Consider the following 71841-nt stretch of genomic DNA (forward strand, 5'->3'; position numbering starts at 1 on the left):
CTGGCAGCCAGGTCTGCAGAGGGCAGAGAGCGGAGGCCTTGTTCCGCCCCCTTGGAAAGAGGCCCAAGCGGCTCAGGCCCCCTCCTGCCGTGTTTCCCTCCGGCGAGAGCTCCGGCACCATTCCTCGCCAGAGCCGCTGCGAAAGCCGAGCCGGAGCCCTAGCTCCACAGCGCTCATCATGTTGTGGGTCGTCTTGTGTTGCGTGTGACATGTTGTGGGTTATTTTGTGTTGAGTGAGTGTGTGTTTGTGAGATGTTGTGGGTCGTGTGTGTGATGTTTTGTGTGTGTTGCTTTCCGTGTCGCGGTGTGTGTGTGTCTTTGTCGTGTGTTATTTTTGTGTGTCGTGTTCTGTGCCCTTCTGTGTCATCGTATCGAAAAGCATTTTGGTGAATAATTCGAGGAGCGCTTTAGCACTAGTACTTGTCGATAATTTAAGTCTCCTTAGGAGTAATTTTCTTGACCCAATCGCTACGAACTCTTCAGGAGGGACGCTGGATTGCTGGAGTCTTTACCACTAGATACTTGTAAAGAATGATTTTCTACCTTGAGTCCTTTGCACGAACCGATCTGTTCCAACGCACCAAGGGAGAATGCCTTTGCTTTTCTGGTGGAGGATTCCGTGGGAAATTTATCAGAGGACGGCTGAGGAATGAATTGTCTCATTCCTAGTCATTTTCACGGACCGATTTTAGTCCAAATCTCCAGGAGCTAATTATGAACATAGTACGGAGGATGATTCCATGTGTAATTAATTGCTAACATTGATCAGAAAGAACTGCCTCCTTTTTAGTCATTTCTACCAAATCGTCAACTGATATCTACCTAATCACAAGGAGCCAATCTGAAAGGCTTTTGGAGGAGGATTCCATTTGTCATTGATTATAAGCATTGATCAGTTATAACTTTCTCTTTTTTAGCAATTTTCTCGATAAATCCTTGCTAAATGCCAAAGAGAGAATAGACTTGCTTTTTGGTGCATGGTTCCATGAGGAGGACATCAGGATACCTGATTTCGAATGACGTTCTCATTTTCAGTAATTTTCGCAACCTGCTCTGTACCGTCTGACGAGAAGTGAATCCTCGGGGCTTTCAGGAAGATTCCTTCTCAAATTTATCTGTCGCACAGATCAAAGATGAATTTCTCTATTTTAGTATATTTCGAGAAACGATTTCTTCCAAATCACCAGCAGGGAATCGAAAAGCGTTTTGGTGAATCATTCGAGGAGAAATGGATCACTAGTACTTGTCAATAATGTATGTCTCATGATGAGTAATTTTCTGGAACAGATCTCTACCAAATGATCAGGCGAGATTACGTATGGCTTTTCGAGGAAGAGTGCATGAGACATCAACGGCTACATCTGATTAGTAATGAAAGTCTCATTTTTAGCACTTTACACTACCCATCTGTATGTGTGACGTGTTCTGTGTGTGTGTGCGTCGGTATCGTGCTGTGTGTGTTGTCTTGGGTGGCCACAACACAGGGAAATGCACAAAGCATTCCCCTCCTGGAGGAAGAGTGACACGACGTGGCCACTCAGGAGTAATACACAAACAATCCCAAGCCTCCCCCCCACCCCCCACCCCGGAGCAACAGTGATGTCTGTGGCCAATTCAGGTCATTCAGAAAGCATTTCCCTCATGGAGCAACAGTGACACTGGGTGGCCACTTGGAGTAATGCAGAAAGCATTTCCCTCACGGAGCAATGGTGAAACTGCGTGGCCAATTCAGGTAGTGCTCATATCATTTCCCTCCCGGAGCAACAGTGACACCGGGCAGCCCCTTGGAGTAAGACACAAATCATTTCCTCACGGAGCACCAGTTGCACAAAATGAGTTGAATAATAATAATAATCATTAATAATAAAACTAAACAAAAAATAGGTAGGTAGATTTTCAATAATTGGAAGGTAGAGCAAACAGAAGAAGGCAGATTTCTAAGCAACTACAAATTCGCACGCATACTGAGCCTAAGATCTTCAAGAGACTGGATTCAACAAGTATTTTCCCATCCTACATGTCTTTCGGCAACTTGAAGAGTTTCTGTAGATTAGATTTGCCGTTGTTTCTCTTTACAGATTACACTCCTGTGTTAGGCTGGACTTCCCCCTTCTCGTTTCCTTTGTCTCTTCAGGTACTTTCAGCAGCCTTTCTACTGCCCTGCATGATCTTCGTCCTCTCCGACTTTTCCATGGCTCCCGAGACCTCACTTGTGGGAATGCACACCTACCCGCGTCCTGTGAAGGGACACGGCACGAGGAGAGAAGAGGAGAGACGAGAAAGAGAGAGTTGGCGAACACAGGAGAGAAAACAGAGAAACAGGAGAGAAAGGCGAGCAACTCACCACCTGGAGTCATCCTCTTGGATCCAAGCTTCAGTTGTGGAGAAGACACCGTTCCTGACCAGAGAAACGAGCAGCCTCTGAAAATGGGACCTTTTCTCCCTCCTAGCCACAGCTGGTCAGGATCCTTTGCTTACAAACCGAACCCTAATGGACGGGGCTTCCCGACCCGGACTCAGGTGGGGCGTGTGAGAAGTGGGACTGTTCTTAATGTTTCCTCTGAATAGTGTGGGGGTGCCTCAGTTTCCCCTAGGCAGTTCTTAAGTATCTAGGGGGTGGAGTAAGGGTGTATGATCATTGCAGAGCCCTAGAGGGCATATGTGTGCAGGAGTCTGGACACAGAGAATGGCCAACACCCTGTTTCCTGGCAACTGATGGCCTGGGCCCTTCCCCCCCTGCAAGGTGAGAGCTGAAGGGTTGGAGAACAAAGGAATCAGGTGACCTCCTGGCCCGGGAAAGGGACAAAGCCCAGAGGAGGAGGGGCTGGAGGGGGGTTTCAGTTTGGGGCTGGCTGGGACATGGAGTGAAGTGCAGACGTGGTTGTCTGGCTCACTGCCCCCCAAAATGGACCCAGCTGAGGGGTCCCGTTCTCTGCACCTGCAAGCTCTGTTTTAGACCATGTTTCTGTCGTCTAATAAATCTTCTGTTTACTGGCTGGCTGAGAGTCACATCTGACTGCGGAGTTGGGGTGCAGGACCCTCTCGCTTCCCCAGGAGCCCCGCCTGAGCGGACTCGCTGGGGGGAAGCGCACGGAGGGGCAGAGGAGGCTGAATGCTCCGAGGTCAGACCCAGGAAGGTGGAAGCTGTGTGAGCTGTGAGTCCTGAAGACAGGCTGCTCACAGAAAAGCGACTGCCCCAGAGTTCTGACTGGCTTCATAGGGAGCAGTTTCAGAGCATGCCGGGGACTCCGTGACAGGGCGTGAGCAGAGTCCTCACCAAACCAGACACTTCTCTCTCCGAGACTGGCGAGAGCTCGGCTCCCAGATGGAGGGCTCTTGCCTGGCATCACCAACGGTCACAGGCTCGCTGCTCTCACTCACATTCCGTCGCACAAGGGCAGTAGACTCTGAGGCTTGACTTCTTTTTCCTTGCTGCTAAAGCCAGCCCAAGGGGAAAAAAACAAGTAAGTTACCATCTCAGGCGGCAACGTCTCAGAGGCTCCTCTGTTTGCCTCTTCCACACGGCGGGGATCCGCCCTCCACTCTCCTCCCATTACACCTTGAGCATCCCAACCAAAATCTCCTTTTCTTACGGCACCCCACAGAGTCACTCTGCTCAAGAGACTCTGGCCCCTCTCCACCTACATCCCCCCGAGCCCTGTCCCCAGCGAGGACGCCCACGGCCGCTGAGGAGGACGACAGCGACTGCGGACGAGGAACTGGAAGCACTGACCTGGCAGCCAGGTCTGCAGAGGGCAGAGAGCGGAGGCCTTGTTCCGCCCCCTTGGAAAGAGGCCCAAGCGGCTCAGGCCCCCTCCTGCCGTGTTTCCCTCCGGCGAGAGCTCCGGCACCATTCCTCGCCAGAGCCGCTGCGAAAGCCGAGCCGGAGCCCTAGCTCCACAGCGCTCATCATGTTGTGGGTCGTCTTGTGTTGCGTGTGACATGTTGTGGGTTATTTTGTGTTGAGTGAGTGTGTGTTTGTGAGATGTTGTGGGTCGTGTGTGTGATGTTTTGTGTGTGTTGCTTTCCGTGTCGCGGTGTGTGTGTGTCTTTGTCGTGTGTTATTTTTGTGTGTCGTGTTCTGTGCCCTTCTGTGTCATCGTATCGAAAAGCATTTTGGTGAATAATTCGAGGAGAGCTTTAGCACTAGTACTTGTCGATAATTTAAGTCTCCTTAGGAGTAATTTTCTTGACCCAATCGCTACGAACTCTTCAGGAGGGACGCTGGATTGCTGGAGTCTTTACCACTAGATACTTGTAAAGAATGATTTTCTACCTTGAGTCCTTTGCACGAACCGATCTGTTCCAACGCACCAAGGGAGAATGCCTTTGCTTTTCTGGTGGAGGATTCCGTGGGAAATTTATCAGAGGACGGCTGAGGAATGAATTGTCTCATTCCTAGTCATTTTCACGGACCGATTTTAGTCCAAATCTCCAGGAGCTAATTATGAACATAGTACGGAGGATGATTCCATGTGTAATTAATTGCTAACATTGATCAGAAAGAACTGCCTCCTTTTTAGTCATTTCTACCAAATCGTCAACTGATATCTACCTAATCACAAGGAGCCAATCTGAAAGGCTTTTGGAGGAGGATTCCATTTGTCATTGATTATAAGCATTGATCAGTTATAACTTTCTCTTTTTTAGCAATTTTCTCGATAAATCCTTGCTAAATGCCAAAGAGAGAATAGACTTGCTTTTTGGTGCATGGTTCCATGAGGAGGACATCAGGATACCTGATTTCGAATGACGTTCTCATTTTCAGTAATTTTCGCAACCTGCTCTGTACCGTCTGACGAGAAGTGAATCCTCGGGGCTTTCAGGAAGATTCCTTCTCAAATTTATCTGTCGCACAGATCAAAGATGAATTTCTCTATTTTAGTATATTTCGAGAAACGATTTCTTCCAAATCACCAGCAGGGAATCGAAAAGCGTTTTGGTGAATCATTCGAGGAGAAATGGATCACTAGTACTTGTCAATAATGTATGTCTCATGATGAGTAATTTTCTGGAACAGATCTCTACCAAATGATCAGGCGAGATTACGTATGGCTTTTCGAGGAAGAGTGCATGAGACATCAACGGCTACATCTGATTAGTAATGAAAGTCTCATTTTTAGCACTTTACACTACCCATCTGTATGTGTGACGTGTTCTGTGTGTGTGTGCGTCGGTATCGTGCTGTGTGTGTTGTCTTGGGTGGCCACAACACAGGGAAATGCACAAAGCATTCCCCTCCTGGAGGAAGAGTGACACGACGTGGCCACTCAGGAGTAATACACAAACAATCCCAAGCCTCCCCCCCACCCCCCACCCCGGAGCAACAGTGATGTCTGTGGCCAATTCAGGTCATTCAGAAAGCATTTCCCTCATGGAGCAACAGTGACACTGGGTGGCCACTTGGAGTAATGCAGAAAGCATTTCCCTCACGGAGCAATGGTGAAACTGCGTGGCCAATTCAGGTAGTGCTCATATCATTTCCCTCCCGGAGCAACAGTGACACCGGGCAGCCCCTTGGAGTAAGACACAAATCATTTCCTCACGGAGCACCAGTTGCACAAAATGAGTTGAATAATAATAATAATCATTAATAATAAAACTAAACAAAAAATAGGTAGGTAGATTTTCAATAATTGGAAGGTAGAGCAAACAGAAGAAGGCAGATTTCTAAGCAACTACAAATTCGCACGCATACTGAGCCTAAGATCTTCAAGAGACTGGATTCAACAAGTATTTTCCCATCCTACATGTCTTTCGGCAACTTGAAGAGTTTCTGTAGATTAGATTTGCCGTTGTTTCTCTTTACAGATTACACTCCTGTGTTAGGCTGGACTTCCCCCTTCTCGTTTCCTTTGTCTCTTCAGGTACTTTCAGCAGCCTTTCTACTGCCCTGCATGATCTTCGTCCTCTCCGACTTTTCCATGGCTCCCGAGACCTCACTTGTGGGAATGCACACCTACCCGCGTCCTGTGAAGGGACACGGCACGAGGAGAGAAGAGGAGAGACGAGAAAGAGAGAGTTGGCGAACACAGGAGAGAAAACAGAGAAACAGGAGAGCAAGGCGAGCAACTCACCACCTGGAGTCATCCTCTTGGATCCAAGCTTCAGTTGTGGAGAAGACACCGTTCCTGACCAGAGAAACGAGCAGCCTCTGAAAATGGGACCTTTTCTCCCTCCTAGCCACAGCTGGTCAGGATCCTTTGCTTACAAACCGAACCCTAATGGACGGGGCTTCCCGACCCGGACTCAGGTGGGGCGTGTGAGAAGTGGGACTGTTCTTAATGTTTCCTCTGAATAGTGTGGGGGTGCCTCAGTTTCCCCTAGGCAGTTCTTAAGTATCTAGGGGGTGGAGTAAGGGTGTATGATCATTGCAGAGCCCTAGAGGGCATATGTGTGCAGGAGTCTGGACACAGAGAATGGCCAACACCCTGTTTCCTGGCAACTGATGGCCTGGGCCCTTCCCCCCCTGCAAGGTGAGAGCTGAAGGGTTGGAGAACAAAGGAATCAGGTGACCTCCTGGCCCGGGAAAGGGACAAAGCCCAGAGGAGGAGGGGCTGGAGGGGGGTTTCAGTTTGGGGCTGGCTGGGACATGGAGTGAAGTGCAGACGTGGTTGTCTGGCTCACTGCCCCCCAAAATGGACCCAGCTGAGGGGTCCCGTTCTCTGCACCTGCAAGCTCTGTTTTAGACCATGTTTCTGTCGTCTAATAAATCTTCTGTTTACTGGCTGGCTGAGAGTCACATCTGACTGCGGAGTTGGGGTGCAGGACCCTCTCGCTTCCCCAGGAGCCCCGCCTGAGCGGACTCGCTGGGGGGAAGCGCACGGAGGGGCAGAGGAGGCTGAATGCTCCGAGGTCAGACCCAGGAAGGTGGAAGCTGTGTGAGCTGTGAGTCCTGAAGACAGGCTGCTCACAGAAAAGCGACTGCCCCAGAGTTCTGACTGGCTTCATAGGGAGCAGTTTCAGAGCATGCCGGGGACTCCGTGACAGGGCGTGAGCAGAGTCCTCACCAAACCAGACACTTCTCTCTCCGAGACTGGCGAGAGCTCGGCTCCCAGATGGAGGGCTCTTGCCTGGCATCACCAACGGTCACAGGCTCGCTGCTCTCACTCACATTCCATCGCACAAGGGCAGTAGACTCTGAGGCTTGACTTCTTTTTCCTTGCTGCTAAAGCCAGCCCAAGGGGAAAAAAACAAGTAAGTTACCATCTCAGGCGGCAACGTCTCAGAGGCTCCTCTGTTTGCCTCTTCCACACGGCGGGGATCCGCCCTCCACTCTCCTCCCATTACACCTTGAGCATCCCAACCAAAATCTCCTTTTCTTACGGCACCCCACAGAGTCACTCTGCTCAAGAGACTCTGGCCCCTCTCCACCTACATCCCCCCGAGCCCTGTCCCCAGCGAGGACGCCCACGGCCGCTGAGGAGGACGACAGCGACTGCGGACGAGGAACTGGAAGCACTGACCTGGCAGCCAGGTCTGCAGAGGGCAGAGAGCGGAGGCCTTGTTCCGCCCCCTTGGAAAGAGGCCCAAGCGGCTCAGGCCCCCTCCTGCCGTGTTTCCCTCCGGCGAGAGCTCCGGCACCATTCCTCGCCAGAGCCGCTGCGAAAGCCGAGCCGGAGCCCTAGCTCCACAGCGCTCATCATGTTGTGGGTCGTCTTGTGTTGCGTGTGACATGTTGTGGGTTATTTTGTGTTGAGTGAGTGTGTGTTTGTGAGATGTTGTGGGTCGTGTGTGTGATGTTTTGTGTGTGTTGCTTTCCGTGTCGCGGTGTGTGTGTGTCTTTGTCGTGTGTTATTTTTGTGTGTCGTGTTCTGTGCCCTTCTGTGTCATCGTATCGAAAAGCATTTTGGTGAATAATTCGAGGAGCGCTTTAGCACTAGTACTTGTCGATAATTTAAGTCTCCTTAGGAGTAATTTTCTTGACCCAATCGCTACGAACTCTTCAGGAGGGACGCTGGATTGCTGGAGTCTTTACCACTAGATACTTGTAAAGAATGATTTTCTACCTTGAGTCCTTTGCACGAACCGATCTGTTCCAACGCACCAAGGGAGAATGCCTTTGCTTTTCTGGTGGAGGATTCCGTGGGAAATTTATCAGAGGACGGCTGAGGAATGAATTGTCTCATTCCTAGTCATTTTCACGGACCGATTTTAGTCCAAATCTCCAGGAGCTAATTATGAACATAGTACGGAGGATGATTCCATGTGTAATTAATTGCTAACATTGATCAGAAAGAACTGCCTCCTTTTTAGTCATTTCTACCAAATCGTCAACTGATATCTACCTAATCACAAGGAGCCAATCTGAAAGGCTTTTGGAGGAGGATTCCATTTGTCATTGATTATAAGCATTGATCAGTTATAACTTTCTCTTTTTTAGCAATTTTCTCGATAAATCCTTGCTAAATGCCAAAGAGAGAATAGACTTGCTTTTTGGTGCATGGTTCCATGAGGAGGACATCAGGATACCTGATTTCGAATGACGTTCTCATTTTCAGTAATTTTCGCAACCTGCTCTGTACCGTCTGACGAGAAGTGAATCCTCGGGGCTTTCAGGAAGATTCCTTCTCAAATTTATCTGTCGCACAGATCAAAGATGAATTTCTCTATTTTAGTATATTTCGAGAAACGATTTCTTCCAAATCACCAGCAGGGAATCGAAAAGCGTTTTGGTGAATCATTCGAGGAGAAATGGATCACTAGTACTTGTCAATAATGTATGTCTCATGATGAGTAATTTTCTGGAACAGATCTCTACCAAATGATCAGGCGAGATTACGTATGGCTTTTCGAGGAAGAGTGCATGAGACATCAACGGCTACATCTGATTAGTAATGAAAGTCTCATTTTTAGCACTTTACACTACCCATCTGTATGTGTGACGTGTTCTGTGTGTGTGTGCGTCGGTATCGTGCTGTGTGTGTTGTCTTGGGTGGCCACAACACAGGGAAATGCACAAAGCATTCCCCTCCTGGAGGAAGAGTGACACGACGTGGCCACTCAGGAGTAATACACAAACAATCCCAAGCCTCCCCCCCACCCCCCACCCCGGAGCAACAGTGATGTCTGTGGCCAATTCAGGTCATTCAGAAAGCATTTCCCTCATGGAGCAACAGTGACACTGGGTGGCCACTTGGAGTAATGCAGAAAGCATTTCCCTCACGGAGCAATGGTGAAACTGCGTGGCCAATTCAGGTAGTGCTCATATCATTTCCCTCCCGGAGCAACAGTGACACCGGGCAGCCCCTTGGAGTAAGACACAAATCATTTCCTCACGGAGCACCAGTTGCACAAAATGAGTTGAATAATAATAATAATCATTAATAATAAAACTAAACAAAAAATAGGTAGGTAGATTTTCAACAATTGGAAGGTAGAGCAAACAGAAGAAGGCAGATTTCTAAGCAACTACAAATTCGCACGCATACTGAGCCTAAGATCTTCAAGAGACTGGATTCAACAAGTATTTTCCCATCCTACATGTCTTTCGGCAACTTGAAGAGTTTCTGTAGATTAGATTTGCCGTTGTTTCTCTTTACAGATTACACTCCTGTGTTAGGCTGGACTTCCCCCTTCTCGTTTCCTTTGTCTCTTCAGGTACTTTCAGCAGCCTTTCTACTGCCCTGCATGATCTTCGTCCTCTCCGACTTTTCCATGGCTCCCGAGACCTCACTTGTGGGAATGCACACCTACCCGCGTCCTGTGAAGGGACACGGCACGAGGAGAGAAGAGGAGAGACGAGAAAGAGAGAGTTGGCGAACACAGGAGAGAAAACAGAGAAACAGGAGAGAAAGGCGAGCAACTCACCACCTGGAGTCATCCTCTTGGATCCAAGCTTCAGTTGTGGAGAAGACACCGTTCCTGACCAGAGAAACGAGCAGCCTCTGAAAATGGGACCTTTTCTCCCTCCTAGCCACAGCTGGTCAGGATCCTTTGCTTACAAACCGAACCCTAATGGACGGGGCTTCCCGACCCGGACTCAGGTGGGGCGTGTGAGAAGTGGGACTGTTCTTAATGTTTCCTCTGAATAGTGTGGGGGTGCCTCAGTTTCCCCTAGGCAGTTCTTAAGTATCTAGGGGGTGGAGTAAGGGTGTATGATCATTGCAGAGCCCTAGAGGGCATATGTGTGCAGGAGTCTGGACACAGAGAATGGCCAACACCCTGTTTCCTGGCAACTGATGGCCTGGGCCCTTCCCCCCCTGCAAGGTGAGAGCTGAAGGGTTGGAGAACAAAGGAATCAGGTGACCTCCTGGCCCGGGAAAGGGACAAAGCCCAGAGGAGGAGGGGCTGGAGGGGGGTTTCAGTTTGGGGCTGGCTGGGACATGGAGTGAAGTGCAGACGTGGTTGTCTGGCTCACTGCCCCCCAAAATGGACCCAGCTGAGGGGTCCCGTTCTCTGCACCTGCAAGCTCTGTTTTAGACCATGTTTCTGTCGTCTAATAAATCTTCTGTTTACTGGCTGGCTGAGAGTCACATCTGACTGCGGAGTTGGGGTGCAGGACCCTCTCGCTTCCCCAGGAGCCCCGCCTGAGCGGACTCGCTGGGGGGAAGCGCACGGAGGGGCAGAGGAGGCTGAATGCTCCGAGGTCAGACCCAGGAAGGTGGAAGCTGTGTGAGCTGTGAGTCCTGAAGACAGGCTGCTCACAGAAAAGCGACTGCCCCAGAGTTCTGACTGGCTTCATAGGGAGCAGTTTCAGAGCATGCCGGGGACTCCGTGACAGGGCGTGAGCAGAGTCCTCACCAAACCAGACACTTCTCTCTCCGAGACTGGCGAGAGCTCGGCTCCCAGATGGAGGGCTCTTGCCTGGCATCACCAACGGTCACAGGCTCGCTGCTCTCACTCACATTCCGTCGCACGAGGGCAGTAGACTCTGAGGCTTGACTTCTTTTTCCTTGCTACTAAAGCCAGCCCAAGGGGAAAAAAACAAGTAAGTTACCATCTCAGGCGGCAACGTCTCAGAGGCTCCTCTGTTTGCCTCTTCCACACGGCGGGGATCCGCCCTCCACTCTCCTCCCATTACACCTTGAGCATCCCAACCAAAATCTCCTTTTCTTACGGCACCCCACAGAGTCACTCTGCTCAAGAGACTCTGGCCCCTCTCCACCTACATCCCCCCGAGCCCTGTCCCCAGCGAGGACGCCCACGGCCGCTGAGGAGGACGACAGCGACTGCGGACGAGGAACTGGAAGCACTGACCTGGCAGCCAGGTCTGCAGAGGGCAGAGAGCGGAGGCCTTGTTCCGCCCCCTTGGAAAGAGGCCCAAGCGGCTCAGGCCCCCTCCTGCCGTGTTTCCCTCCGGCGAGAGCTCCGGCACCATTCCTCGCCAGAGCCGCTGCGAAAGCCGAGCCGGAGCCCTAGCTCCACAGCGCTCATCATGTTGTGGGTCGTCTTGTGTTGCGTGTGACATGTTGTGGGTTATTTTGTGTTGAGTGAGTGTGTGTTTGTGAGATGTTGTGGGTCGTGTGTGTGATGTTTTGTGTGTGTTGCTTTCCGTGTCGCGGTGTGTGTGTGTCTTTGTCGTGTGTTATTTTTGTGTGTCGTGTTCTGTGCCCTTCTGTGTCATCGTATCGAAAAGCATTTTGGTGAATAATTCGAGGAGCGCTTTAGCACTAGTACTTGTCGATAATTTAAGTCTCCTTAGGAGTAATTTTCTTGACCCAATCGCTACGAACTCTTCAGGAGGGACGCTGGATTGCTGGAGTCTTTACCACTAGATACTTGTAAAGAATGATTTTCTACCTTGAGTCCTTTGCACGAACCGATCTGTTCCAACGCACCAAGGGAGAATGCCTTTGCTTTTCTGCTGGAGGATTCCGTGGGAAATTTATCAGAGGACGGCTGAGGAATGAATTGTCTCATTCCTAGTCATTTTCACGGACCTATTTTAGTCCAAATCTCCAGGAGCTAATTATGAACATAGTACGGAGGATGATTCCATGTGTAATTAATTGCTAACATTGATCAGAAAGAACTGCCTCCTTTTTAGTCATTTCTACCAAATCGTCAACTGATATCTACCTAATCACAAGGAGCCAATCTGAAAGGCTTTTGGAGGAGGATTCCATTTGTCATTGATTATAAGCATTGATCAGTTATAACTTTCTCTTTTTTAGCAATTTTCTCGATAAATCCTTGCTAAATGCCAAAGAGAGAATAGACTTGCTTTTTGGTGCATGGTTCCATGAGGAGGACATCAGGATACCTGATTTCGAATGACGTTCTCATTTTCAGTAATTTTCGCAACCTGCTCTGTACCGTCTGACGAGAAGTGAATCCTCGGGGCTTTCAGGAAGATTCCTTCTCAAATTTATCTGTCGCACAGATCAAAGATGAATTTCTCTATTTTAGTATATTTCGAGAAACGATTTCTTCCAAATCACCAGCAGGGAATCGAAAAGCGTTTTGGTGAATCATTCGAGGAGAAATGGATCACTAGTACTTGTCAATAATGTATGTCTCATGATGAGTAATTTTCTGGAACAGATCTCTACCAAATGATCAGGCGAGATTACGTATGGCTTTTCGAGGAAGAGTGCATGAGACATCAACGGCTACATCTGATTAGTAATGAAAGTCTCATTTTTAGCACTTTACACTACCCATCTGTATGTGTGACGTGTTCTGTGTGTGTGTGCGTCGGTATCGTGCTGTGTGTGTTGTCTTGGGTGGCCACAGCACAGGGAAATGCACAAAGCATTCCCCTCCTGGAGGAAGAGTGACACGACGTGGCCACTCAGGAGTAATACACAAACAATCCCAAGCCTCCCCCCCACCCCCCACCCCGGAGCAACAGTGATGTCTGTGGCCAATTCAGGTCATTCAGAAAGCATTTCCCTCATGGAGCAACAGTGACACTGGGTGGCCACTTGGAGTAATGCAGAAAGCATTTCCCTCACGGAGCAATGGTGAAACTGCGTGGCCAATTCAGGTAGTGCTCATATCATTTCCCTCCCGGAGCAACAGTGACACCGGGCAGCCCCTTGGAGTAAGACACAAATCATTTCCTCACGGAGCACCAGTTGCACAAAATGAGTTGAATAATAATAATAATCATTAATAATAAAACTAAACAAAAAATAGGTAGGTAGATTTTCAATAATTGGAAGGTAGAGCAAACAGAAGAAGGCAGATTTCTAAGCAACTACAAATTCGCACGCATACTGAGCCTAAGATCTTCAAGAGACTGGATTCAACAAGTATTTTCCCATCCTACATGTCTTTCGGCAACTTGAAGAGTTTCTGTAGATTAGATTTGCCGTTGTTTCTCTTTACAGATTACACTCCTGTGTTAGGCTGGACTTCCCCCTTCTCGTTTCCTTTGTCTCTTCAGGTACTTTCAGCAGCCTTTCTACTGCCCTGCATGATCTTCGTCCTCTCCGACTTTTCCATGGCTCCCGAGACCTCACTTGTGGGAATGCACACCTACCCGCGTCCTGTGAAGGGACACGGCACGAGGAGAGAAGAGGAGAGACGAGAAAGAGAGAGTTGGCGAACACAGGAGAGAAAACAGAGAAACAGGAGAGCAAGGCGAGCAACTCACCACCTGGAGTCATCCTCTTGGATCCAAGCTTCAGTTGTGGAGAAGACACCGTTCCTGACCAGAGAAACGAGCAGCCTCTGAAAATGGGACCTTTTCTCCCTCCTAGCCACAGCTGGTCAGGATCCTTTGCTTACAAACCGAACCCTAATGGACGGGGCTTCCCGACCCGCACTCAGGTGGGGCGTGTGAGAAGTGGGACTGTTCTTAATGTTTCCTCTGAATAGTGTGGGGGTGCCTCAGTTTCCCCTAGGCAGTTCTTAAGTATCTAGGGGGTGGAGTAAGGGTGTATGATCATTGCAGAGCCCTAGAGGGCATATGTGTGCAGGAGTCTGGACACAGAGAATGGCCAACACCCTGTTTCCTGGCAACTGATGGCCTGGGCCCTTCCCCCCCTGCAAGGTGAGAGCTGAAGGGTTGGAGAACAAAGGAATCAGGTGACCTCCTGGCCCGGGAAAGGGACAAAGCCCAGAGGAGGAGGGGCTGGAGGGGGGTTTCAGTTTGGGGCTGGCTGGGACATGGAGTGAAGTGCAGACGTGGTTGTCTGGCTCACTGCCCCCCAAAATGGACCCAGCTGAGGGGTCCCGTTCTCTGCACCTGCAAGCTCTGTTTTAGACCATGTTTCTGTCGTCTAATAAATCTTCTGTTTACTGGCTGGCTGAGAGTCACATCTGACTGCGGAGTTGGGGTGCAGGACCCTCTCGCTTCCCCAGGAGCCCCGCCTGAGCGGACTCGCTGGGGGGAAGCGCACGGAGGGGCAGAGGAGGCTGAATGCTCCGAGGTCAGACCCAGGAAGGTGGAAGCTGTGTGAGCTGTGAGTCCTGAAGACAGGCTGCTCACAGAAAAGCGACTGCCCCAGAGTTCTGACTGGCTTCATAGGGAGCAGTTTCAGAGCATGCCGGGGACTCCGTGACAGGGCGTGAGCAGAGTCCTCACCAAACCAGACACTTCTCTCTCCGAGACTGGCGAGAGCTCGGCTCCCAGATGGAGGGCTCTTGCCTGGCATCACCAACGGTCACAGGCTCGCTGCTCTCACTCACATTCCGTCGCACGAGGGCAGTAGACTCTGAGGCTTGACTTCTTTTTCCTTGCTACTAAAGCCAGCCCAAGGGGAAAAAAACAAGTAAGTTACCATCTCAGGCGGCAACGTCTCAGAGGCTCCTCTGTTTGCCTCTTCCACACGGCGGGGATCCGCCCTCCACTCTCCTCCCATTACACCTTGAGCATCCCAACCAAAATCTCCTTTTCTTACGGCACCCCACAGAGTCACTCTGCTCAAGAGACTCTGGCCCCTCTCCACCTACATCCCCCCGAGCCCTGTCCCCAGCGAGGACGCCCACGGCCGCTGAGGAGGACGACAGCGACTGCGGACGAGGAACTGGAAGCACTGACCTGGCAGCCAGGTCTGCAGAGGGCAGAGAGCGGAGGCCTTGTTCCGCCCCCTTGGAAAGAGGCCCAAGCGGCTCAGGCCCCCTCCTGCCGTGTTTCCCTCCGGCGAGAGCTCCGGCACCATTCCTCGCCAGAGCCGCTGCGAAAGCCGAGCCGGAGCCCTAGCTCCACAGCGCTCATCATGTTGTGGGTCGTCTTGTGTTGCGTGTGACATGTTGTGGGTTATTTTGTGTTGAGTGAGTGTGTGTTTGTGAGATGTTGTGGGTCGTGTGTGTGATGTTTTGTGTGTGTTGCTTTCCGTGTCGCGGTGTGTGTGTGTCTTTGTCGTGTGTTATTTTTGTGTGTCGTGTTCTGTGCCCTTCTGTGTCATCGTATCGAAAAGCATTTTGGTGAATAATTCGAGGAGAGCTTTAGCACTAGTACTTGTCGATAATTTAAGTCTCCTTAGGAGTAATTTTCTTGACCCAATCGCTACGAACTCTTCAGGAGGGACGCTGGATTGCTGGAGTCTTTACCACTAGATACTTGTAAAGAATGATTTTCTACCTTGAGTCCTTTGCACGAACCGATCTGTTCCAACGCACCAAGGGAGAATGCCTTTGCTTTTCTGGTGGAGGATTCCGTGGGAAATTTATCAGAGGACGGCTGAGGAATGAATTGTCTCATTCCTAGTCATTTTCACGGACCGATTTTAGTCCAAATCTCCAGGAGCTAATTATGAACATAGTACGGAGGATGATTCCATGTGTAATTAATTGCTAACATTGATCAGAAAGAACTGCCTCCTTTTTAGTCATTTCTACCAAATCGTCAACTGATATCTACCTAATCACAAGGAGCCAATCTGAAAGGCTTTTGGAGGAGGATTCCATTTGTCATTGATTATAAGCATTGATCAGTTATAACTTTCTCTTTTTTAGCAATTTTCTCGATAAATCCTTGCTAAATGCCAAAGAGAGAATAGACTTGCTTTTTGGTGCATGGTTCCATGAGGAGGACATCAGAATACCTGATTTCGAATGACGTTCTCATTTTCAGTAATTTTCGCAACCTGCTCTGTACCGTCTGACGAGAAGTGAATCCTCGGGGCTTTCAGGAAGATTCCTTCTCAAATTTATCTGTCGCACAGATCAAAGATGAATTTCTCTATTTTAGTATATTTCGAGAAACGATTTCTTCCAAATCACCAGCAGGGAATCGAAAAGCGTTTTGGTGAATCATTCGAGGAGAAATGGATCACTAGTACTTGTCAATAATGTATGTCTCATGATGAGTAATTTTCTGGAACAGATCTCTACCAAATGATCAGGCGAGATTACGTATGGCTTTTCGAGGAAGAGTGCATGAGACATCAACGGCTACATCTGATTAGTAATGAAAGTCTCATTTTTAGCACTTTACACTACCCATCTGTATGTGTGACGTGTTCTGTGTGTGTGTGCGTCGGTATCGTGCTGTGTGTGTTGTCTTGGGTGGCCACAACACAGGGAAATGCACAAAGCATTCCCCTCCTGGAGGAAGAGTGACACGACGTGGCCACTCAGGAGTAATACACAAACAATCCCAAGCCTCCCCCCCACCCCCCACCCCGGAGCAACAGTGATGTCTGTGGCCAATTCAGGTCATTCAGAAAGCATTTCCCTCATGGAGCAACAGTGACACTGGGTGGCCACTTGGAGTAATGCAGAAAGCATTTCCCTCACGGAGCAATGGTGAAACTGCGTGGCCAATTCAGGTAGTGCTCATATCATTTCCCTCCCGGAGCAACAGTGACACCGGGCAGCCCCTTGGAGTAAGACACAAATCATTTCCTCACGGAGCACCAGTTGCACAAAATGAGTTGAATAATAATAATAATCATTAATAATAAAACTAAACAAAAAATAGGTAGGTAGATTTTCAATAATTGGAAGGTAGAGCAAACAGAAGAAGGCAGATTTCTAAGCAACTACAAATTCGCACGCATACTGAGCCTAAGATCTTCAAGAGACTGGATTCAACAAGTATTTTCCCATCCTACATGTCTTTCGGCAACTTGAAGAGTTTCTGTAGATTAGATTTGCCGTTGTTTCTCTTTACAGATTACACTCCTGTGTTAGGCTGGACTTCCCCCTTCTCGTTTCCTTTGTCTCTTCAGGTACTTTCAGCAGCCTTTCTACTGCCCTGCATGATCTTCGTCCTCTCCGACTTTTCCATGGCTCCCGAGACCTCACTTGTGGGAATGCACACCTACCCGCGTCCTGTGAAGGGACACGGCACGAGGAGAGAAGAGGAGAGACGAGAAAGAGAGAGTTGGCGAACACAGGAGAGAAAACAGAGAAACAGGAGAGCAAGGCGAGCAACTCACCACCTGGAGTCATCCTCTTGGATCCAAGCTTCAGTTGTGGAGAAGACACCGTTCCTGACCAGAGAAACGAGCAGCCTCTGAAAATGGGACCTTTTCTCCCTCCTAGCCACAGCTGGTCAGGATCCTTTGCTTACAAACCGAACCCTAATGGACGGGGCTTCCCGACCCGCACTCAGGTGGGGCGTGTGAGAAGTGGGACTGTTCTTAATGTTTCCTCTGAATAGTGTGGGGGTGCCTCAGTTTCCCCTAGGCAGTTCTTAAGTATCTAGGGGGTGGAGTAAGGGTGTATGATCATTGCAGAGCCCTAGAGGGCATATGTGTGCAGGAGTCTGGACACAGAGAATGGCCAACACCCTGTTTCCTGGCAACTGATGGCCTGGGCCCTTCCCCCCCTGCAAGGTGAGAGCTGAAGGGTTGGAGAACAAAGGAATCAGGTGACCTCCTGGCCCGGGAAAGGGACAAAGCCCAGAGGAGGAGGGGCTGGAGGGGGGTTTCAGTTTGGGGCTGGCTGGGACATGGAGTGAAGTGCAGACGTGGTTGTCTGGCTCACTGCCCCCCAAAATGGACCCAGCTGAGGGGTCCCGTTCTCTGCACCTGCAAGCTCTGTTTTAGACCATGTTTCTGTCGTCTAATAAATCTTCTGTTTACTGGCTGGCTGAGAGTCACATCTGACTGCGGAGTTGGGGTGCAGGACCCTCTCGCTTCCCCAGGAGCCCCGCCTGAGCGGACTCGCTGGGGGGAAGCGCACGGAGGGGCAGAGGAGGCTGAATGCTCCGAGGTCAGACCCAGGAAGGTGGAAGCTGTGTGAGCTGTGAGTCCTGAAGACAGGCTGCTCACAGAAAAGCGACTGCCCCAGAGTTCTGACTGGCTTCATAGGGAGCAGTTTCAGAGCATGCCGGGGACTCCGTGACAGGGCGTGAGCAGAGTCCTCACCAAACCAGACACTTCTCTCTCCGAGACTGGCGAGAGCTCGGCTCCCAGATGGAGGGCTCTTGCCTGGCATCACCAACGGTCACAGGCTCGCTGCTCTCACTCACATTCCGTCGCACGAGGGCAGTAGACTCTGAGGCTTGACTTCTTTTTCCTTGCTACTAAAGCCAGCCCAAGGGGAAAAAAACAAGTAAGTTACCATCTCAGGCGGCAACGTCTCAGAGGCTCCTCTGTTTGCCTCTTCCACACGGCGGGGATCCGCCCTCCACTCTCCTCCCATTACACCTTGAGCATCCCAACCAAAATCTCCTTTTCTTACGGCACCCCACAGAGTCACTCTGCTCAAGAGACTCTGGCCCCTCTCCACCTACATCCCCCCGAGCCCTGTCCCCAGCGAGGACGCCCACGGCCGCTGAGGAGGACGACAGCGACTGCGGACGAGGAACTGGAAGCACTGACCTGGCAGCCAGGTCTGCAGAGGGCAGAGAGCGGAGGCCTTGTTCCGCCCCCTTGGAAAGAGGCCCAAGCGGCTCAGGCCCCCTCCTGCCGTGTTTCCCTCCGGCGAGAGCTCCGGCACCATTCCTCGCCAGAGCCGCTGCGAAAGCCGAGCCGGAGCCCTAGCTCCACAGCGCTCATCATGTTGTGGGTCGTCTTGTGTTGCGTGTGACATGTTGTGGGTTATTTTGTGTTGAGTGAGTGTGTGTTTGTGAGATGTTGTGGGTCGTGTGTGTGATGTTTTGTGTGTGTTGCTTTCCGTGTCGCGGTGTGTGTGTGTCTTTGTCGTGTGTTATTTTTGTGTGTCGTGTTCTGTGCCCTTCTGTGTCATCGTATCGAAAAGCATTTTGGTGAATAATTCGAGGAGAGCTTTAGCACTAGTACTTGTCGATAATTTAAGTCTCCTTAGGAGTAATTTTCTTGACCCAATCGCTACGAACTCTTCAGGAGGGACGCTGGATTGCTGGAGTCTTTACCACTAGATACTTGTAAAGAATGATTTTCTACCTTGAGTCCTTTGCACGAACCGATCTGTTCCAACGCACCAAGGGAGAATGCCTTTGCTTTTCTGGTGGAGGATTCCGTGGGAAATTTATCAGAGGACGGCTGAGGAATGAATTGTCTCATTCCTAGTCATTTTCACGGACCGATTTTAGTCCAAATCTCCAGGAGCTAATTATGAACATAGTACGGAGGATGATTCCATGTGTAATTAATTGCTAACATTGATCAGAAAGAACTGCCTCCTTTTTAGTCATTTCTACCAAATCGTCAACTGATATCTACCTAATCACAAGGAGCCAATCTGAAAGGCTTTTGGAGGAGGATTCCATTTGTCATTGATTATAAGCATTGATCAGTTATAACTTTCTCTTTTTTAGCAATTTTCTCGATAAATCCTTGCTAAATGCCAAAGAGAGAATAGACTTGCTTTTTGGTGCATGGTTCCATGAGGAGGACATCAGAATACCTGATTTCGAATGACGTTCTCATTTTCAGTAATTTTCGCAACCTGCTCTGTACCGTCTGACGAGAAGTGAATCCTCGGGGCTTTCAGGAAGATTCCTTCTCAAATTTATCTGTCGCACAGATCAAAGATGAATTTCTCTATTTTAGTATATTTCGAGAAACGATTTCTTCCAAATCACCAGCAGGGAATCGAAAAGCGTTTTGGTGAATCATTCGAGGAGAAATGGATCACTAGTACTTGTCAATAATGTATGTCTCATGATGAGTAATTTTCTGGAACAGATCTCTACCAAATGATCAGGCGAGATTACGTATGGCTTTTCGAGGAAGAGTGCATGAGACATCAACGGCTACATCTGATTAGTAATGAAAGTCTCATTTTTAGCACTTTACACTACCCATCTGTATGTGTGACGTGTTCTGTGTGTGTGTGCGTCGGTATCGTGCTGTGTGTGTTGTCTTGGGTGGCCACAACACAGGGAAATGCACAAAGCATTCCCCTCCTGGAGGAAGAGTGACACGACGTGGCCACTCAGGAGTAATACACAAACAATCCCAAGCCTCCCCCCCACCCCCCACCCCGGAGCAACAGTGATGTCTGTGGCCAATTCAGGTCATTCAGAAAGCATTTCCCTCATGGAGCAACAGTGACACTGGGTGGCCACTTGGAGTAATGCAGAAAGCATTTCCCTCACGGAGCAATGGTGAAACTGCGTGGCCAATTCAGGTAGTGCTCATATCATTTCCCTCCCGGAGCAACAGTGACACCGGGCAGCCCCTTGGAGTAAGACACAAATCATTTCCTCACGGAGCACCAGTTGCACAAAATGAGTTGAATAATAATAATAATCATTAATAATAAAACTAAACAAAAAATAGGTAGGTAGATTTTCAATAATTGGAAGGTAGAGCAAACAGAAGAAGGCAGATTTCTAAGCAACTACAAATTCGCACGCATACTGAGCCTAAGATCTTCAAGAGACTGGATTCAACAAGTATTTTCCCATCCTACATGTCTTTCGGCAACTTGAAGAGTTTCTGTAGATTAGATTTGCCGTTGTTTCTCTTTACAGATTACACTCCTGTGTTAGGCTGGACTTCCCCCTTCTCGTTTCCTTTGTCTCTTCAGGTACTTTCAGCAGCCTTTCTACTGCCCTGCATGATCTTCGTCCTCTCCGACTTTTCCATGGCTCCCGAGACCTCACTTGTGGGAATGCACACCTACCCGCGTCCTGTGAAGGGACACGGCACGAGGAGAGAAGAGGAGAGACGAGAAAGAGAGAGTTGGCGAACACAGGAGAGAAAACAGAGAAACAGGAGAGCAAGGCGAGCAACTCACCACCTGGAGTCATCCTCTTGGATCCAAGCTTCAGTTGTGGAGAAGACACCGTTCCTGACCAGAGAAACGAGCAGCCTCTGAAAATGGGACCTTTTCTCCCTCCTAGCCACAGCTGGTCAGGATCCTTTGCTTACAAACCGAACCCTAATGGACGGGGCTTCCCGACCCGCACTCAGGTGGGGCGTGTGAGAAGTGGGACTGTTCTTAATGTTTCCTCTGAATAGTGTGGGGGTGCCTCAGTTTCCCCTAGGCAGTTCTTAAGTATCTAGGGGGTGGAGTAAGGGTGTATGATCATTGCAGAGCCCTAGAGGGCATATGTGTGCAGGAGTCTGGACACAGAGAATGGCCAACACCCTGTTTCCTGGCAACTGATGGCCTGGGCCCTTCCCCCCCTGCAAGGTGAGAGCTGAAGGGTTGGAGAACAAAGGAATCAGGTGACCTCCTGGCCCGGAAAAGGGACAAAGCCCAGAGGAGGAGGGGCTGGAGGGGGGTTTCAGTTTGGGGCTGGCTGGGACATGGAGTGAAGTGCAGACGTGGTTGTCTGGCTCACTGCCCCCCAAAATGGACCCAGCTGAGGGGTCCCGTTCTCTGCACCTGCAAGCTCTGTTTTAGACCATGTTTCTGTCGTCTAATAAATCTTCTGTTTACTGGCTGGCTGAGAGTCACATCTGACTGCGGAGTTGGGGTGCAGGACCCTCTCGCTTCCCCAGGAGCCCCGCCTGAGCGGACTCGCTGGGGGGAAGCGCACGGAGGGGCAGAGGAGGCTGAATGCTCCGAGGTCAGACCCAGGAAGGTGGAAGCTGTGTGAGCTGTGAGTCCTGAAGACAGGCTGCTCACAGAAAAGCGACTGCCCCAGAGTTCTGACTGGCTTCATAGGGAGCAGTTTCAGAGCATGCCGGGGACTCCGTGACAGGGCGTGAGCAGAGTCCTCACCAAACCAGACACTTCTCTCTCCGAGACTGGCGAGAGCTCGGCTCCCAGATGGAGGGCTCTTGCCTGGCATCACCAACGGTCACAGGCTCGCTGCTCTCACTCACATTCCGTCGCACGAGGGCAGTAGACTCTGAGGCTTGACTTCTTTTTCCTTGCTACTAAAGCCAGCCCAAGGGGAAAAAAACAAGTAAGTTACCATCTCAGGCGGCAACGTCTCAGAGGCTCCTCTGTTTGCCTCTTCCACACGGCGGGGATCCGCCCTCCACTCTCCTCCCATTACACCTTGAGCATCCCAACCAAAATCTCCTTTTCTTACGGCACCCCACAGAGTCACTCTGCTCAAGAGACTCTGGCCCCTCTCCACCTACATCCCCCCGAGCCCTGTCCCCAGCGAGGACGCCCACGGCCGCTGAGGAGGACGACAGCGACTGCGGACGAGAAACTGGAAGCACTGACCTGGCAGCCAGGTCTGCAGAGGGCAGAGAGCGGAGGCCTTGTTCCGCCCCCTTGGAAAGAGGCCCAAGCGGCTCAGGCCCCCTCCTGCCGTGTTTCCCTCCGGCGAGAGCTCCGGCACCATTCCTCGCCAGAGCCGCTGCGAAAGCCGAGCCGGAGCCCTAGCTCCACAGCGCTCATCATGTTGTGGGTCGTCTTGTGTTGCGTGTGACATGTTGTGGGTTATTTTGTGTTGAGTGAGTGTGTGTTTGTGAGATGTTGTGGGGTCGTGTGTGTGATGTTTTGTGTGTGTTGCTTTCCGTGTCGCGGTGTGTGTGTGTCTTTGTCGTGTGTTATTTTTGTGTGTCGTGTTCTGTGCCCTTCTGTGTCATCGTATCGAAAAGCATTTTGGTGAATAATTCGAGGAGAGCTTTAGCACTAGTACTTGTCGATAATTTAAGTCTCCTTAGGAGTAATTTTCTTGACCCAATCGCTACGAACTCTTCAGGAGGGACGCTGGATTGCTGGAGTCTTTACCACTAGATACTTGTAAAGAATGATTTTCTACCTTGAGTCCTTTGCACGAACCGATCTGTTCCAACGCACCAAGGGAGAATGCCTTTGCTTTTCTGGTGGAGGATTCCGTGGGAAATTTATCAGAGGACGGCTGAGGAATGAATTGTCTCATTCCTAGTCATTTTCACGGACCGATTTTAGTCCAAATCTCCAGGAGCTAATTATGAACATAGTACGGAGGATGATTCCATGTGTAATTAATTGCTAACATTGATCAGAAAGAACTGCCTCCTTTTTAGTCATTTCTACCAAATCGTCAACTGATATCTACCTAATCACAAGGAGCCAATCTGAAAGGCTTTTGGAGGAGGATTCCATTTGTCATTGATTATAAGCATTGATCAGTTATAACTTTCTCTTTTTTAGCAATTTTCTCGATAAATCCTTGCTAAATGCCAAAGAGAGAATAGACTTGCTTTTTGGTGCATGGTTCCATGAGGAGGACATCAGGATACCTGATTTCGAATGACGTTCTCATTTTCAGTAATTTTCGCAACCTGCTCTGTACCGTCTGACGAGAAGTGAATCCTCGGGGCTTTCAGGAAGATTCCTTCTCAAATTTATCTGTCGCACAGATCAAAGATGAATTTCTCTATTTTAGTATATTTCGAGAAACGATTTCTTCCAAATCACCAGCAGGGAATCGAAAAGCGTTTTGGTGAATCATTCGAGGAGAAATGGATCACTAGTACTTGTCAATAATGTATGTCTCATGATGAGTAATTTTCTGGAACAGATCTCTACCAAATGATCAGGCGAGATTACGTATGGCTTTTCGAGGAAGAGTGCATGAGACATCAACGGCTACATCTGATTAGTAATGAAAGTCTCATTTTTAGCACTTTACACTACCCATCTGTATGTGTGACGTGTTCTGTGTGTGTGTGCGTCGGTATCGTGCTGTGTGTGTTGTCTTGGGTGGCCACAACACAGGGAAATGCACAAAGCATTCCCCTCCTGGAGGAAGAGTGACACGACGTGGCCACTCAGGAGTAATACACAAACAATCCCAAGCCTCCCCCCCACCCCCCACCCCGGAGCAACAGTGATGTCTGTGGCCAATTCAGGTCATTCAGAAAGCATTTCCCTCATGGAGCAACAGTGACACTGGGTGGCCACTTGGAGTAATGCAGAAAGCATTTCCCTCACGGAGCAATGGTGAAACTGCGTGGCCAATTCAGGTAGTGCTCATATCATTTCCCTCCCGGAGCAACAGTGACACCGGGCAGCCCCTTGGAGTAAGACACAAATCATTTCCTCACGGAGCACCAGTTGCACAAAATGAGTTGAATAATAATAATAATCATTAATAATAAAACTAAACAAAAAATAGGTAGGTAGATTTTCAATAATTGGAAGGTAGAGCAAACAGAAGAAGGCAGATTTCTAAGCAACTACAAATTCGCACGCATACTGAGCCTAAGATCTTCAAGAGACTGGATTCAACAAGTATTTTCCCATCCTACATGTCTTTCGGCAACTTGAAGAGTTTCTGTAGATTAGATTTGCCGTTGTTTCTCTTTACAGATTACACTCCTGTGTTAGGCTGGACTTCCCCCTTCTCGTTTCCTTTGTCTCTTCAGGTACTTTCAGCAGCCTTTCTACTGCCCTGCATGATCTTCGTCCTCTCCGACTTTTCCATGGCTCCCGAGACCTCACTTGTGGGAATGCACACCTACCCGCGTCCTGTGAAGGGACACGGCACGAGGAGAGAAGAGGAGAGACGAGAAAGAGAGAGTTGGCGAACACAGGAGAGAAAACAGAGAAACAGGAGAGCAAGGCGAGCAACTCACCACCTGGAGTCATCCTCTTGGATCCAAGCTTCAGTTGTGGAGAAGACACCGTTCCTGACCAGAGAAACGAGCAGCCTCTGAAAATGGGACCTTTTCTCCCTCCTAGCCACAGCTGGTCAGGATCCTTTGCTTACAAACCGAACCCTAATGGACGGGGCTTCCCGACCCGGACTCAGGTGGGGCGTGTGAGAAGTGGGACTGTTCTTAATGTTTCCTCTGAATAGTGTGGGGGTGCCTCAGTTTCCCCTAGGCAGTTCTTAAGTATCTAGGGGGTGGAGTAAGGGTGTATGATCATTGCAGAGCCCTAGAGGGCATATGTGTGCAGGAGTCTGGACACAGAGAATGGCCAACACCCTGTTTCCTGGCAACTGATGGCCTGGGCCCTTCCCCCCCTGCAAGGTGAGAGCTGAAGGGTTGGAGAACAAAGGAATCAGGTGACCTCCTGGCCCGGGAAAGGGACAAAGCCCAGAGGAGGAGGGGCTGGAGGGGGGTTTCAGTTTGGGGCTGGCTGGGACATGGAGTGAAGTGCAGACGTGGTTGTCTGGCTCACTGCCCCCCAAAATGGACCCAGCTGAGGGGTCCCGTTCTCTGCACCTGCAAGCTCTGTTTTAGACCATGTTTCTGTCGTCTAATAAATCTTCTGTTTACTGGCTGGCTGAGAGTCACATCTGACTGCGGAGTTGGGGTGCAGGACCCTCTCGCTTCCCCAGGAGCCCCGCCTGAGCGGACTCGCTGGGGGGAAGCGCACGGAGGGGCAGAGGAGGCTGAATGCTCCGAGGTCAGACCCAGGAAGGTGGAAGCTGTGTGAGCTGTGAGTCCTGAAGACAGGCTGCTCACAGAAAAGCGACTGCCCCAGAGTTCTGACTGGCTTCATAGGGAGCAGTTTCAGAGCATGCCGGGGACTCCGTGACAGGGCGTGAGCAGAGTCCTCACCAAACCAGACACTTCTCTCTCCGAGACTGGCGAGAGCTCGGCTCCCAGATGGAGGGCTCTTGCCTGGCATCACCAACGGTCACAGGCTCGCTGCTCTCACTCACATTCCGTCGCACGAGGGCAGTAGACTCTGAGGCTTGACTTCTTTTTCCTTGCTACTAAAGCCAGCCCAAGGGGAAAAAAACAAGTAAGTTACCATCTCAGGCGGCAACGTCTCAGAGGCTCCTCTGTTTGCCTCTTCCACACGGCGGGGATCCGCCCTCCACTCTCCTCCCATTACACCTTGAGCATCCCAACCAAAATCTCCTTTTCTTACGGCACCCCACAGAGTCACTCTGCTCAAGAGACTCTGGCCCCTCTCCACCTACATCCCCCCGAGCCCTGTCCCCAGCGAGGACGCCCACGGCCGCTGAGGAGGACGACAGCGACTGCGGACGAGGAACTGGAAGCACTGACCTGGCAGCCAGGTCTGCAGAGGGCAGAGAGCGGAGGCCTTGTTCCGCCCCCTTGGAAAGAGGCCCAAGCGGCTCAGGCCCCCTCCTGCCGTGTTTCCCTCCGGCGAGAGCTCCGGCACCATTCCTCGCCAGAGCCGCTGCGAAAGCCGAGCCGGAGCCCTAGCTCCACAGCGCTCATCATGTTGTGGGTCGTCTTGTGTTGCGTGTGACATGTTGTGGGTTATTTTGTGTTGAGTGAGTGTGTGTTTGTGAGATGTTGTGGGGTCGTGTGTGTGATGTTTTGTGTGTGTTGCTTTCCGTGTCGCGGTGTGTGTGTGTCTTTGTCGTGTGTTATTTTTGTGTGTCGTGTTCTGTGCCCTTCTGTGTCATCGTATCGAAAAGCATTTTGGTGAATAATTCGAGGAGAGCTTTAGCACTAGTACTTGTCGATAATTTAAGTCTCCTTAGGAGTAATTTTCTTGACCCAATCGCTACGAACTCTTCAGGAGGGACGCTGGATTGCTGGAGTCTTTACCACTAGATACTTGTAAAGAATGATTTTCTACCTTGAGTCCTTTGCACGAACCGATCTGTTCCAACGCACCAAGGGAGAATGCCTTTGCTTTTCTGGTGGAGGATTCCGTGGGAAATTTATCAGAGGACGGCTGAGGAATGAATTGTCTCATTCCTAGTCATTTTCACGGACCGATTTTAGTCCAAATCTCCAGGAGCTAATTATGAACATAGTACGGAGGATGATTCCATGTGTAATTAATTGCTAACATTGATCAGAAAGAACTGCCTCCTTTTTAGTCATTTCTACCAAATCGTCAACTGATATCTACCTAATCACAAGGAGCCAATCTGAAAGGCTTTTGGAGGAGGATTCCATTTGTCATTGATTATAAGCATTGATCAGTTATAACTTTCTCTTTTTTAGCAATTTTCTCGATAAATCCTTGCTAAATGCCAAAGAGAGAATAGACTTGCTTTTTGGTGCATGGTTCCATGAGGAGGACATCAGGATACCTGATTTCGAATGACGTTCTCATTTTCAGTAATTTTCGCAACCTGCTCTGTACCGTCTGACGAGAAGTGAATCCTCGGGGCTTTCAGGAAGATTCCTTCTCAAATTTATCTGTCGCACAGATCAAAGATGAATTTCTCTATTTTAGTATATTTCGAGAAACGATTTCTTCCAAATCACCAGCAGGGAATCGAAAAGCGTTTTGGTGAATCATTCGAGGAGAAATGGATCACTAGTACTTGTCAATAATGTATGTCTCATGATGAGTAATTTTCTGGAACAGATCTCTACCAAATGATCAGGCGAGATTACGTATGGCTTTTCGAGGAAGAGTGCATGAGACATCAACGGCTACATCTGATTAGTAATGAAAGTCTCATTTTTAGCACTTTACACTACCCATCTGTATGTGTGACGTGTTCTGTGTGTGTGTGCGTCGGTATCGTGCTGTGTGTGTTGTCTTGGGTGGCCACAACACAGGGAAATGCACAAAGCATTCCCCTCCTGGAGGAAGAGTGACACGACGTGGCCACTCAGGAGTAATACACAAACAATCCCAAGCCTCCCCCCCACCCCCCACCCCGGAGCAACAGTGATGTCTGTGGCCAATTCAGGTCATTCAGAAAGCATTTCCCTCATGGAGCAACAGTGACACTGGGTGGCCACTTGGAGTAATGCAGAAAGCATTTCCCTCACGGAGCAATGGTGAAACTGCGTGGCCAATTCAGGTAGTGCTCATATCATTTCCCTCCCGGAGCAACAGTGACACCGGGCAGCCCCTTGGAGTAAGACACAAATCATTTCCTCACGGAGCACCAGTTGCACAAAATGAGTTGAATAATAATAATAATCATTAATAATAAAACTAAACAAAAAATAGGTAGGTAGATTTTCAATAATTGGAAGGTAGAGCAAACAGAAGAAGGCAGATTTCTAAGCAACTACAAATTCGCACGCATACTGAGCCTAAGATCTTCAAGAGACTGGATTCAACAAGTATTTTCCCATCCTACATGTCTTTCGGCAACTTGAAGAGTTTCTGTAGATTAGATTTGCCGTTGTTTCTCTTTACAGATTACACTCCTGTGTTAGGCTGGACTTCCCCCTTCTCGTTTCCTTTGTCTCTTCAGGTACTTTCAGCAGCCTTTCTACTGCCCTGCATGATCTTCGTCCTCTCCGACTTTTCCATGGCTCCCGAGACCTCACTTGTGGGAATGCACACCTACCCGCGTCCTGTGAAGGGACACGGCACGAGGAGAGAAGAGGAGAGACGAGAAAGAGAGAGTTGGCGAACACAGGAGAGAAAACAGAGAAACAGGAGAGCAAGGCGAGCAACTCACCACCTGGAGTCATCCTCTTGGATCCAAGCTTCAGTTGTGGAGAAGACACCGTTCCTGACCAGAGAAACGAGCAGCCTCTGAAAATGGGACCTTTTCTCCCTCCTAGCCACAGCTGGTCAGGATCCTTTGCTTACAAACCGAACCCTAATGGACGGGGCTTCCCGACCCGCACTCAGGTGGGGCGTGTGAGAAGTGGGACTGTTCTTAATGTTTCCTCTGAATAGTGTGGGGGTGCCTCAGTTTCCCCTAGGCAGTTCTTAAGTATCTAGGGGGTGGAGTAAGGGTGTATGATCATTGCAGAGCCCTAGAGGGCATATGTGTGCAGGAGTCTGGACACAGAGAATGGCCAACACCCTGTTTCCTGGCAACTGATGGCCTGGGCCCTTCCCCCCCTGCAAGGTGAGAGCTGAAGGGTTGGAGAACAAAGGAATCAGGTGACCTCCTGGCCCGGGAAAGGGACAAAGCCCAGAGGAGGAGGGGCTGGAGGGGGGTTTCAGTTTGGGGCTGGCTGGGACATGGAGTGAAGTGCAGACGTGGTTGTCTGGCTCACTGCCCCCCAAAATGGACCCAGCTGAGGGGTCCCGTTCTCTGCACCTGCAAGCTCTGTTTTAGACCATGTTTCTGTCGTCTAATAAATCTTCTGTTTACTGGCTGGCTGAGAGTCACATCTGACTGCGGAGTTGGGGTGCAGGACCCTCTCGCTTCCCCAGGAGCCCCGCCTGAGCGGACTCGCTGGGGGGAAGCGCACGGAGGGGCAGAGGAGGCTGAATGCTCCGAGGTCAGACCCAGGAAGGTGGAAGCTGTGTGAGCTGTGAGTCCTGAAGACAGGCTGCTCACAGAAAAGCGACTGCCCCAGAGTTCTGACTGGCTTCATAGGGAGCAGTTTCAGAGCATGCCGGGGACTCCGTGACAGGGCGTGAGCAGAGTCCTCACCAAACCAGACACTTCTCTCTCCGAGACTGGCGAGAGCTCGGCTCCCAGATGGAGGGCTCTTGCCTGGCATCACCAACGGTCACAGGCTCGCTGCTCTCACTCACATTCCGTCGCACGAGGGCAGTAGACTCTGAGGCTTGACTTCTTTTTCCTTGCTACTAAAGCCAGCCCAAGGGGAAAAAAACAAGTAAGTTACCATCTCAGGCGGCAACGTCTCAGAGGCTCCTCTGTTTGCCTCTTCCACACGGCGGGGATCCGCCCTCCACTCTCCTCCCATTACACCTTGAGCATCCCAACCAAAATCTCCTTTTCTTACGGCACCCCACAGAGTCACTCTGCTCAAGAGACTCTGGCCCCTCTCCACCTACATCCCCCCGAGCCCTGTCCCCAGCGAGGACGCCCACGGCCGCTGAGGAGGACGACAGCGACTGCGGACGAGAAACTGGAAGCACTGACCTGGCAGCCAGGTCTGCAGAGGGCAGAGAGCGGAGGCCTTGTTCCGCCCCCTTGGAAAGAGGCCCAAGCGGCTCAGGCCCCCTCCTGCCGTGTTTCCCTCCGGCGAGAGCTCCGGCACCATTCCTCGCCAGAGCCGCTGCGAAAGCCGAGCCGGAGCCCTAGCTCCACAGCGCTCATCATGTTGTGGGTCGTCTTGTGTTGCGTGTGACATGTTGTGGGTTATTTTGTGTTGAGTGAGTGTGTGTTTGTGAGATGTTGTGGGGTCGTGTGTGTGATGTTTTGTGTGTGTTGCTTTCCGTGTCGCGGTGTGTGTGTGTCTTTGTCGTGTGTTATTTTTGTGTGTCGTGTTCTGTGCCCTTCTGTGTCATCGTATCGAAAAGCATTTTGGTGAATAATTCGAGGAGAGCTTTAGCACTAGTACTTGTCGATAATTTAAGTCTCCTTAGGAGTAATTTTCTTGACCCAATCGCTACGAACTCTTCAGGAGGGACGCTGGATTGCTGGAGTCTTTACCACTAGATACTTGTAAAGAATGATTTTCTACCTTGAGTCCTTTGCACGAACCGATCTGTTCCAACGCACCAAGGGAGAATGCCTTTGCTTTTCTGGTGGAGGATTCCGTGGGAAATTTATCAGAGGACGGCTGAGGAATGAATTGTCTCATTCCTAGTCATTTTCACGGACCGATTTTAGTCCAAATCTCCAGGAGCTAATTATGAACATAGTACGGAGGATGATTCCATGTGTAATTAATTGCTAACATTGATCAGAAAGAACTGCCTCCTTTTTAGTCATTTCTACCAAATCGTCAACTGATATCTACCTAATCACAAGGAGCCAATCTGAAAGGCTTTTGGAGGAGGATTCCATTTGTCATTGATTATAAGCATTGATCAGTTATAACTTTCTCTTTTTTAGCAATTTTCTCGATAAATCCTTGCTAAATGCCAAAGAGAGAATAGACTTGCTTTTTGGTGCATGGTTCCATGAGGAGGACATCAGGATACCTGATTTCGAATGACGTTCTCATTTTCAGTAATTTTCGCAACCTGCTCTGTACCGTCTGACGAGAAGTGAATCCTCGGGGCTTTCAGGAAGATTCCTTCTCAAATTTATCTGTCGCACAGATCAAAGATGAATTTCTCTATTTTAGTATATTTCGAGAAACGATTTCTTCCAAATCACCAGCAGGGAATCGAAAAGCGTTTTGGTGAATCATTCGAGGAGAAATGGATCACTAGTACTTGTCAATAATGTATGTCTCATGATGAGTAATTTTCTGGAACAGATCTCTACCAAATGATCAGGCGAGATTACGTATGGCTTTTCGAGGAAGAGTGCATGAGACATCAACGGCTACATCTGATTAGTAATGAAAGTCTCATTTTTAGCACTTTACACTACCCATCTGTATGTGTGACGTGTTCTGTGTGTGTGTGCGTCGGTATCGTGCTGTGTGTGTTGTCTTGGGTGGCCACAACACAGGGAAATGCACAAAGCATTCCCCTCCTGGAGGAAGAGTGACACGACGTGGCCACTCAGGAGTAATACACAAACAATCCCAAGCCTCCCCCCCACCCCCCACCCCGGAGCAACAGTGATGTCTGTGGCCAATTCAGGTCATTCAGAAAGCATTTCCCTCATGGAGCAACAGTGACACTGGGTGGCCACTTGGAGTAATGCAGAAAGCATTTCCCTCACGGAGCAATGGTGAAACTGCGTGGCCAATTCAGGTAGTGCTCATATCATTTCCCTCCCGGAGCAACAGTGACACCGGGCAGCCCCTTGGAGTAAGACACAAATCATTTCCTCACGGAGCACCAGTTGCACAAAATGAGTTGAATAATAATAATAATCATTAATAATAAAACTAAACAAAAAATAGGTAGGTAGATTTTCAATAATTGGAAGGTAGAGCAAACAGAAGAAGGCAGATTTCTAAGCAACTACAAATTCGCACGCATACTGAACCTAAGATCTTCAAGAGACTGGATTCAACAAGTATTTTCCCATCCTACATGTCTTTCGGCAACTTGAAGAGTTTCTGTAGATTAGATTTGCCGTTGTTTCTCTTTACAGATTACACTCCTGTGTTAGGCTGGACTTCCCCCTTCTCGTTTCCTTTGTCTCTTCAGGTACTTTCAGCAGCCTTTCTACTGCCCTGCATGATCTTCGTCCTCTCCGACTTTTCCATGGCTCCCGAGACCTCACTTGTGGGAATGCACACCTACCCGCGTCCTGTGAAGGGACACGGCACGAGGAGAGAAGAGGAGAGACGAGAAAGAGAGAGTTGGCGAACACAGGAGAGAAAACAGAGAAACAGGAGAGCAAGGCGAGCAACTCACCACCTGGAGTCATCCTCTTGGATCCAAGCTTCAGTTGTGGAGAAGACACCGTTCCTGACCAGAGAAACGAGCAGCCTCTGAAAATGGGACCTTTTCTCCCTCCTAGCCACAGCTGGTCAGGATCCTTTGCTTACAAACCGAACCCTAATGGACGGGGCTTCCCGACCCGGACTCAGGTGGGGCGTGTGAGAAGTGGGACTGTTCTTAATGTTTCCTCTGAATAGTGTGGGGGTGCCTCAGTTTCCCCTAGGCAGTTCTTAAGTATCTAGGGGGTGGAGTAAGGGTGTATGATCATTGCAGAGCCCTAGAGGGCATATGTGTGCAGGAGTCTGGACACAGAGAATGGCCAACACCCTGTTTCCTGGCAACTGATGGCCTGGGCCCTTCCCCCCCTGCAAGGTGAGAGCTGAAGGGTTGGAGAACAAAGGAATCAGGTGACCTCCTGGCCCGGGAAAGGGACAAAGCCCAGAGGAGGAGGGGCTGGAGGGGGGTTTCAGTTTGGGGCTGGCTGGGACATGGAGTGAAGTGCAGACGTGGTTGTCTGGCTCACTGCCCCCCAAAATGGACCCAGCTGAGGGGTCCCGTTCTCTGCACCTGCAAGCTCTGTTTTAGACCATGTTTCTGTCGTCTAATAAATCTTCTGTTTACTGGCTGGCTGAGAGTCACATCTGACTGCGGAGTTGGGGTGCAGGACCCTCTCGCTTCCCCAGGAGCCCCGCCTGAGCGGACTCGCTGGGGGGAAGCGCACGGAGGGGCAGAGGAGGCTGAATGCTCCGAGGTCAGACCCAGGAAGGTGGAAGCTGTGTGAGCTGTGAGTCCTGAAGACAGGCTGCTCACAGAAAAGCGACTGCCCCAGAGTTCTGACTGGCTTCATAGGGAGCAGTTTCAGAGCATGCCGGGGACTCCGTGACAGGGCGTGAGCAGAGTCCTCACCAAACCAGACACTTCTCTCTCCGAGACTGGCGAGAGCTCGGCTCCCAGATGGAGGGCTCTTGCCTGGCATCACCAACGGTCACAGGCTCGCTGCTCTCACTCACATTCCGTCGCACGAGGGCAGTAGACTCTGAGGCTTGACTTCTTTTTCCTTGCTACTAAAGCCAGCCCAAGGGGAAAAAAACAAGTAAGTTACCATCTCAGGCGGCAACGTCTCAGAGGCTCCTCTGTTTGCCTCTTCCACACGGCGGGGATCCGCCCTCCACTCTCCTCCCATTACACCTTGAGCATCCCAACCAAAATCTCCTTTTCTTACGGCACCCCACAGAGTCACTCTGCTCAAGAGACTCTGGCCCCTCTCCACCTACATCCCCCCGAGCCCTGTCCCCAGCGAGGACGCCCACGGCCGCTGAGGAGGACGACAGCGACTGCGGACGAGGAACTGGAAGCACTGACCTGGCAGCCAGGTCTGCAGAGGGCAGAGAGCGGAGGCCTTGTTCCGCCCCCTTGGAAAGAGGCCCAAGCGGCTCAGGCCCCCTCCTGCCGTGTTTCCCTCCGGCGAGAGCTCCGGCACCATTCCTCGCCAGAGCCGCTGCGAAAGCCGAGCCGGAGCCCTAGCTCCACAGCGCTCATCATGTTGTGGGTCGTCTTGTGTTGCGTGTGACATGTTGTGGGTTATTTTGTGTTGAGTGAGTGTGTGTTTGTGAGATGTTGTGGGTCGTGTGTGTGATGTTTTGTGTGTGTTGCTTTCCGTGTCGCGGTGTGTGTGTGTCTTTGTCGTGTGTTATTTTTGTGTGTCGTGTTCTGTGCCCTTCTGTGTCATCGTATCGAAAAGCATTTTGGTGAATAATTCGAGGAGCGCTTTAGCACTAGTACTTGTCGATAATTTAAGTCTCCTTAGGAGTAATTTTCTTGACCCAATCGCTACGAACTCTTCAGGAGGGACGCTGGATTGCTGGAGTCTTTACCACTAGATACTTGTAAAGAATGATTTTCTACCTTGAGTCCTTTGCACGAACCGATCTGTTCCAACGCACCAAGGGAGAATGCCTTTGCTTTTCTGGTGGAGGATTCCGTGGGAAATTTATCAGAGGACGGCTGAGGAATGAATTGTCTCATTCCTAGTCATTTTCACGGACCGATTTTAGTCCAAATCTCCAGGAGCTAATTATGAACATAGTACGGAGGATGATTCCATGTGTAATTAATTGCTAACATTGATCAGAAAGAACTGCCTCCTTTTTAGTCATTTCTACCAAATCGTCAACTGATATCTACCTAATCACAAGGAGCCAATCTGAAAGGCTTTTGGAGGAGGATTCCATTTGTCATTGATTATAAGCATTGATCAGTTATAACTTTCTCTTTTTTAGCAATTTTCTCGATAAATCCTTGCTAAATGCCAAAGAGAGAATAGACTTGCTTTTTGGTGCATGGTTCCATGAGGAGGACATCAGGATACCTGATTTCGAATGACGTTCTCATTTTCAGTAATTTTCGCAACCTGCTCTGTACCGTCTGACGAGAAGTGAATCCTCGGGGCTTTCAGGAAGATTCCTTCTCAAATTTATCTGTCGCACAGATCAAAGATGAATTTCTCTATTTTAGTATATTTCGAGAAACGATTTCTTCCAAATCACCAGCAGGGAATCGAGAAGCGTTTTGGTGAATCATTCGAGGAGAAATGGATCACTAGTACTTGTCAATAATGTATGTCTCATGATGAGTAATTTTCTGGAACAGATCTCTACCAAATGATCAGGCGAGATTACGTATGGCTTTTCGAGGAAGAGTGCATGAGACATCAACGGCTACATCTGATTAGTAATGAAAGTCTCATTTTTAGCACTTTACACTACCCATCTGTATGTGTGACGTGTTCTGTGTGTGTGTGCGTCGGTATCGTGCTGTGTGTGTTGTCTTGGGTGGCCACAACACAGGGAAATGCACAAAGCATTCCCCTCCTGGAGGAAGAGTGACACGACGTGGCCACTCAGGAGTAATACACAAACAATCCCAAGCCTCCCCCCCCACCCCCCACCCCGGAGCAACAGTGATGTCTGTGGCCAATTCAGGTCATTCAGAAAGCATTTCCCTCATGGAGCAACAGTGACACTGGGTGGCCACTTGGAGTAATGCAGAAAGCATTTCCCTCACGGAGCAATGGTGAAACTGCGTGGCCAATTCAGGTAGTGCTCATATCATTTCCCTCCCGGAGCAACAGTGACACCGGGCAGCCCCTTGGAGTAAGACACAAATCATTTCCTCACGGAGCACCAGTTGCACAAAATGAGTTGAATAATAATAATAATCATTAATAATAAAACTAAACAAAAAATAGGTAGGTAGATTTTCAATAATTGGAAGGTAGAGCAAACAGAAGAAGGCAGATTTCTAAGCAACTACAAATTCGCACGCATACTGAGCCTAAGATCTTCAAGAGACTGGATTCAACAAGTATTTTCCCATCCTACATGTCTTTCGGCAACTTGAAGAGTTTCTGTAGATTAGATTTGCCGTTGTTTCTCTTTACAGATTACACTCCTGTGTTAGGCTGGACTTCCCCCTTCTCGTTTCCTTTGTCTCTTCAGGTACTTTCAGCAGCCTTTCTACTGCCCTGCATGATCTTCGTCCTCTCCGACTTTTCCATGGCTCCCGAGACCTCACTTGTGGGAATGCACACCTACCCGCGTCCTGTGAAGGGACACGGCACGAGGAGAGAAGAGGAGAGACGAGAAAGAGAGAGTTGGCGAACACAGGAGAGAAAACAGAGAAACAGGAGAGCAAGGCGAGCAACTCACCACCTGGAGTCATCCTCTTGGATCCAAGCTTCAGTTGTGGAGAAGACACCGTTCCTGACCAGAGAAACGAGCAGCCTCTGAAAATGGGACCTTTTCTCCCTCCTAGCCACAGCTGGTCAGGATCCTTTGCTTACAAACCGAACCCTAATGGACGGGGCTTCCCGACCCGGACTCAGGTGGGGCGTGTGAGAAGTGGGACTGTTCTTAATGTTTCCTCTGAATAGTGTGGGGGTGCCTCAGTTTCCCCTAGGCAGTTCTTAAGTATCTAGGGGGTGGAGTAAGGGTGTATGATCATTGCAGAGCCCTAGAGGGCATATGTGTGCAGGAGTCTGGACACAGAGAATGGCCAACACCCTGTTTCCTGGCAACTGATGGCCTGGGCCCTTCCCCCCCTGCAAGGTGAGAGCTGAAGGGTTGGAGAACAAAGGAATCAGGTGACCTCCTGGCCCGGGAAAGGGACAAAGCCCAGAGGAGGAGGGGCTGGAGGGGGGTTTCAGTTTGGGGCTGGCTGGGACATGGAGTGAAGTGCATACGTGGTTGTCTGGCTCACTGCCCCCCAAAATGGACCCAGCTGAGGGGTCCCGTTCTCTGCACCTGCAAGCTCTGTTTTAGACCATGTTTCTGTCGTCTAATAAATCTTCTGTTTACTGGCTGGCTGAGAGTCACATCTGACTGCGGAGTTGGGGTGCAGGACCCTCTCGCTTCCCCAGGAGCCCCGCCTGAGCGGACTCGCTGGGGGGAAGCGCACGGAGGGGCAGAGGAGGCTGAATGCTCCGAGGTCAGACCCAGGAAGGTGGAAGCTGTGTGAGCTGTGAGTCCTGAAGACAGGCTGCTCACAGAAAAGCGACTGCCCCAGAGTTCTGACTGGCTTCATAGGGAGCAGTTTCAGAGCATGCCGGGGACTCCGTGACAGGGCGTGAGCAGAGTCCTCACCAAACCAGACACTTCTCTCTCCGAGACTGGCGAGAGCTCGGCTCCCAGATGGAGGGCTCTTGCCTGGCATCACCAACGGTCACAGGCTCGCTGCTCTCACTCACATTCCGTCGCACGAGGGCAGTAGACTCTGAGGCTTGACTTCTTTTTCCTTGCTACTAAAGCCAGCCCAAGGGGAAAAAAACAAGTAAGTTACCATCTCAGGCGGCAACGTCTCAGAGGCTCCTCTGTTTGCCTCTTCCACACGGCGGGGATCCGCCCTCCACTCTCCTCCCATTACACCTTGAGCATCCCAACCAAAATCTCCTTTTCTTACGGCACCCCACAGAGTCACTCTGCTCAAGAGACTCTGGCCCCTCTCCACCTACATCCCCCCGAGCCCTGTCCCCAGCGAGGACGCCCACGGCCGCTGAGGAGGACGACAGCGACTGCGGACGAGGAACTGGAAGCACTGACCTGGCAGCCAGGTCTGCAGAGGGCAGAGAGCGGAGGCCTTGTTCCGCCCCCTTGGAAAGAGGCCCAAGCGGCTCAGGCCCCCTCCTGCCGTGTTTCCCTCCGGCGAGAGCTCCGGCACCATTCCTCGCCAGAGCCGCTGCGAAAGCCGAGCCGGAGCCCTAGCTCCACAGCGCTCATCATGTTGTGGGTCGTCTTGTGTTGCGTGTGACATGTTGTGGGTTATTTTGTGTTGAGTGAGTGTGTGTTTGTGAGATGTTGTGGGTCGTGTGTGTGATGTTTTGTGTGTGTTGCTTTCCGTGTCGCGGTGTGTGTGTGTCTTTGTCGTGTGTTATTTTTGTGTGTCGTGTTCTGTGCCCTTCTGTGTCATCGTATCGAAAAGCATTTTGGTGAATAATTCGAGGAGCGCTTTAGCACTAGTACTTGTCGATAATTTAAGTCTCCTTAGGAGTAATTTTCTTGACCCAATCGCTACGAACTCTTCAGGAGGGACGCTGGATTGCTGGAGTCTTTACCACTAGATACTTGTAAAGAATGATTTTCTACCTTGAGTCCTTTGCACGAACCGATCTGTTCCAACGCACCAAGGGAGAATGCCTTTGCTTTTCTGGTGGAGGATTCCGTGGGAAATTTATCAGAGGACGGCTGAGGAATGAATTGTCTCATTCCTAGTCATTTTCACGGACCGATTTTAGTCCAAATCTCCAGGAGCTAATTATGAACATAGTACGGAGGATGATTCCATGTGTAATTAATTGCTAACATTGATCAGAAAGAACTGCCTCCTTTTTAGTCATTTCTACCAAATCGTCAACTGATATCTACCTAATCACAAGGAGCCAATCTGAAAGGCTTTTGGAGGAGGATTCCATTTGTCATTGATTATAAGCATTGATCAGTTATAACTTTCTCTTTTTTAGCAATTTTCTCGATAAATCCTTGCTAAATGCCAACGAGAGAATAGACTTGCTTTTTGGTGCATGGTTCCATGAGGAGGACATCAGGATACCTGATTTCGAATGACGTTCTCATTTTCAGTAATTTTCGCAACCTGCTCTGTACCGTCTGACGAGAAGTGAATCCTCGGGGCTTTCAGGAAGATTCCTTCTCAAATTTATCTGTCGCACAGATCAAAGATGAATTTCTCTATTTTAGTATATTTCGAGAAACGATTTCTTCCAAATCACCAGCAGGGAATCGAGAAGCGTTTTGGTGAATCATTCGAGGAGAAATGGATCACTAGTACTTGTCAATAATGTATGTCTCATGATGAGTAATTTTCTGGAACAGATCTCTACCAAATGATCAGGCGAGATTACGTATGGCTTTTCGAGGAAGAGTGCATGAGACATCAACGGCTACATCTGATTAGTAATGAAAGTCTCATTTTTAGCACTTTACACTACCCATCTGTATGTGTGACGTGTTCTGTGTGTGTGTGCGTCGGTATCGTGCTGTGTGTGTTGTCTTGGGTGGCCACAACACAGGGAAATGCACAAAGCATTCCCCTCCTGGAGGAAGAGTGACACGACGTGGCCACTCAGGAGTAATACACAAACAATCCCAAGCCTCCCCCCCCACCCCCCACCCCGGAGCAACAGTGATGTCTGTGGCCAATTCAGGTCATTCAGAAAGCATTTCCCTCATGGAGCAACAGTGACACTGGGTGGCCACTTGGAGTAATGCAGAAAGCATTTCCCTCACGGAGCAATGGTGAAACTGCGTGGCCAATTCAGGTAGTGCTCATATCATTTCCCTCCCGGAGCAACAGTGACACCGGGCAGCCCCTTGGAGTAAGACACAAATCATTTCCTCACGGAGCACCAGTTGCACAAAATGAGTTGAATAATAATAATAATCATTAATAATAAAACTAAACAAAAAATAGGTAGGTAGATTTTCAATAATTGGAAGGTAGAGCAAACAGAAGAAGGCAGATTTCTAAGCAACTACAAATTCGCACGCATACTGAGCCTAAGATCTTCAAGAGACTGGATTCAACAAGTATTTTCCCATCCTACATGTCTTTCGGCAACTTGAAGAGTTTCTGTAGATTAGATTTGCCGTTGTTTCTCTTTACAGATTACACTCCTGTGTTAGGCTGGACTTCCCCCTTCTCGTTTCCTTTGTCTCTTCAGGTACTTTCAGCAGCCTTTCTACTGCCCTGCATGATCTTCGTCCTCTCCGACTTTTCCATGGCTCCCGAGACCTCACTTGTGGGAATGCACACCTACCCGCGTCCTGTGAAGGGACACGGCACGAGGAGAGAAGAGGAGAGACGAGAAAGAGAGAGTTGGCGAACACAGGAGAGAAAACAGAGAAACAGGAGAGCAAGGCGAGCAACTCACCACCTGGAGTCATCCTCTTGGATCCAAGCTTCAGTTGTGGAGAAGACACCGTTCCTGACCAGAGAAACGAGCAGCCTCTGAAAATGGGACCTTTTCTCCCTCCTAGCCACAGCTGGTCAGGATCCTTTGCTTACAAACCGAACCCTAATGGACGGGGCTTCCCGACCCGGACTCAGGTGGGGCGTGTGAGAAGTGGGACTGTTCTTAATGTTTCCTCTGAATAGTGTGGGGGTGCCTCAGTTTCCCCTAGGCAGTTCTTAAGTATCTAGGGGGTGGAGTAAGGGTGTATGATCATTGCAGAGCCCTAGAGGGCATATGTGTGCAGGAGTCTGGACACAGAGAATGGCCAACACCCTGTTTCCTGGCAACTGATGGCCTGGGCCCTTCCCCCCCTGCAAGGTGAGAGCTGAAGGGTTGGAGAACAAAGGAATCAGGTGACCTCCTGGCCCGGGAAAGGGACAAAGCCCAGAGGAGGAGGGGCTGGAGGGGGGTTTCAGTTTGGGGCTGGCTGGGACATGGAGTGAAGTGCAGACGTGGTTGTCTGGCTCACTGCCCCCCAAAATGGACCCAGCTGAGGGGTCCCGTTCTCTGCACCTGCAAGCTCTGTTTTAGACCATGTTTCTGTCGTCTAATAAATCTTCTGTTTACTGGCTGGCTGAGAGTCACATCTGACTGCGGAGTTGGGGTGCAGGACCCTCTCGCTTCCCCAGGAGCCCCGCCTGAGCGGACTCGCTGGGGGGAAGCGCACGGAGGGGCAGAGGAGGCTGAATGCTCCGAGGTCAGACCCAGGAAGGTGGAAGCTGTGTGAGCTGTGAGTCCTGAAGACAGGCTGCTCACAGAAAAGCGACTGCCCCAGAGTTCTGACTGGCTTCATAGGGAGCAGTTTCAGAGCATGCCGGGGACTCCGTGACAGGGCGTGAGCAGAGTCCTCACCAAACCAGACACTTCTCTCTCCGAGACTGGCGAGAGCTCGGCTCCCAGATGGAGGGCTCTTGCCTGGCATCACCAACGGTCACAGGCTCGCTGCTCTCACTCACATTCCGTCGCACGAGGGCAGTAGACTCTGAGGCTTGACTTCTTTTTCCTTGCTACTAAAGCCAGCCCAAGGGGAAAAAAACAAGTAAGTTACCATCTCAGGCGGCAACGTCTCAGAGGCTCCTCTGTTTGCCTCTTCCACACGGCGGGGATCCGCCCTCCACTCTCCTCCCATTACACCTTGAGCATCCCAACCAAAATCTCCTTTTCTTACGGCACCCCACAGAGTCACTCTGCTCAAGAGACTCTGGCCCCTCTCCACCTACATCCCCCCGAGCCCTGTCCCCAGCGAGGACGCCCACGGCCGCTGAGGAGGACGACAGCGACTGCGGACGAGGAACTGGAAGCACTGACCTGGCAGCCAGGTCTGCAGAGGGCAGAGAGCGGAGGCCTTGTTCCGCCCCCTTGGAAAGAGGCCCAAGCGGCTCAGGCCCCCTCCTGCCGTGTTTCCCTCCGGCGAGAGCTCCGGCACCATTCCTCGCCAGAGCCGCTGCGAAAGCCGAGCCGGAGCCCTAGCTCCACAGCGCTCATCATGTTGTGGGTCGTCTTGTGTTGCGTGTGACATGTTGTGGGTTATTTTGTGTTGAGTGAGTGTGTGTTTGTGAGATGTTGTGGGTCGTGTGTGTGATGTTTTGTGTGTGTTGCTTTCCGTGTCGCGGTGTGTGTGTGTCTTTGTCGTGTGTTATTTTTGTGTGTCGTGTTCTGTGCCCTTCTGTGTCATCGTATCGAAAAGCATTTTGGTGAATAATTCGAGGAGCGCTTTAGCACTAGTACTTGTCGATAATTTAAGTCTCCTTAGGAGTAATTTTCTTGACCCAATCGCTACGAACTCTTCAGGAGGGACGCTGGATTGCTGGAGTCTTTACCACTAGATACTTGTAAAGAATGATTTTCTACCTTGAGTCCTTTGCACGAACCGATCTGTTCCAACGCACCAAGGGAGAATGCCTTTGCTTTTCTGGTGGAGGATTCCGTGGGAAATTTATCAGAGGACGGCTGAGGAATGAATTGTCTCATTCCTAGTCATTTTCACGGACCGATTTTAGTCCAAATCTCCAGGAGCTAATTATGAACATAGTACGGAGGATGATTCCATGTGTAATTAATTGCTAACATTGATCAGAAAGAACTGCCTCCTTTTTAGTCATTTCTACCAAATCGTCAACTGATATCTACCTAATCACAAGGAGCCAATCTGAAAGGCTTTTGGAGGAGGATTCCATTTGTCATTGATTATAAGCATTGATCAGTTATAACTTTCTCTTTTTTAGCAATTTTCTCGATAAATCCTTGCTAAATGCCAAAGAGAGAATAGACTTGCTTTTTGGTGCATGGTTCCATGAGGAGGACATCAGGATACCTGATTTCGAATGACGTTCTCATTTTCAGTAATTTTCGCAACCTGCTCTGTACCGTCTGACGAGAAGTGAATCCTCGGGGCTTTCAGGAAGATTCCTTCTCAAATTTATCTGTCGCACAGATCAAAGATGAATTTCTCTATTTTAGTATATTTCGAGAAACGATTTCTTCCAAATCACCAGCAGGGAATCGAAAAGCGTTTTGGTGAATCATTCGAGGAGAAATGGATCACTAGTACTTGTCAATAATGTATGTCTCATGATGAGTAATTTTCTGGAACAGATCTCTACCAAATGATCAGGCGAGATTACGTATGGCTTTTCGAGGAAGAGTGCATGAGACATCAACGGCTACATCTGATTAGTAATGAAAGTCTCATTTTTAGCACTTTACACTACCCATCTGTATGTGTGACGTGTTCTGTGTGTGTGTGCGTCGGTATCGTGCTGTGTGTGTTGTCTTGGGTGGCCACAACACAGGGAAATGCACAAAGCATTCCCCTCCTGGAGGAAGAGTGACACGACGTGGCCACTCAGGAGTAATACACAAACAATCCCAAGCCTCCCCCCCCACCCCCCACCCCGGAGCAACAGTGATGTCTGTGGCCAATTCAGGTCATTCAGAAAGCATTTCCCTCATGGAGCAACAGTGACACTGGGTGGCCACTTGGAGTAATGCAGAAAGCATTTCCCTCACGGAGCAATGGTGAAACTGCGTGGCCAATTCAGGTAGTGCTCATATCATTTCCCTCCCGGAGCAACAGTGACACCGGGCAGCCCCTTGGAGTAAGACACAAATCATTTCCTCACGGAGCACCAGTTGCACAAAATGAGTTGAATAATAATAATAATCATTAATAATAAAACTAAACAAAAAATAGGTAGGTAGATTTTCAATAATTGGAAGGTAGAGCAAACAGAAGAAGGCAGATTTCTAAGCAACTACAAATTCGCACGCATACTGAGCCTAAGATCTTCAAGAGACTGGATTCAACAAGTATTTTCCCATCCTACATGTCTTTCGGCAACTTGAAGAGTTTCTGTAGATTAGATTTGCCGTTGTTTCTCTTTACAGATTACACTCCTGTGTTAGGCTGGACTTCCCCCTTCTCGTTTCCTTTGTCTCTTCAGGTACTTTCAGCAGCCTTTCTACTGCCCTGCATGATCTTCGTCCTCTCCGACTTTTCCATGGCTCCCGAGACCTCACTTGTGGGAATGCACACCTACCCGCGTCCTGTGAAGGGACACGGCACGAGGAGAGAAGAGGAGAGACGAGAAAGAGAGAGTTGGCGAACACAGGAGAGAAAACAGAGAAACAGGAGAGCAAGGCGAGCAACTCACCACCTGGAGTCATCCTCTTGGATCCAAGCTTCAGTTGTGGAGAAGACACCGTTCCTGACCAGAGAAACGAGCAGCCTCTGAAAATGGGACCTTTTCTCCCTCCTAGCCACAGCTGGTCAGGATCCTTTGCTTACAAACCGAACCCTAATGGACGGGGCTTCCCGACCCGGACTCAGGTGGGGCGTGTGAGAAGTGGGACTGTTCTTAATGTTTCCTCTGAATAGTGTGGGGGTGCCTCAGTTTCCCCTAGGCAGTTCTTAAGTATCTAGGGGGTGGAGTAAGGGTGTATGATCATTGCAGAGCCCTAGAGGGCATATGTGTGCAGGAGTCTGGACACAGAGAATGGCCAACACCCTGTTTCCTGGCAACTGATGGCCTGGGCCCTTCCCCCCCTGCAAGGTGAGAGCTGAAGGGTTGGAGAACAAAGGAATCAGGTGACCTCCTGGCCCGGGAAAGGGACAAAGCCCAGAGGAGGAGGGGCTGGAGGGGGGTTTCAGTTTGGGGCTGGCTGGGACATGGAGTGAAGTGCAGACGTGGTTGTCTGGCTCACTGCCCCCCAAAATGGACCCAGCTGAGGGGTCCCGTTCTCTGCACCTGCAAGCTCTGTTTTAGACCATGTTTCTGTCGTCTAATAAATCTTCTGTTTACTGGCTGGCTGAGAGTCACATCTGACTGCGGAGTTGGGGTGCAGGACCCTCTCGCTTCCCCAGGAGCCCCGCCTGAGCGGACTCGCTGGGGGGAAGCGCACGGAGGGGCAGAGGAGGCTGAATGCTCCGAGGTCAGACCCAGGAAGGTGGAAGCTGTGTGAGCTGTGAGTCCTGAAGACAGGCTGCTCACAGAAAAGCGACTGCCCCAGAGTTCTGACTGGCTTCATAGGGAGCAGTTTCAGAGCATGCCGGGGACTCCGTGACAGGGCGTGAGCAGAGTCCTCACCAAACCAGACACTTCTCTCTCCGAGACTGGCGAGAGCTCGGCTCCCAGATGGAGGGCTCTTGCCTGGCATCACCAACGGTCACAGGCTCGCTGCTCTCACTCACATTCCGTCGCACGAGGGCAGTAGACTCTGAGGCTTGACTTCTTTTTCCTTGCTACTAAAGCCAGCCCAAGGGGAAAAAAACAAGTAAGTTACCATCTCAGGCGGCAACGTCTCAGAGGCTCCTCTGTTTGCCTCTTCCACACGGCGGGGATCCGCCCTCCACTCTCCTCCCATTACACCTTGAGCATCCCAACCAAAATCTCCTTTTCTTACGGCACCCCACAGAGTCACTCTGCTCAAGAGACTCTGGCCCCTCTCCACCTACATCCCCCCGAGCCCTGTCCCCAGCGAGGACGCCCACGGCCGCTGAGGAGGACGACAGCGACTGCGGACGAGAAACTGGAAGCACTGACCTGGCAGCCAGGTCTGCAGAGGGCAGAGAGCGGAGGCCTTGTTCCGCCCCCTTGGAAAGAGGCCCAAGCGGCTCAGGCCCCCTCCTGCCGTGTTTCCCTCCGGCGAGAGCTCCGGCACCATTCCTCGCCAGAGCCGCTGCGAAAGCCGAGCCGGAGCCCTAGCTCCACAGCGCTCATCATGTTGTGGGTCGTCTTGTGTTGCGTGTGACATGTTGTGGGTTATTTTGTGTTGAGTGAGTGTGTGTTTGTGAGATGTTGTGGGGTCGTGTGTGTGATGTTTTGTGTGTGTTGCTTTCCGTGTCGCGGTGTGTGTGTGTCTTTGTCGTGTGTTATTTTTGTGTGTCGTGTTCTGTGCCCTTCTGTGTCATCGTATCGAAAAGCATTTTGGTGAATAATTCGAGGAGAGCTTTAGCACTAGTACTTGTCGATAATTTAAGTCTCCTTAGGAGTAATTTTCTTGACCCAATCGCTACGAACTCTTCAGGAGGGACGCTGGATTGCTGGAGTCTTTACCACTAGATACTTGTAAAGAATGATTTTCTACCTTGAGTCCTTTGCACGAACCGATCTGTTCCAACGCACCAAGGGAGAATGCCTTTGCTTTTCTGGTGGAGGATTCCGTGGGAAATTTATCAGAGGACGGCTGAGGAATGAATTGTCTCATTCCTAGTCATTTTCACGGACCGATTTTAGTCCAAATCTCCAGGAGCTAATTATGAACATAGTACGGAGGATGATTCCATGTGTAATTAATTGCTAACATTGATCAGAAAGAACTGCCTCCTTTTTAGTCATTTCTACCAAATCGTCAACTGATATCTACCTAATCACAAGGAGCCAATCTGAAAGGCTTTTGGAGGAGGATTCCATTTGTCATTGATTATAAGCATTGATCAGTTATAACTTTCTCTTTTTTAGCAATTTTCTCGATAAATCCTTGCTAAATGCCAAAGAGAGAATAGACTTGCTTTTTGGTGCATGGTTCCATGAGGAGGACATCAGGATACCTGATTTCGAATGACGTTCTCATTTTCAGTAATTTTCGCAACCTGCTCTGTACCGTCTGACGAGAAGTGAATCCTCGGGGCTTTCAGGAAGATTCCTTCTCAAATTTATCTGTCGCACAGATCAAAGATGAATTTCTCTATTTTAGTATATTTCGAGAAACGATTTCTTCCAAATCACCAGCAGGGAATCGAAAAGCGTTTTGGTGAATCATTCGAGGAGAAATGGATCACTAGTACTTGTCAATAATGTATGTCTCATGATGAGTAATTTTCTGGAACAGATCTCTACCAAATGATCAGGCGAGATTACGTATGGCTTTTCGAGGAAGAGTGCATGAGACATCAACGGCTACATCTGATTAGTAATGAAAGTCTCATTTTTAGCACTTTACACTACCCATCTGTATGTGTGACGTGTTCTGTGTGTGTGTGCGTCGGTATCGTGCTGTGTGTGTTGTCTTGGGTGGCCACAACACAGGGAAATGCACAAAGCATTCCCCTCCTGGAGGAAGAGTGACACGACGTGGCCACTCAGGAGTAATACACAAACAATCCCAAGCCTCCCCCCCACCCCCCACCCCGGAGCAACAGTGATGTCTGTGGCCAATTCAGGTCATTCAGAAAGCATTTCCCTCATGGAGCAACAGTGACACTGGGTGGCCACTTGGAGTAATGCAGAAAGCATTTCCCTCACGGAGCAATGGTGAAACTGCGTGGCCAATTCAGGTAGTGCTCATATCATTTCCCTCCCGGAGCAACAGTGACACCGGGCAGCCCCTTGGAGTAAGACACAAATCATTTCCTCACGGAGCACCAGTTGCACAAAATGAGTTGAATAATAATAATAATCATTAATAATAAAACTAAACAAAAAATAGGTAGGTAGATTTTCAATAATTGGAAGGTAGAGCAAACAGAAGAAGGCAGATTTCTAAGCAACTACAAATTCGCACGCATACTGAACCTAAGATCTTCAAGAGACTGGATTCAACAAGTATTTTCCCATCCTACATGTCTTTCGGCAACTTGAAGAGTTTCTGTAGATTAGATTTGCCGTTGTTTCTCTTTACAGATTACACTCCTGTGTTAGGCTGGACTTCCCCCTTCTCGTTTCCTTTGTCTCTTCAGGTACTTTCAGCAGCCTTTCTACTGCCCTGCATGATCTTCGTCCTCTCCGACTTTTCCATGGCTCCCGAGACCTCACTTGTGGGAATGCACACCTACCCGCGTCCTGTGAAGGGACACGGCACGAGGAGAGAAGAGGAGAGACGAGAAAGAGAGAGTTGGCGAACACAGGAGAGAAAACAGAGAAACAGGAGAGCAAGGCGAGCAACTCACCACCTGGAGTCATCCTCTTGGATCCAAGCTTCAGTTGTGGAGAAGACACCGTTCCTGACCAGAGAAACGAGCAGCCTCTGAAAATGGGACCTTTTCTCCCTCCTAGCCACAGCTGGTCAGGATCCTTTGCTTACAAACCGAACCCTAATGGACGGGGCTTCCCGACCCGGACTCAGGTGGGGCGTGTGAGAAGTGGGACTGTTCTTAATGTTTCCTCTGAATAGTGTGGGGGTGCCTCAGTTTCCCCTAGGCAGTTCTTAAGTATCTAGGGGGTGGAGTAAGGGTGTATGATCATTGCAGAGCCCTAGAGGGCATATGTGTGCAGGAGTCTGGACACAGAGAATGGCCAACACCCTGTTTCCTGGCAACTGATGGCCTGGGCCCTTCCCCCCCTGCAAGGTGAGAGCTGAAGGGTTGGAGAACAAAGGAATCAGGTGACCTCCTGGCCCGGGAAAGGGACAAAGCCCAGAGGAGGAGGGGCTGGAGGGGGGTTTCAGTTTGGGGCTGGCTGGGACATGGAGTGAAGTGCAGACGTGGTTGTCTGGCTCACTGCCCCCCAAAATGGACCCAGCTGAGGGGTCCCGTTCTCTGCACCTGCAAGCTCTGTTTTAGACCATGTTTCTGTCGTCTAATAAATCTTCTGTTTACTGGCTGGCTGAGAGTCACATCTGACTGCGGAGTTGGGGTGCAGGACCCTCTCGCTTCCCCAGGAGCCCCGCCTGAGCGGACTCGCTGGGGGGAAGCGCACGGAGGGGCAGAGGAGGCTGAATGCTCCGAGGTCAGACCCAGGAAGGTGGAAGCTGTGTGAGCTGTGAGTCCTGAAGACAGGCTGCTCACAGAAAAGCGACTGCCCCAGAGTTCTGACTGGCTTCATAGGGAGCAGTTTCAGAGCATGCCGGGGACTCCGTGACAGGGCGTGAGCAGAGTCCTCACCAAACCAGACACTTCTCTCTCCGAGACTGGCGAGAGCTCGGCTCCCAGATGGAGGGCTCTTGCCTGGCATCACCAACGGTCACAGGCTCGCTGCTCTCACTCACATTCCGTCGCACGAGGGCAGTAGACTCTGAGGCTTGACTTCTTTTTCCTTGCTACTAAAGCCAGCCCAAGGGGAAAAAAACAAGTAAGTTACCATCTCAGGCGGCAACGTCTCAGAGGCTCCTCTGTTTGCCTCTTCCACACGGCGGGGATCCGCCCTCCACTCTCCTCCCATTACACCTTGAGCATCCCAACCAAAATCTCCTTTTCTTACGGCACCCCACAGAGTCACTCTGCTCAAGAGACTCTGGCCCCTCTCCACCTACATCCCCCCGAGCCCTGTCCCCAGCGAGGACGCCCACGGCCGCTGAGGAGGACGACAGCGACTGCGGACGAGGAACTGGAAGCACTGACCTGGCAGCCAGGTCTGCAGAGGGCAGAGAGCGGAGGCCTTGTTCCGCCCCCTTGGAAAGAGGCCCAAGCGGCTCAGGCCCCCTCCTGCCGTGTTTCCCTCCGGCGAGAGCTCCGGCACCATTCCTCGCCAGAGCCGCTGCGAAAGCCGAGCCGGAGCCCTAGCTCCACAGCGCTCATCATGTTGTGGGTCGTCTTGTGTTGCGTGTGACATGTTGTGGGTTATTTTGTGTTGAGTGAGTGTGTGTTTGTGAGATGTTGTGGGTCGTGTGTGTGATGTTTTGTGTGTGTTGCTTTCCGTGTCGCGGTGTGTGTGTGTCTTTGTCGTGTGTTATTTTTGTGTGTCGTGTTCTGTGCCCTTCTGTGTCATCGTATCGAAAAGCATTTTGGTGAATAATTCGAGGAGCGCTTTAGCACTAGTACTTGTCGATAATTTAAGTCTCCTTAGGAGTAATTTTCTTGACCCAATCGCTACGAACTCTTCAGGAGGGACGCTGGATTGCTGGAGTCTTTACCACTAGATACTTGTAAAGAATGATTTTCTACCTTGAGTCCTTTGCACGAACCGATCTGTTCCAACGCACCAAGGGAGAATGCCTTTGCTTTTCTGGTGGAGGATTCCGTGGGAAATTTATCAGAGGACGGCTGAGGAATGAATTGTCTCATTCCTAGTCATTTTCACGGACCGATTTTAGTCCAAATCTCCAGGAGCTAATTATGAACATAGTACGGAGGATGATTCCATGTGTAATTAATTGCTAACATTGATCAGAAAGAACTGCCTCCTTTTTAGTCATTTCTACCAAATCGTCAACTGATATCTACCTAATCACAAGGAGCCAATCTGAAAGGCTTTTGGAGGAGGATTCCATTTGTCATTGATTATAAGCATTGATCAGTTATAACTTTCTCTTTTTTAGCAATTTTCTCGATAAATCCTTGCTAAATGCCAAAGAGAGAATAGACTTGCTTTTTGGTGCATGGTTCCATGAGGAGGACATCAGGATACCTGATTTCGAATGACGTTCTCATTTTCAGTAATTTTCGCAACCTGCTCTGTACCGTCTGACGAGAAGTGAATCCTCGGGGCTTTCAGGAAGATTCCTTCTCAAATTTATCTGTCGCACAGATCAAAGATGAATTTCTCTATTTTAGTATATTTCGAGAAACGATTTCTTCCAAATCACCAGCAGGGAATCGAGAAGCGTTTTGGTGAATCATTCGAGGAGAAATGGATCACTAGTACTTGTCAATAATGTATGTCTCATGATGAGTAATTTTCTGGAACAGATCTCTACCAAATGATCAGGCGAGATTACGTATGGCTTTTCGAGGAAGAGTGCATGAGACATCAACGGCTACATCTGATTAGTAATGAAAGTCTCATTTTTAGCACTTTACACTACCCATCTGTATGTGTGACGTGTTCTGTGTGTGTGTGCGTCGGTATCGTGCTGTGTGTGTTGTCTTGGGTGGCCACAACACAGGGAAATGCACAAAGCATTCCCCTCCTGGAGGAAGAGTGACACGACGTGGCCACTCAGGAGTAATACACAAACAATCCCAAGCCTCCCCCCCCACCCCCCACCCCGGAGCAACAGTGATGTCTGTGGCCAATTCAGGTCATTCAGAAAGCATTTCCCTCATGGAGCAACAGTGACACTGGGTGGCCACTTGGAGTAATGCAGAAAGCATTTCCCTCACGGAGCAATGGTGAAACTGCGTGGCCAATTCAGGTAGTGCTCATATCATTTCCCTCCCGGAGCAACAGTGACACCGGGCAGCCCCTTGGAGTAAGACACAAATCATTTCCTCACGGAGCACCAGTTGCACAAAATGAGTTGAATAATAATAATAATCATTAATAATAAAACTAAACAAAAAATAGGTAGGTAGATTTTCAATAATTGGAAGGTAGAGCAAACAGAAGAAGGCAGATTTCTAAGCAACTACAAATTCGCACGCATACTGAGCCTAAGATCTTCAAGAGACTGGATTCAACAAGTATTTTCCCATCCTACATGTCTTTCGGCAACTTGAAGAGTTTCTGTAGATTAGATTTGCCGTTGTTTCTCTTTACAGATTACACTCCTGTGTTAGGCTGGACTTCCCCCTTCTCGTTTCCTTTGTCTCTTCAGGTACTTTCAGCAGCCTTTCTACTGCCCTGCATGATCTTCGTCCTCTCCGACTTTTCCATGGCTCCCGAGACCTCACTTGTGGGAATGCACACCTACCCGCGTCCTGTGAAGGGACACGGCACGAGGAGAGAAGAGGAGAGACGAGAAAGAGAGAGTTGGCGAACACAGGAGAGAAAACAGAGAAACAGGAGAGCAAGGCGAGCAACTCACCACCTGGAGTCATCCTCTTGGATCCAAGCTTCAGTTGTGGAGAAGACACCGTTCCTGACCAGAGAAACGAGCAGCCTCTGAAAATGGGACCTTTTCTCCCTCCTAGCCACAGCTGGTCAGGATCCTTTGCTTACAAACCGAACCCTAATGGACGGGGCTTCCCGACCCGGACTCAGGTGGGGCGTGTGAGAAGTGGGACTGTTCTTAATGTTTCCTCTGAATAGTGTGGGGGTGCCTCAGTTTCCCCTAGGCAGTTCTTAAGTATCTAGGGGGTGGAGTAAGGGTGTATGATCATTGCAGAGCCCTAGAGGGCATATGTGTGCAGGAGTCTGGACACAGAGAATGGCCAACACCCTGTTTCCTGGCAACTGATGGCCTGGGCCCTTCCCCCCCTGCAAGGTGAGAGCTGAAGGGTTGGAGAACAAAGGAATCAGGTGACCTCCTGGCCCGGGAAAGGGACAAAGCCCAGAGGAGGAGGGGCTGGAGGGGGGTTTCAGTTTGGGGCTGGCTGGGACATGGAGTGAAGTGCAGACGTGGTTGTCTGGCTCACTGCCCCCCAAAATGGACCCAGCTGAGGGGTCCCGTTCTCTGCACCTGCAAGCTCTGTTTTAGACCATGTTTCTGTCGTCTAATAAATCTTCTGTTTACTGGCTGGCTGAGAGTCACATCTGACTGCGGAGTTGGGGTGCAGGACCCTCTCGCTTCCCCAGGAGCCCCGCCTGAGCGGACTCGCTGGGGGGAAGCGCACGGAGGGGCAGAGGAGGCTGAATGCTCCGAGGTCAGACCCAGGAAGGTGGAAGCTGTGTGAGCTGTGAGTCCTGAAGACAGGCTGCTCACAGAAAAGCGACTGCCCCAGAGTTCTGACTGGCTTCATAGGGAGCAGTTTCAGAGCATGCCGGGGACTCCGTGACAGGGCGTGAGCAGAGTCCTCACCAAACCAGACACTTCTCTCTCCGAGACTGGCGAGAGCTCGGCTCCCAGATGGAGGGCTCTTGCCTGGCATCACCAACGGTCACAGGCTCGCTGCTCTCACTCACATTCCGTCGCACGAGGGCAGTAGACTCTGAGGCTTGACTTCTTTTTCCTTGCTACTAAAGCCAGCCCAAGGGGAAAAAAACAAGTAAGTTACCATCTCAGGCGGCAACGTCTCAGAGGCTCCTCTGTTTGCCTCTTCCACACGGCGGGGATCCGCCCTCCACTCTCCTCCCATTACACCTTGAGCATCCCAACCAAAATCTCCTTTTCTTACGGCACCCCACAGAGTCACTCTGCTCAAGAGACTCTGGCCCCTCTCCACCTACATCCCCCCGAGCCCTGTCCCCAGCGAGGACGCCCACGGCCGCTGAGGAGGACGACAGCGACTGCGGACGAGGAACTGGAAGCACTGACCTGGCAGCCAGGTCTGCAGAGGGCAGAGAGCGGAGGCCTTGTTCCGCCCCCTTGGAAAGAGGCCCAAGCGGCTCAGGCCCCCTCCTGCCGTGTTTCCCTCCGGCGAGAGCTCCGGCACCATTCCTCGCCAGAGCCGCTGCGAAAGCCGAGCCGGAGCCCTAGCTCCACAGCGCTCATCATGTTGTGGGTCGTCTTGTGTTGCGTGTGACATGTTGTGGGTTATTTTGTGTTGAGTGAGTGTGTGTTTGTGAGATGTTGTGGGTCGTGTGTGTGATGTTTTGTGTGTGTTGCTTTCCGTGTCGCGGTGTGTGTGTGTCTTTGTCGTGTGTTATTTTTGTGTGTCGTGTTCTGTGCCCTTCTGTGTCATCGTATCGAAAAGCATTTTGGTGAATAATTCGAGGAGCGCTTTAGCACTAGTACTTGTCGATAATTTAAGTCTCCTTAGGAGTAATTTTCTTGACCCAATCGCTACGAACTCTTCAGGAGGGACGCTGGATTGCTGGAGTCTTTACCACTAGATACTTGTAAAGAATGATTTTCTACCTTGAGTCCTTTGCACGAACCGATCTGTTCCAACGCACCAAGGGAGAATGCCTTTGCTTTTCTGGTGGAGGATTCCGTGGGAAATTTATCAGAGGACGGCTGAGGAATGAATTGTCTCATTCCTAGTCATTTTCACGGACCGATTTTAGTCCAAATCTCCAGGAGCTAATTATGAACATAGTACGGAGGATGATTCCATGTGTAATTAATTGCTAACATTGATCAGAAAGAACTGCCTCCTTTTTAGTCATTTCTACCAAATCGTCAACTGATATCTACCTAATCACAAGGAGCCAATCTGAAAGGCTTTTGGAGGAGGATTCCATTTGTCATTGATTATAAGCATTGATCAGTTATAACTTTCTCTTTTTTAGCAATTTTCTCGATAAATCCTTGCTAAATGCCAACGAGAGAATAGACTTGCTTTTTGGTGCATGGTTCCATGAGGAGGACATCAGGATACCTGATTTCGAATGACGTTCTCATTTTCAGTAATTTTCGCAACCTGCTCTGTACCGTCTGACGAGAAGTGAATCCTCGGGGCTTTCAGGAAGATTCCTTCTCAAATTTATCTGTCGCACAGATCAAAGATGAATTTCTCTATTTTAGTATATTTCGAGAAACGATTTCTTCCAAATCACCAGCAGGGAATCGAGAAGCGTTTTGGTGAATCATTCGAGGAGAAATGGATCACTAGTACTTGTCAATAATGTATGTCTCATGATGAGTAATTTTCTGGAACAGATCTCTACCAAATGATCAGGCGAGATTACGTATGGCTTTTCGAGGAAGAGTGCATGAGACATCAACGGCTACATCTGATTAGTAATGAAAGTCTCATTTTTAGCACTTTACACTACCCATCTGTATGTGTGACGTGTTCTGTGTGTGTGTGCGTCGGTATCGTGCTGTGTGTGTTGTCTTGGGTGGCCACAACACAGGGAAATGCACAAAGCATTCCCCTCCTGGAGGAAGAGTGACACGACGTGGCCACTCAGGAGTAATACACAAACAATCCCAAGCCTCCCCCCCCACCCCCCACCCCGGAGCAACAGTGATGTCTGTGGCCAATTCAGGTCATTCAGAAAGCATTTCCCTCATGGAGCAACAGTGACACTGGGTGGCCACTTGGAGTAATGCAGAAAGCATTTCCCTCACGGAGCAATGGTGAAACTGCGTGGCCAATTCAGGTAGTGCTCATATCATTTCCCTCCCGGAGCAACAGTGACACCGGGCAGCCCCTTGGAGTAAGACACAAATCATTTCCTCACGGAGCACCAGTTGCACAAAATGAGTTGAATAATAATAATAATCATTAATAATAAAACTAAACAAAAAATAGGTAGGTAGATTTTCAATAATTGGAAGGTAGAGCAAACAGAAGAAGGCAGATTTCTAAGCAACTACAAATTCGCACGCATACTGAGCCTAAGATCTTCAAGAGACTGGATTCAACAAGTATTTTCCCATCCTACATGTCTTTCGGCAACTTGAAGAGTTTCTGTAGATTAGATTTGCCGTTGTTTCTCTTTACAGATTACACTCCTGTGTTAGGCTGGACTTCCCCCTTCTCGTTTCCTTTGTCTCTTCAGGTACTTTCAGCAGCCTTTCTACTGCCCTGCATGATCTTCGTCCTCTCCGACTTTTCCATGGCTCCCGAGACCTCACTTGTGGGAATGCACACCTACCCGCGTCCTGTGAAGGGACACGGCACGAGGAGAGAAGAGGAGAGACGAGAAAGAGAGAGTTGGCGAACACAGGAGAGAAAACAGAGAAACAGGAGAGCAAGGCGAGCAACTCACCACCTGGAGTCATCCTCTTGGATCCAAGCTTCAGTTGTGGAGAAGACACCGTTCCTGACCAGAGAAACGAGCAGCCTCTGAAAATGGGACCTTTTCTCCCTCCTAGCCACAGCTGGTCAGGATCCTTTGCTTACAAACCGAACCCTAATGGACGGGGCTTCCCGACCCGGACTCAGGTGGGGCGTGTGAGAAGTGGGACTGTTCTTAATGTTTCCTCTGAATAGTGTGGGGGTGCCTCAGTTTCCCCTAGGCAGTTCTTAAGTATCTAGGGGGTGGAGTAAGGGTGTATGATCATTGCAGAGCCCTAGAGGGCATATGTGTGCAGGAGTCTGGACACAGAGAATGGCCAACACCCTGTTTCCTGGCAACTGATGGCCTGGGCCCTTCCCCCCCTGCAAGGTGAGAGCTGAAGGGTTGGAGAACAAAGGAATCAGGTGACCTCCTGGCCCGGGAAAGGGACAAAGCCCAGAGGAGGAGGGGCTGGAGGGGGGTTTCAGTTTGGGGCTGGCTGGGACATGGAGTGAAGTGCAGACGTGGTTGTCTGGCTCACTGCCCCCCAAAATGGACCCAGCTGAGGGGTCCCGTTCTCTGCACCTGCAAGCTCTGTTTTAGACCATGTTTCTGTCGTCTAATAAATCTTCTGTTTACTGGCTGGCTGAGAGTCACATCTGACTGCGGAGTTGGGGTGCAGGACCCTCTCGCTTCCCCAGGAGCCCCGCCTGAGCGGACTCGCTGGGGGGAAGCGCACGGAGGGGCAGAGGAGGCTGAATGCTCCGAGGTCAGACCCAGGAAGGTGGAAGCTGTGTGAGCTGTGAGTCCTGAAGACAGGCTGCTCACAGAAAAGCGACTGCCCCAGAGTTCTGACTGGCTTCATAGGGAGCAGTTTCAGAGCATGCCGGGGACTCCGTGACAGGGCGTGAGCAGAGTCCTCACCAAACCAGACACTTCTCTCTCCGAGACTGGCGAGAGCTCGGCTCCCAGATGGAGGGCTCTTGCCTGGCATCACCAACGGTCACAGGCTCGCTGCTCTCACTCACATTCCGTCGCACGAGGGCAGTAGACTCTGAGGCTTGACTTCTTTTTCCTTGCTACTAAAGCCAGCCCAAGGGGAAAAAAACAAGTAAGTTACCATCTCAGGCGGCAACGTCTCAGAGGCTCCTCTGTTTGCCTCTTCCACACGGCGGGGATCCGCCCTCCACTCTCCTCCCATTACACCTTGAGCATCCCAACCAAAATCTCCTTTTCTTACGGCACCCCACAGAGTCACTCTGCTCAAGAGACTCTGGCCCCTCTCCACCTACATCCCCCCGAGCCCTGTCCCCAGCGAGGACGCCCACGGCCGCTGAGGAGGACGACAGCGACTGCGGACGAGGAACTGGAAGCACTGACCTGGCAGCCAGGTCTGCAGAGGGCAGAGAGCGGAGGCCTTGTTCCGCCCCCTTGGAAAGAGGCCCAAGCGGCTCAGGCCCCCTCCTGCCGTGTTTCCCTCCGGCGAGAGCTCCGGCACCATTCCTCGCCAGAGCCGCTGCGAAAGCCGAGCCGGAGCCCTAGCTCCACAGCGCTCATCATGTTGTGGGTCGTCTTGTGTTGCGTGTGACATGTTGTGGGTTATTTTGTGTTGAGTGAGTGTGTGTTTGTGAGATGTTGTGGGTCGTGTGTGTGATGTTTTGTGTGTGTTGCTTTCCGTGTCGCGGTGTGTGTGTGTCTTTGTCGTGTGTTATTTTTGTGTGTCGTGTTCTGTGCCCTTCTGTGTCATCGTATCGAAAAGCATTTTGGTGAATAATTCGAGGAGCGCTTTAGCACTAGTACTTGTCGATAATTTAAGTCTCCTTAGGAGTAATTTTCTTGACCCAATCGCTACGAACTCTTCAGGAGGGACGCTGGATTGCTGGAGTCTTTACCACTAGATACTTGTAAAGAATGATTTTCTACCTTGAGTCCTTTGCACGAACCGATCTGTTCCAACGCACCAAGGGAGAATGCCTTTGCTTTTCTGGTGGAGGATTCCGTGGGAAATTTATCAGAGGACGGCTGAGGAATGAATTGTCTCATTCCTAGTCATTTTCACGGACCGATTTTAGTCCAAATCTCCAGGAGCTAATTATGAACATAGTACGGAGGATGATTCCATGTGTAATTAATTGCTAACATTGATCAGAAAGAACTGCCTCCTTTTTAGTCATTTCTACCAAATCGTCAACTGATATCTACCTAATCACAAGGAGCCAATCTGAAAGGCTTTTGGAGGAGGATTCCATTTGTCATTGATTATAAGCATTGATCAGTTATAACTTTCTCTTTTTTAGCAATTTTCTCGATAAATCCTTGCTAAATGCCAAAGAGAGAATAGACTTGCTTTTTGGTGCATGGTTCCATGAGGAGGACATCAGGATACCTGATTTCGAATGACGTTCTCATTTTCAGTAATTTTCGCAACCTGCTCTGTACCGTCTGACGAGAAGTGAATCCTCGGGGCTTTCAGGAAGATTCCTTCTCAAATTTATCTGTCGCACAGATCAAAGATGAATTTCTCTATTTTAGTATATTTCGAGAAACGATTTCTTCCAAATCACCAGCAGGGAATCGAAAAGCGTTTTGGTGAATCATTCGAGGAGAAATGGATCACTAGTACTTGTCAATAATGTATGTCTCATGATGAGTAATTTTCTGGAACAGATCTCTACCAAATGATCAGGCGAGATTACGTATGGCTTTTCGAGGAAGAGTGCATGAGACATCAACGGCTACATCTGATTAGTAATGAAAGTCTCATTTTTAGCACTTTACACTACCCATCTGTATGTGTGACGTGTTCTGTGTGTGTGTGCGTCGGTATCGTGCTGTGTGTGTTGTCTTGGGTGGCCACAACACAGGGAAATGCACAAAGCATTCCCCTCCTGGAGGAAGAGTGACACGACGTGGCCACTCAGGAGTAATACACAAACAATCCCAAGCCTCCCCCCCCACCCCCCACCCCGGAGCAACAGTGATGTCTGTGGCCAATTCAGGTCATTCAGAAAGCATTTCCCTCATGGAGCAACAGTGACACTGGGTGGCCACTTGGAGTAATGCAGAAAGCATTTCCCTCACGGAGCAATGGTGAAACTGCGTGGCCAATTCAGGTAGTGCTCATATCATTTCCCTCCCGGAGCAACAGTGACACCGGGCAGCCCCTTGGAGTAAGACACAAATCATTTCCTCACGGAGCACCAGTTGCACAAAATGAGTTGAATAATAATAATAATCATTAATAATAAAACTAAACAAAAAATAGGTAGGTAGATTTTCAATAATTGGAAGGTAGAGCAAACAGAAGAAGGCAGATTTCTAAGCAACTACAAATTCGCACGCATACTGAGCCTAAGATCTTCAAGAGACTGGATTCAACAAGTATTTTCCCATCCTACATGTCTTTCGGCAACTTGAAGAGTTTCTGTAGATTAGATTTGCCGTTGTTTCTCTTTACAGATTACACTCCTGTGTTAGGCTGGACTTCCCCCTTCTCGTTTCCTTTGTCTCTTCAGGTACTTTCAGCAGCCTTTCTACTGCCCTGCATGATCTTCGTCCTCTCCGACTTTTCCATGGCTCCCGAGACCTCACTTGTGGGAATGCACACCTACCCGCGTCCTGTGAAGGGACACGGCACGAGGAGAGAAGAGGAGAGACGAGAAAGAGAGAGTTGGCGAACACAGGAGAGAAAACAGAGAAACAGGAGAGCAAGGCGAGCAACTCACCACCTGGAGTCATCCTCTTGGATCCAAGCTTCAGTTGTGGAGAAGACACCGTTCCTGACCAGAGAAACGAGCAGCCTCTGAAAATGGGACCTTTTCTCCCTCCTAGCCACAGCTGGTCAGGATCCTTTGCTTACAAACCGAACCCTAATGGACGGGGCTTCCCGACCCGGACTCAGGTGGGGCGTGTGAGAAGTGGGACTGTTCTTAATGTTTCCTCTGAATAGTGTGGGGGTGCCTCAGTTTCCCCTAGGCAGTTCTTAAGTATCTAGGGGGTGGAGTAAGGGTGTATGATCATTGCAGAGCCCTAGAGGGCATATGTGTGCAGGAGTCTGGACACAGAGAATGGCCAACACCCTGTTTCCTGGCAACTGATGGCCTGGGCCCTTCCCCCCCTGCAAGGTGAGAGCTGAAGGGTTGGAGAACAAAGGAATCAGGTGACCTCCTGGCCCGGGAAAGGGACAAAGCCCAGAGGAGGAGGGGCTGGAGGGGGGTTTCAGTTTGGGGCTGGCTGGGACATGGAGTGAAGTGCAGACGTGGTTGTCTGGCTCACTGCCCCCCAAAATGGACCCAGCTGAGGGGTCCCGTTCTCTGCACCTGCAAGCTCTGTTTTAGACCATGTTTCTGTCGTCTAATAAATCTTCTGTTTACTGGCTGGCTGAGAGTCACATCTGACTGCGGAGTTGGGGTGCAGGACCCTCTCGCTTCCCCAGGAGCCCCGCCTGAGCGGACTCGCTGGGGGGAAGCGCACGGAGGGGCAGAGGAGGCTGAATGCTCCGAGGTCAGACCCAGGAAGGTGGAAGCTGTGTGAGCTGTGAGTCCTGAAGACAGGCTGCTCACAGAAAAGCGACTGCCCCAGAGTTCTGACTGGCTTCATAGGGAGCAGTTTCAGAGCATGCCGGGGACTCCGTGACAGGGCGTGAGCAGAGTCCTCACCAAACCAGACACTTCTCTCTCCGAGACTGGCGAGAGCTCGGCTCCCAGATGGAGGGCTCTTGCCTGGCATCACCAACGGTCACAGGCTCGCTGCTCTCACTCACATTCCGTCGCACGAGGGCAGTAGACTCTGAGGCTTGACTTCTTTTTCCTTGCTACTAAAGCCAGCCCAAGGGGAAAAAAACAAGTAAGTTACCATCTCAGGCGGCAACGTCTCAGAGGCTCCTCTGTTTGCCTCTTCCACACGGCGGGGATCCGCCCTCCACTCTCCTCCCATTACACCTTGAGCATCCCAACCAAAATCTCCTTTTCTTACGGCACCCCACAGAGTCACTCTGCTCAAGAGACTCTGGCCCCTCTCCACCTACATCCCCCCGAGCCCTGTCCCCAGCGAGGACGCCCACGGCCGCTGAGGAGGACGACAGCGACTGCGGACGAGGAACTGGAAGCACTGACCTGGCAGCCAGGTCTGCAGAGGGCAGAGAGCGGAGGCCTTGTTCCGCCCCCTTGGAAAGAGGCCCAAGCGGCTCAGGCCCCCTCCTGCCGTGTTTCCCTCCGGCGAGAGCTCCGGCACCATTCCTCGCCAGAGCCGCTGCGAAAGCCGAGCCGGAGCCCTAGCTCCACAGCGCTCATCATGTTGTGGGTCGTCTTGTGTTGCGTGTGACATGTTGTGGGTTATTTTGTGTTGAGTGAGTGTGTGTTTGTGAGATGTTGTGGGGTCGTGTGTGTGATGTTTTGTGTGTGTTGCTTTCCGTGTCGCGGTGTGTGTGTGTCTTTGTCGTGTGTTATTTTTGTGTGTCGTGTTCTGTGCCCTTCTGTGTCATCGTATCGAAAAGCATTTTGGTGAATAATTCGAGGAGCGCTTTAGCACTAGTACTTGTCGATAATTTAAGTCTCCTTAGGAGTAATTTTCTTGACCCAATCGCTACGAACTCTTCAGGAGGGACGCTGGATTGCTGGAGTCTTTACCACTAGATACTTGTAAAGAATGATTTTCTACCTTGAGTCCTTTGCACGAACCGATCTGTTCCAACGCACCAAGGGAGAATGCCTTTGCTTTTCTGGTGGAGGATTCCGTGGGAAATTTATCAGAGGACGGCTGAGGAATGAATTGTCTCATTCCTAGTCATTTTCACGGACCGATTTTAGTCCAAATCTCCAGGAGCTAATTATGAACATAGTACGGAGGATGATTCCATGTGTAATTAATTGCTAACATTGATCAGAAAGAACTGCCTCCTTTTTAGTCATTTCTACCAAATCGTCAATTGATATCTACCTAATCACAAGGAGCCAATCTGAAAGGCTTTTGGAGGAGGATTCCATTTGTCATTGATTATAAGCATTGATCAGTTATAACTTTCTCTTTTTTAGCAATTTTCTCGATAAATCCTTGCTAAATGCCAAAGAGAGAATAGACTTGCTTTTTGGTGCATGGTTCCATGAGGAGGACATCAGGATACCTGATTTCGAATGACGTTCTCATTTTCAGTAATTTTCGCAACCTGCTCTGTACCGTCTGACGAGAAGTGAATCCTCGGGGCTTTCAGGAAGATTCCTTCTCAAATTTATCTGTCGCACAGATCAAAGATGAATATCTCTATTTTAGTATATTTCGAGAAACGATTTCTTCCAAATCACCAGCAGGGAATCGAAAAGCGTTTTGGTGAATCATTCGAGGAGAAATGGATCACTAGTACTTGTCAATAATGTATGTCTCATGATGAGTAATTTTCTGGAACAGATCTCTACCAAATGATCAGGCGAGATTACGTATGGCTTTTCGAGGAAGAGTGCATGAGACATCAACGGCTACATCTGATTAGTAATGAAAGTCTCATTTTTAGCACTTTACACTACCCATCTGTATGTGTGACGTGTTCTGTGTGTGTGTGCGTCGGTATCGTGCTGTGTGTGTTGTCTTGGGTGGCCACAACACAGGGAAATGCACAAAGCATTCCCCTCCTGGAGGAAGAGTGACACGACGTGGCCACTCAGGAGTAATACACAAACAATCCCAAGCCTCCCCCCCCACCCCCCACCCCGGAGCAACAGTGATGTCTGTGGCCAATTCAGGTCATTCAGAAAGCATTTCCCTCATGGAGCAACAGTGACACTGGGTGGCCACTTGGAGTAATGCAGAAAGCATTTCCCTCACGGAGCAATGGTGAAACTGCGTGGCCAATTCAGGTAGTGCTCATATCATTTCCCTCCCGGAGCAACAGTGACACCGGGCAGCCCCTTGGAGTAAGACACAAATCATTTCCTCACGGAGCACCAGTTGCACAAAATGAGTTGAATAATAATAATAATCATTAATAATAAAACTAAACAAAAAATAGGTAGGTAGATTTTCAATAATTGGAAGGTAGAGCAAACAGAAGAAGGCAGATTTCTAAGCAACTACAAATTCGCACGCATACTGAGCCTAAGATCTTCAAGAGACTGGATTCAACAAGTATTTTCCCATCCTACATGTCTTTCGGCAACTTGAAGAGTTTCTGTAGATTAGATTTGCCGTTGTTTCTCTTTACAGATTACACTCCTGTGTTAGGCTGGACTTCCCCCTTCTCGTTTCCTTTGTCTCTTCAGGTACTTTCAGCAGCCTTTCTACTGCCCTGCATGATCTTCGTCCTCTCCGACTTTTCCATGGCTCCCGAGACCTCACTTGTGGGAATGCACACCTACCCGCGTCCTGTGAAGGGACACGGCACGAGGAGAGAAGAGGAGAGACGAGAAAGAGAGAGTTGGCGAACACAGGAGAGAAAACAGAGAAACAGGAGAGCAAGGCGAGCAACTCACCACCTGGAGTCATCCTCTTGGATCCAAGCTTCAGTTGTGGAGAAGACACCGTTCCTGACCAGAGAAACGAGCAGCCTCTGAAAATGGGACCTTTTCTCCCTCCTAGCCACAGCTGGTCAGGATCCTTTGCTTACAAACCGAACCCTAATGGACGGGGCTTCCCGACCCGGACTCAGGTGGGGCGTGTGAGAAGTGGGACTGTTCTTAATGTTTCCTCTGAATAGTGTGGGGGTGCCTCAGTTTCCCCTAGGCAGTTCTTAAGTATCTAGGGGGTGGAGTAAGGGTGTATGATCATTGCAGAGCCCTAGAGGGCATATGTGTGCAGGAGTCTGGACACAGAGAATGGCCAACACCCTGTTTCCTGGCAACTGATGGCCTGGGCCCTTCCCCCCCTGCAAGGTGAGAGCTGAAGGGTTGGAGAACAAAGGAATCAGGTGACCTCCTGGCCCGGGAAAGGGACAAAGCCCAGAGGAGGAGGGGCTGGAGGGGGGTTTCAGTTTGGGGCTGGCTGGGACATGGAGTGAAGTGCAGACGTGGTTGTCTGGCTCACTGCCCCCCAAAATGGACCCAGCTGAGGGGTCCCGTTCTCTGCACCTGCAAGCTCTGTTTTAGACCATGTTTCTGTCGTCTAATAAATCTTCTGTTTACTGGCTGGCTGAGAGTCACATCTGACTGCGGAGTTGGGGTGCAGGACCCTCTCGCTTCCCCAGGAGCCCCGCCTGAGCGGACTCGCTGGGGGGAAGCGCACGGAGGGGCAGAGGAGGCTGAATGCTCCGAGGTCAGACCCAGGAAGGTGGAAGCTGTGTGAGCTGTGAGTCCTGAAGACAGGCTGCTCACAGAAAAGCGACTGCCCCAGAGTTCTGACTGGCTTCATAGGGAGCAGTTTCAGAGCATGCCGGGGACTCCGTGACAGGGCGTGAGCAGAGTCCTCACCAAACCAGACACTTCTCTCTCCGAGACTGGCGAGAGCTCGGCTCCCAGATGGAGGGCTCTTGCCTGGCATCACCAACGGTCACAGGCTCGCTGCTCTCACTCACATTCCGTCGCACGAGGGCAGTAGACTCTGAGGCTTGACTTCTTTTTCCTTGCTACTAAAGCCAGCCCAAGGGGAAAAAAACAAGTAAGTTACCATCTCAGGCGGCAACGTCTCAGAGGCTCCTCTGTTTGCCTCTTCCACACGGCGGGGATCCGCCCTCCACTCTCCTCCCATTACACCTTGAGCATCCCAACCAAAATCTCCTTTTCTTACGGCACCCCACAGAGTCACTCTGCTCAAGAGACTCTGGCCCCTCTCCACCTACATCCCCCCGAGCCCTGTCCCCAGCGAGGACGCCCACGGCCGCTGAGGAGGACGACAGCGACTGCGGACGAGGAACTGGAAGCACTGACCTGGCAGCCAGGTCTGCAGAGGGCAGAGAGCGGAGGCCTTGTTCCGCCCCCTTGGAAAGAGGCCCAAGCGGCTCAGGCCCCCTCCTGCCGTGTTTCCCTCCGGCGAGAGCTCCGGCACCATTCCTCGCCAGAGCCGCTGCGAAAGCCGAGCCGGAGCCCTAGCTCCACAGCGCTCATCATGTTGTGGGTCGTCTTGTGTTGCGTGTGACATGTTGTGGGTTATTTTGTGTTGAGTGAGTGTGTGTTTGTGAGATGTTGTGGGGTCGTGTGTGTGATGTTTTGTGTGTGTTGCTTTCCGTGTCGCGGTGTGTGTGTGTCTTTGTCGTGTGTTATTTTTGTGTGTCGTGTTCTGTGCCCTTCTGTGTCATCGTATCGAAAAGCATTTTGGTGAATAATTCGAGGAGCGCTTTAGCACTAGTACTTGTCGATAATTTAAGTCTCCTTAGGAGTAATTTTCTTGACCCAATCGCTACGAACTCTTCAGGAGGGACGCTGGATTGCTGGAGTCTTTACCACTAGATACTTGTAAAGAATGATTTTCTACCTTGAGTCCTTTGCACGAACCGATCTGTTCCAACGCACCAAGGGAGAATGCCTTTGCTTTTCTGGTGGAGGATTCCGTGGGAAATTTATCAGAGGACGGCTGAGGAATGAATTGTCTCATTCCTAGTCATTTTCACGGACCGATTTTAGTCCAAATCTCCAGGAGCTAATTATGAACATAGTACGGAGGATGATTCCATGTGTAATTAATTGCTAACATTGATCAGAAAGAACTGCCTCCTTTTTAGTCATTTCTACCAAATCGTCAATTGATATCTACCTAATCACAAGGAGCCAATCTGAAAGGCTTTTGGAGGAGGATTCCATTTGTCATTGATTATAAGCATTGATCAGTTATAACTTTCTCTTTTTTAGCAATTTTCTCGATAAATCCTTGCTAAATGCCAAAGAGAGAATAGACTTGCTTTTTGGTGCATGGTTCCATGAGGAGGACATCAGGATACCTGATTTCGAATGACGTTCTCATTTTCAGTAATTTTCGCAACCTGCTCTGTACCGTCTGACGAGAAGTGAATCCTCGGGGCTTTCAGGAAGATTCCTTCTCAAATTTATCTGTCGCACAGATCAAAGATGAATATCTCTATTTTAGTATATTTCGAGAAACGATTTCTTCCAAATCACCAGCAGGGAATCGAAAAGCGTTTTGGTGAATCATTCGAGGAGAAATGGATCACTAGTACTTGTCAATAATGTATGTCTCATGATGAGTAATTTTCTGGAACAGATCTCTACCAAATGATCAGGCGAGATTACGTATGGCTTTTCGAGGAAGAGTGCATGAGACATCAACGGCTACATCTGATTAGTAATGAAAGTCTCATTTTTAGCACTTTACACTACCCATCTGTATGTGTGACGTGTTCTGTGTGTGTGTGCGTCGGTATCGTGCTGTGTGTGTTGTCTTGGGTGGCCACAACACAGGGAAATGCACAAAGCATTCCCCTCCTGGAGGAAGAGTGACACGACGTGGCCACTCAGGAGTAATACACAAACAATCCCAAGCCTCCCCCCCACCCCCCACCCCGGAGCAACAGTGATGTCTGTGGCCAATTCAGGTCATTCAGAAAGCATTTCCCTCATGGAGCAACAGTGACACTGGGTGGCCACTTGGAGTAATGCAGAAAGCATTTCCCTCACGGAGCAATGGTGAAACTGCGTGGCCAATTCAGGTAGTGCTCATATCATTTCCCTCCCGGAGCAACAGTGACACCGGGCAGCCCCTTGGAGTAAGACACAAATCATTTCCTCACGGAGCACCAGTTGCACAAAATGAGTTGAATAATAATAATAAACATTAATAATAAAACTAAACAAAAAATAGGTAGGTAGATTTTCAATAATTGGAAGGTAGAGCAAACAGAAGAAGGCAGATTTCTAAGCAACTACAAATTCGCACGCATACTGAGCCTAAGATCTTCAAGAGACTGGATTCAACAAGTATTTTCCCATCCTACATGTCTTTCGGCAACTTGAAGAGTTTCTGTAGATTAGATTTGCCGTTGTTTCTCTTTACAGATTACACTCCTGTGTTAGGCTGGACTTCCCCCTTCTCGTTTCCTTTGTCTCTTCAGGTACTTTCAGCAGCCTTTCTACTGCCCTGCATGATCTTCGTCCTCTCCGACTTTTCCATGGCTCCCGAGACCTCACTTGTGGGAATGCACACCTACCCGCGTCCTGTGAAGGGACACGGCACGAGGAGAGAAGAGGAGAGACGAGAAAGAGAGAGTTGGCGAACACAGGAGAGAAAACAGAGAAACAGGAGAGCAAGGCGAGCAACTCACCACCTGGAGTCATCCTCTTGGATCCAAGCTTCAGTTGTGGAGAAGACACCGTTCCTGACCAGAGAAACGAGCAGCCTCTGAAAATGGGACCTTTTCTCCCTCCTAGCCACAGCTGGTCAGGATCCTTTGCTTACAAACCGAACCCTAATGGACGGGGCTTCCCGACCCGGACTCAGGTGGGGCGTGTGAGAAGTGGGACTGTTCTTAATGTTTCCTCTGAATAGTGTGGGGGTGCCTCAGTTTCCCCTAGGCAGTTCTTAAGTATCTAGGGGGTGGAGTAAGGGTGTATGATCATTGCAGAGCCCTAGAGGGCATATGTGTGCAGGAGTCTGGACACAGAGAATGGCCAACACCCTGTTTCCTGGCAACTGATGGCCTGGGCCCTTCCCCCCCTGCAAGGTGAGAGCTGAAGGGTTGGAGAACAAAGGAATCAGGTGACCTCCTGGCCCGGGAAAGGGACAAAGCCCAGAGGAGGAGGGGCTGGAGGGGGGTTTCAGTTTGGGGCTGGCTGGGACATGGAGTGAAGTGCAGACGTGGTTGTCTGGCTCACTGCCCCCCAAAATGGACCCAGCTGAGGGGTCCCGTTCTCTGCACCTGCAAGCTCTGTTTTAGACCATGTTTCTGTCGTCTAATAAATCTTCTGTTTACTGGCTGGCTGAGAGTCACATCTGACTGCGGAGTTGGGGTGCAGGACCCTCTCGCTTCCCCAGGAGCCCCGCCTGAGCGGACTCGCTGGGGGGAAGCGCACGGAGGGGCAGAGGAGGCTGAATGCTCCGAGGTCAGACCCAGGAAGGTGGAAGCTGTGTGAGCTGTGAGTCCTGAAGACAGGCTGCTCACAGAAAAGCGACTGCCCCAGAGTTCTGACTGGCTTCATAGGGAGCAGTTTCAGAGCATGCCGGGGACTCCGTGACAGGGCGTGAGCAGAGTCCTCACCAAACCAGACACTTCTCTCTCCGAGACTGGCGAGAGCTCGGCTCCCAGATGGAGGGCTCTTGCCTGGCATCACCAACGGTCACAGGCTCGCTGCTCTCACTCACATTCCGTCGCACGAGGGCAGTAGACTCTGAGGCTTGACTTCTTTTTCCTTGCTACTAAAGCCAGCCCAAGGGGAAAAAAACAAGTAAGTTACCATCTCAGGCGGCAACGTCTCAGAGGCTCCTCTGTTTGCCTCTTCCACACGGCGGGGATCCGCCCTCCACTCTCCTCCCATTACACCTTGAGCATCCCAACCAAAATCTCCTTTTCTTACGGCACCCCACAGAGTCACTCTGCTCAAGAGACTCTGGCCCCTCTCCACCTACATCCCCCCGAGCCCTGTCCCCAGCGAGGACGCCCACGGCCGCTGAGGAGGACGACAGCGACTGCGGACGAGGAACTGGAAGCACTGACCTGGCAGCCAGGTCTGCAGAGGGCAGAGAGCGGAGGCCTTGTTCCGCCCCCTTGGAAAGAGGCCCAAGCGGCTCAGGCCCCCTCCTGCCGTGTTTCCCTCCGGCGAGAGCTCCGGCACCATTCCTCGCCAGAGCCGCTGCGAAAGCCGAGCCGGAGCCCTAGCTCCACAGCGCTCATCATGTTGTGGGTCGTCTTGTGTTGCGTGTGACATGTTGTGGGTTATTTTGTGTTGAGTGAGTGTGTGTTTGTGAGATGTTGTGGGTCGTGTGTGTGATGTTTTGTGTGTGTTGCTTTCCGTGTCGCGGTGTGTGTGTGTCTTTGTCGTGTGTTATTTTTGTGTGTCGTGTTCTGTGCCCTTCTGTGTCATCGTATCGAAAAGCATTTTGGTGAATAATTCGAGGAGCGCTTTAGCACTAGTACTTGTCGATAATTTAAGTCTCCTTAGGAGTAATTTTCTTGACCCAATCGCTACGAACTCTTCAGGAGGGACGCTGGATTGCTGGAGTCTTTACCACTAGATACTTGTAAAGAATGATTTTCTACCTTGAGTCCTTTGCACGAACCGATCTGTTCCAACGCACCAAGGGAGAATGCCTTTGCTTTTCTGGTGGAGGATTCCGTGGGAAATTTATCAGAGGACGGCTGAGGAATGAATTGTCTCATTCCTAGTCATTTTCACGGACCGATTTTAGTCCAAATCTCCAGGAGCTAATTATGAACATAGTACGGAGGATGATTCCATGTGTAATTAATTGCTAACATTGATCAGAAAGAACTGCCTCCTTTTTAGTCATTTCTACCAAATCGTCAACTGATATCTACCTAATCACAAGGAGCCAATCTGAAAGGCTTTTGGAGGAGGATTCCATTTGTCATTGATTATAAGCATTGATCAGTTATAACTTTCTCTTTTTTAGCAATTTTCTCGATAAATCCTTGCTAAATGCCAAAGAGAGAATAGACTTGCTTTTTGGTGCATGGTTCCATGAGGAGGACATCAGGATACCTGATTTCGAATGACGTTCTCATTTTCAGTAATTTTCGCAACCTGCTCTGTACCGTCTGACGAGAAGTGAATCCTCGGGGCTTTCAGGAAGATTCCTTCTCAAATTTATCTGTCGCACAGATCAAAGATGAATTTCTCTATTTTAGTATATTTCGAGAAACGATTTCTTCCAAATCACCAGCAGGGAATCGAGAAGCGTTTTGGTGAATCATTCGAGGAGAAATGGATCACTAGTACTTGTCAATAATGTATGTCTCATGATGAGTAATTTTCTGGAACAGATCTCTACCAAATGATCAGGCGAGATTACGTATGGCTTTTCGAGGAAGAGTGCATGAGACATCAACGGCTACATCTGATTAGTAATGAAAGTCTCATTTTTAGCACTTTACACTACCCATCTGTATGTGTGACGTGTTCTGTGTGTGTGTGCGTCGGTATCGTGCTGTGTGTGTTGTCTTGGGTGGCCACAACACAGGGAAATGCACAAAGCATTCCCCTCCTGGAGGAAGAGTGACACGACGTGGCCACTCAGGAGTAATACACAAACAATCCCAAGCCTCCCCCCCCACCCCCCACCCCGGAGCAACAGTGATGTCTGTGGCCAATTCAGGTCATTCAGAAAGCATTTCCCTCATGGAGCAACAGTGACACTGGGTGGCCACTTGGAGTAATGCAGAAAGCATTTCCCTCACGGAGCAATGGTGAAACTGCGTGGCCAATTCAGGTAGTGCTCATATCATTTCCCTCCCGGAGCAACAGTGACACCGGGCAGCCCCTTGGAGTAAGACACAAATCATTTCCTCACGGAGCACCAGTTGCACAAAATGAGTTGAATAATAATAATAATCATTAATAATAAAACTAAACAAAAAATAGGTAGGTAGATTTTCAATAATTGGAAGGTAGAGCAAACAGAAGAAGGCAGATTTCTAAGCAACTACAAATTCGCACGCATACTGAGCCTAAGATCTTCAAGAGACTGGATTCAACAAGTATTTTCCCATCCTACATGTCTTTCGGCAACTTGAAGAGTTTCTGTAGATTAGATTTGCCGTTGTTTCTCTTTACAGATTACACTCCTGTGTTAGGCTGGACTTCCCCCTTCTCGTTTCCTTTGTCTCTTCAGGTACTTTCAGCAGCCTTTCTACTGCCCTGCATGATCTTCGTCCTCTCCGACTTTTCCATGGCTCCCGAGACCTCACTTGTGGGAATGCACACCTACCCGCGTCCTGTGAAGGGACACGGCACGAGGAGAGAAGAGGAGAGACGAGAAAGAGAGAGTTGGCGAACACAGGAGAGAAAACAGAGAAACAGGAGAGCAAGGCGAGCAACTCACCACCTGGAGTCATCCTCTTGGATCCAAGCTTCAGTTGTGGAGAAGACACCGTTCCTGACCAGAGAAACGAGCAGCCTCTGAAAATGGGACCTTTTCTCCCTCCTAGCCACAGCTGGTCAGGATCCTTTGCTTACAAACCGAACCCTAATGGACGGGGCTTCCCGACCCGGACTCAGGTGGGGCGTGTGAGAAGTGGGACTGTTCTTAATGTTTCCTCTGAATAGTGTGGGGGTGCCTCAGTTTCCCCTAGGCAGTTCTTAAGTATCTAGGGGGTGGAGTAAGGGTGTATGATCATTGCAGAGCCCTAGAGGGCATATGTGTGCAGGAGTCTGGACACAGAGAATGGCCAACACCCTGTTTCCTGGCAACTGATGGCCTGGGCCCTTCCCCCCCTGCAAGGTGAGAGCTGAAGGGTTGGAGAACAAAGGAATCAGGTGACCTCCTGGCCCGGGAAAGGGACAAAGCCCAGAGGAGGAGGGGCTGGAGGGGGGTTTCAGTTTGGGGCTGGCTGGGACATGGAGTGAAGTGCAGACGTGGTTGTCTGGCTCACTGCCCCCCAAAATGGACCCAGCTGAGGGGTCCCGTTCTCTGCACCTGCAAGCTCTGTTTTAGACCATGTTTCTGTCGTCTAATAAATCTTCTGTTTACTGGCTGGCTGAGAGTCACATCTGACTGCGGAGTTGGGGTGCAGGACCCTCTCGCTTCCCCAGGAGCCCCGCCTGAGCGGACTCGCTGGGGGGAAGCGCACGGAGGGGCAGAGGAGGCTGAATGCTCCGAGGTCAGACCCAGGAAGGTGGAAGCTGTGTGAGCTGTGAGTCCTGAAGACAGGCTGCTCACAGAAAAGCGACTGCCCCAGAGTTCTGACTGGCTTCATAGGGAGCAGTTTCAGAGCATGCCGGGGACTCCGTGACAGGGCGTGAGCAGAGTCCTCACCAAACCAGACACTTCTCTCTCCGAGACTGGCGAGAGCTCGGCTCCCAGATGGAGGGCTCTTGCCTGGCATCACCAACGGTCACAGGCTCGCTGCTCTCACTCACATTCCGTCGCACAAGGGCAGTAGACTCTGAGGCTTGACTTCTTTTTCCTTGCTGCTAAAGCCAGCCCAAGGGGAAAAAAACAAGTAAGTTACCATCTCAGGCGGCAACGTCTCAGAGGCTCCTCTGTTTGCCTCTTCCACACGGCGGGGATCCGCCCTCCACTCTCCTCCCATTACACCTTGAGCATCCCAACCAAAATCTCCTTTTCTTACGGCACCCCACAGAGTCACTCTGCTCAAGAGACTCTGGCCCCTCTCCACCTACATCCCCCCGAGCCCTGTCCCCAGCGAGGACGCCCACGGCCGCTGAGGAGGACGACAGCGACTGCGGACGAGGAACTGGAAGCACTGACCTGGCAGCCAGGTCTGCAGAGGGCAGAGAGCGGAGGCCTTGTTCCGCCCCCTTGGAAAGAGGCCCAAGCGGCTCAGGCCCCCTCCTGCCGTGTTTCCCTCCGGCGAGAGCTCCGGCACCATTCCTCGCCAGAGCCGCTGCGAAAGCCGAGCCGGAGCCCTAGCTCCACAGCGCTCATCATGTTGTGGGTCGTCTTGTGTTGCGTGTGACATGTTGTGGGTTATTTTGTGTTGAGTGAGTGTGTGTTTGTGAGATGTTGTGGGGTCGTGTGTGTGATGTTTTGTGTGTGTTGCTTTCCGTGTCGCGGTATGTGTGTGTCTTTGTCGTGTGTTATTTTTGTGTGTCGTGTTCTGTGCCCTTCTGTGTCATCGTATCGAAAAGCATTTTGGTGAATAATTCGAGGAGAGCTTTAGCACTAGTACTTGTCGATAATTTAAGTCTCCTTAGGAGTAATTTTCTTGACCCAATCGCTACGAACTCTTCAGGAGGGACGCTGGATTGCTGGAGTCTTTACCACTAGATACTTGTAAAGAATGATTTTCTACCTTGAGTCCTTTGCACGAACCGATCTGTTCCAACGCACCAAGGGAGAATGCCTTTGCTTTTCTGGTGGAGGATTCCGTGGGAAATTTATCAGAGGACGGCTGAGGAATGAATTGTCTCATTCCTAGTCATTTTCACGGACCGATTTTAGTCCAAATCTCCAGGAGCTAATTATGAACATAGTACGGAGGATGATTCCATGTGTAATTAATTGCTAACATTGATCAGAAAGAACTGCCTCCTTTTTAGTCATTTCTACCAAATCGTCAACTGATATCTACCTAATCACAAGGAGCCAATCTGAAAGGCTTTTGGAGGAGGATTCCATTTGTCATTGATTATAAGCATTGATCAGTTA

The sequence above is a fragment of the Lepidochelys olivacea genome (genome assembly GCF_965140295.1).
Source record: "Lepidochelys olivacea isolate rLepOli2 genome assembly, chromosome: 18".
Lineage (NCBI taxonomy): Eukaryota > Metazoa > Chordata > Testudines > Cheloniidae > Lepidochelys > Lepidochelys olivacea.